The sequence below is a fragment of the Podarcis gaigeae genome (genome assembly GCF_964106915.1).
Source record: "Podarcis gaigeae genome assembly, chromosome: 5".
NCBI lineage: Eukaryota > Metazoa > Chordata > Lepidosauria > Squamata > Lacertidae > Podarcis > Podarcis gaigeae.
The window spans coordinates 63,608,494-63,680,582 of NC_139681.1; the positions used below are offsets into that span (position 1 = coordinate 63,608,494).

Here is a 72,089-nt window from a genome sequence, read left to right on the forward strand (position 1 = left end):
ATCTCCTCACCCCCCCACCCCCACCCCGAGACGCGGAAAAGGCATCATCAAAGATCCGGATCTACAAAAGAAGGGAAGGTAACCCAACTCCTGTTAACTCTGACGCGTCTTTCGAAAGAGAGCAGCTACAGAGCCAAAGGAGGCGATGGGAAACTATGGAAGAGGGTCGAGGGGCGGGGCGGGGGTGTGGAGGAAGAGAGAGAGGCTGATGTTGGACCAGTTTTAAACTCGGCAGGTGCACAGAGCCAATAGGCCCTTCAAGAACCCGGGCTCTTTGGGGATTCGAGGGAAATGGCTTCCATTTAATAAATATTTTCCCCAAGGGCATTTTGCGTTAGGCAGCAATTATTCAAAGAAAACAGGCGTGGAGGGGAGAGAGGAGGGAGGGAGGGAGGGAGAGCTCCTGTGGGTATTTTGTTCTCTTTAGAAGCCAATCTTTTAATAGTCCCCCCCCCCCCCCAAATGCAACAACAAAAACCCCAGGACAGAGAAAGGCTTAGATTTAAAGCAGAGGAGAAGAATGAGAGAGCGCATCACAAAAGGGCATCGTCACCAAAGCGCAGGGGACAAAAGTCTTCCTTGCCGCGCCCGCCCCGTCCAGCGTCCCCTCCTAGCCCAGTTCACTTAAGTCGGGCAGAACTCGTGCTCTTTGAGGCTCTGTAGATTTTCGCCTCCATAAAGTACGTATTGACTTTTGGTATAAAAATGAACTCCAAATAGCGCTGGAAGTTTAGGTTTATCCTGTTCCACTCCCGTCCACCCCATCGAAGTGCCAGACCCCCCTTAATGCATATGGATCCCGCTTCGTCCTTCCACTCCCCCCCGCCTCACAGCTCAGCCCCGTTTCTCCAGGTCGGCATTTGCCAGGCTCTCCCCGGCTCGGCCCAACTCCTTGAGGGGCAAGAGGGGAAGCTGGAGAGAGACGCGTGGCGACCTTCGCGCGGCTCTGCTCACTTTTGCTTTTCAAACAATCGCACGCCCCCCCCCCCAGTCGCCTGTAATTTCTCTCTCCCTCAGCGGCCCCCCCCCTCACATCTCTCTCTCCAGCCAGACCTGGTGCTTTTCTGGTGGGTCGAACACAAGGGAGGAAACATTAACAAGGACGCCCTTGTCCTTGGCTCGTGTTCTTGCCCCATTGACAAATTTACTCCGTTTGTTTGGACCCCACTTCCCAAATTAGGGGGAAGATTGCCACCACTCTGCCATTTCCCCCCCTGCTCAAAAGAGCTCTTTTCACCCACTCCGCCCTAAAACGAGGGGATGGGCGGAGTTTTATTGGCTGCTGCTATTAGCGCGCCGTCTAACAAAAGCGGCCCCTTTAATCCTGTGTCTTTAGTGATTTCTGCCCTCTCCCCTCCCTCTCCCCCTCCTCTTTTTTCCTGTTTCTCCCGCTCTCTCTCTTCCGAAGGTATTCGTTCTCGCTCGCTCGCTCTTTCTCTGGCCGCTGATTGGGCGATCAGGTGAAGGGAGTGAACGCCCTACTCGCCGCTCCGTCAAGCTTGCGCGCCGTCCCGAACAGCCTCGCCTTTGAACTTCCCCGCTTTTGGCTCCGAGTCTGCTCCTTGTCCTCAGTCCCTTGCCAGCCGAGCCAGACACCCTCCGCGTCGCCACCGATCCCCGGTTCCAGGGCCGTCGAGGGGACCCCCCTGGCAATCCTCTGGAGAGAGGGAGAGAGAGCGCTCGCTCGTCGGCGGACTAGGCGCCCCTGGATTGCCTTTGGCCTCGCTCCTCGGGCTCCTTCGCCCTGCGGCTGCCTCCTCCTCTTCCTGCTGCTTGCTCGCTCGCTCCGCTTCTCTCCTCTCCTCCCCTCCCCGCTCCCCAGCCATCCATCGGGGTACCTCGGCGGGGACTGGATCGCCCGGAGAACTGGTATGATCAGCTGAGCGTGGTGGGGGGTCGCCTTGGCTGGAAGGCAGGAGGAGGAGGCGAAGCGGAGCCAGGTGCGCGGGGCTGGGGACAGCTGGCGGCGGTTGGGCTGCTCGACGAGGCGTCCGTCCGGCACACCACCATGTCCAAACCTTCCGACCACATCAAGCGCCCCATGAACGCCTTCATGGTGTGGTCCCGGGGCCAGCGTCGGAAGATGGCCCAGGAAAACCCTAAAATGCACAACTCGGAGATTAGCAAGCGCCTGGGCGCCGAGTGGAAGCTGCTGTCGGAAGCCGAGAAGCGCCCTTACATCGACGAAGCCAAGAGGCTGCGCGCCCAGCACATGAAGGAGCACCCCGACTACAAGTACCGGCCCCGTCGCAAGCCCAAGAACCTCCTCAAGAAGGACAGGTATGTCTTCCCTTTGCCTTACCTCGGAGACACTGACCCCCTCAAGGCGGCCGGGCTCCCCGTGGCAGCCACGGACTCTCTGCTCGGCTCCCCGGAGAAGGCGAGGGCTTTCCTGCCCCCCACCTCCGCGCCCTACTCCTTACTTGACCCCAGCCAGTTCAGCTCCAGCGCCATCCAGAAGATGACCGAGGTGCCCCACACCTTGGCCACCAGCACCCTGCCCTACGCCTCCACCTTGGGATACCAGAACGGGGCCTTTGGCACCTTGAGTTGCCCCAGCCAGCACACCCACACCCACCCGTCGCCCACCAACCCCGGCTACGTGGTGCCCTGTAACTGTACGGCTTGGTCGGCGTCCAGTTTGCAGCCTCCCGTGGCCTACATATTATTCCCAGGCATGACCAAGACTGGAATAGACCCCTACTCGTCAGCGCACGCCGCAGCCATGTAACCCCCCCGGCAAGCTCCCATCATTGACAGCCCCACACAGGGCAGGCGGCCTGGAAACCCCCACGTCGCCATAGCCTTGGCTTGTCGGTGGAATCGGAACCCCTCCGTGGTGCATGTGATATTTGACGAGACTTCAGAAACAAAGATATTTTAAGAGCCTAAGCGAAAGCCACCTGAGCGCGGGAGAGATGTCCCGGAGACCTGATTTCACCTGGGGAAAGACTTTTAAGACTCGACTTTTTCCGAGGGTGGGAGGGCGGGGATGGGGAGACTCCGAGACTTTGTAGTCGAATCCAAAAACAAACACACAAAAGGTATTTTTCTTTCTGCACTTGGGGCTCCGAGGGGCCCCGAAACTTGTAAGAATTGTAAATGTGTCAAACTTTTAATTGCCCTTTTTGGCCGAAAGGCCAAAACATCTTTGATGATGATGATTTTCTTTTTTATTTATTATCTCAATGTCTATGAGTTTATATGATCGGATGTGAATCGGACTTGAATTCCTAAAATCCCGGAAGTATTCTGACTTAACGATTTCCTTTTTTTGCACATTAAAAAACAAGAGTTAGCTGTGTTATATATATCTATATATCTATATTTTACCATCCAGCACTAATAGCTAAAATTGCTTTTCATGTCAAAAAGATTAAAAAAGAAGCTCTTCAGAGATATTAAAAAAGGGTGAAAAACGTTTATATTTCAAACATGGTATGATAGTGTTTGCTTAATTTAAAACAGATAGTCCTTCAATTTGTGTGAATCAGTGCAAGTAGACCTAAGTTTACTTTTAGACAGAATGTCAGATATGAAGTCAGGCAGTAGAATTGTTTTTTTTTAATGGAAAATAAAATTTAAAAAAATGAATAACACGGTGGTAATTTAAATATGTTTTAACAATGTATTGGGGGAAGAATTGTATCCAGAAGGATTTTACCTCGTTAATTCTGTTCATTTGCTGAACAAAGACATTTTGAATAAAGACAATCTGTCGTCGAACACGTCAGTTATGTGCTTGTGAATCCAGTCTCGATCCACACAAAACAAAACCTTCTAGACAGCAAGGAAGCTGGCCAAGTCTACCTGCGTCTTGGCGGTGTGGTAGGGCCTGCAAATACTGCAGAAAGTAGGGTCAGGATACAAACAATTTCTAATATCGTCCTGAAAGCTCGAAGATTTTTAAAGATCTGGGCACAATCTTCCGGGAAATTTATCCTGCTTACGCTCTATTAAAATGAACTGGGTTTTTGTGGGTAGCGAAAGCAGTTGCTCAATCTTTCCTGCCGTGGACGAACTTCCAGGGAGATCGTGCCCATAGCTTGTCAAACTCCTTTCTTTCCATCCATCCATCAGTCCATCCATCCATCCATCCATCCATCCATCCATCCATCCATCCATCCATCCATCCATCCCATCCATTTATTTATTTCGATTTCTGAGTTCCTTTGCTTCTAAGGCGCAGGGGCGTGTATGGTGCTACATTCTCTCTCTCTCTCTCTCTCTCTCTCTCTCTCTCTCTCTCTCTCTCTCTCTCAAAACCAACTCTTCCTATTTTACAGATTGGGAAACTGAGGTTGAGTCAGAGACAATGACTGGCTCTCGGCCACTCAGCGAGATCCCCAGCTAGCGATCTGTCCTCTGGGCCTCTCTGAGGCCGCAACCCTAGTGTAAGCTCCATGGAACACAGAGTGGGGGCGACTTTTGAGCAAACTCGTAAATGCTTGTGCTAAGGGGAGTCTTTAATAACACTCTGTTTGCATATTTACTGCGAATGATCTCTCGTGCATTCAGTGGGCTTACTCCTAATTAAGTGCGCGTCGAACCACAGCCTGCCTTGCAGCAGTGTTTTAAGAGACTGAACCGGTTTAAAACAGGGTAATCGGTTACAGGTTTATCGTTTACTCAGCAGTTAAGTCCCGTTGTGTTCGGTGGGGACCATTCTCAGGCATAGGGTTTGCAGTCTGGTTGAGTGGCAAAGGAATAAGTCTCACCTTGTTTAGGATTAGGAAGGAAAGAGATTTAAAGGGAGGCGCAGGAAGGAAAAGGAACAGTGAAACTCAGTTAGACGGACTGGTCCATATTTTGCTTCAGGGCTGAAAAGAACTGATCAAGTTCTCAAAATGTTTCCGGTACAGTTGGAGGTACCCAAATATTGACCCCAAACTTAAGCAGCTATGTCTTGGCGGAGCTCTAGATTTCCAAAAGCGAGGCGGCACAAAGAAAGCTCGGAAGGGCTGGGATAGCCCGAAGGAATTCACCTTAGCCCCGTCTCCCTGTCCAGTAAAATGTAGGAAGAGAAGAGCGCTTCTGAGAATGTGCAGAATCCCTTCCGGCTGAACTAACGGCAATTTGTGGAGCTTCTCGACCTCTAGAAATTACGTTTCCTCGTCCCTCTGCACGTATTGCAATCACCGCCCACTTCGCCCTAGTTTCCCAGGTCCCAGGATCATTTAATGTAGACTCCAGACCTGATGATTTTATGACCTCCGCTCTTTCGATGGCAAAATGTAGGACTTCACTTCTTTCCAAATGTGGCGAGACAGCTCTCTTGCCCTCGGGTCCCTCTGCTGAGTGGGGGTCCGGGAGTGCCTCAAAAGCGCCCCCACTCCCAATTTCCACCACCTTCCTTGCCCACGTTTCCACATTTCACTCCCCCTCCCCAATATCCCAAATCAGAGGGCGCAGGCCTGGAAAGAGGAAGAAACATCTCGGAAGGGAGGCTGGAGCAGGGCAGATTAGCATCTTGTCCCAAACAATTAACAGTGTTTGGCGCCCCTATTCATCAGGTCTCTCCTTTTGTCCAGGAAAGGATTTTTCATTAAAGGGGGAAGGAGGGGAGGATAGAAAGAAAAGATGGGGGGGGGCGTGAGGTGGGGAGGGCGAGAGAGAGAGAAGAAGTAGCAGTTGTCCATCTGGCTAAGCTGAATAGCCAACGTGATCCATGTTGTAGATGTTTTTCTCATTAAGTGCTCTTTGGAGACCGCTGTTAGAATTAAATGGCATAACACAATTAACATACACGGGACCTGAATGGCAGGGTAAGCAGAGGAAGAATAGATAGATAAATAAATGAGAGATCAGGCGAAGGTAAACAAAAGAGCCGAGGAGAAAAGCTTTGAAAGGCGAGGTTAGAATGGCTGAACCACGCTTGTTTAGCATGACAAAAAGAGAGAGAGAGAGAGAGAGAGCCCACTTACAAATGGGCACAATTAAGACCTGGCTTGACTCGGAGGCGACAATCAGAGGCACAGTTGCGAGGGGACACTCCGAGGCAAGCCGCAATGAATGGACCCCACAGCGGAGGCGGAGGAGCTGCGCGCCCGGGCTGATTTAACCCCAGTTGACAGTTGCTGTCAGGCCCTGTGATAACACTCATAGCTCAGCGTCCTTTAACATCTAGCTAGATTAGTCTTAACGCTGCCCTCACAGGTACAGGCGGGAGGGCTGCCGTCAGCTGTCTCCTCCTCTGGAGATTTGGGGAAGAGAGTCCGGAGGGCTGGGACAGGAGCGCCAGAAGCCCCACGGAGAAAGGCCTGGGCGCGCGCGCGGGGCGTGGGGGGTGCGCTGGAGACTTGGTCTCCTGGGTTCCCTTCCTGGGCGCTAACGCAACGGGCTGGCTGGAGTCCTCCGTTTGGTTACAGCGGTGATTTGAAAGTGCGAGATGGAGAGGACATTAGGAGGTGATGGCCCCAGGGGCAACTTGGCTGTTTGGCAAAATGGAGTTGCGTGTGTGTGGATTTGTGCTTCTCTAGAAAAAATAAATAAATAAATAAATAGGTAGGTAGGTAGGTTATATTGCACCATCACCACCAACGCGGCCTCTCAAATAAATAGGTTGGTTAGCTTTGTAAAATGCTGTCGTTACTGTGGTCATCGTGTAGTCGATAAGTGAAGCTGAGATTTACCTAGTTGTTGCCACGTCGCCTCAAGGGAATGCAAAGCAGGAGAGGGGAGGGGCCGATTTTTCTTTTCGCAGGATCTTTCTCCTGGAACTTTTGGGTCACACAGGACTCTTCGTCAAGGGGAATGGAAAAGGGTGCCAATTGAGCAAGGTTACATATTCCACTGCTCAAACTCGCCATTTACACATATTCATTTTGCGAAATTCTGTTTTGATTTCAACGATAGATGTGAGGATGTCATGTCCACACGGAGCTAGAGCTTCTAAATACTTCAGCACCCCAGGTCATCCCTCTTCTGTTTTATTATGTATTTTTAACGTTAACCCAGCACCAGGAGCTCCACGGAATATACAGCTCCTGCCCATATTTACTACAATCTAACGATTTTGCCGAGTTGATGCTGGATAGTTTCCACTCTGCTCTACGAAGAGTCCTGTGTGATTCGAAAGTTTGCGCATTGTTATCCTTATTTGTGTTCTAGACGCCACAAAAATGGACTCGCGGAAGTTTGTGTGATGACTTTCCTCTCAACAGAAATCCAGACGAATGCCAACAGGGCAAAACTTTAGGACTGTCTTGAAACTTTGTCGCTTGTCCCCCCCCTCGCCTCGCCCCTTGCAACATTTCCTCATTCCTCCTCCAAATTACCACCTCTATCCGGCTCCTTCGTTTGCAGGTGCGTGTAGCTATTTTTATGCGTGCAGAGATAAAAATATTAAATAATCGCCATGACACCGAAATGAACCGATTACCGACTTTGATGTCAAAAGAATTGCAAAAGAAGGCGAGAGAGCGCGCGAGAACTATTCCCTAAAGGGAGAGAACGAACTCCTTGTCAAACCTGTTTCGCCACAACTGTCTCCTTCTTTCAATAAAATCATTAAACAAAAGGCTGCGGGGGTTAGGAGACACCACGCCTTCCGTGCGCTTCCCAAAGAGCAGGGGAAGGCAAGAGGATCCCATTTAGCCCTCAGTTCCCCCCCTCTCTCTCTGAGTTTGGGTTGTCTGGGGTGCTCAGCGTGCCCAACCCCTACTGGTCAGCTGGAGAGATGATGGATATGGACCCACGCACAGCTGGAGAGGGGGGAGATTGAGGAATCAGGCGGAGAGATTTTATTTCATTTTTAATGATCGGCCTAGGATTCTGCTGGGCGAACGTGCGCACACCTCGCTGGTGCTGGAGTTTTGAACCACTACTCAACTCTGGGGTTTGGGAACAATGCGGTCGCTCAACAAGTGGACACGATTGGTACACCCTCCCCTGTCTTCCAAAAGAAATCTCAGTGTGATTGTTTGGAAGGCAGTCCCGCTGAAACCAACGGGCCCTTCCTTCCCACTAAGAGTTGAGGAGTGAAAGGCCATCCCGATTAACAGCAGGGGGAGTGGCACCCGATCCTCAAACCTGTTTGCTTGAGAGCAATCTGGCTGAGCGGAAAGAGGCTGCCAATGGACGCGAACCTGGAAGCAAATCTGCTTGAACGCAGCGGGATTTACTCCCTAGTAAGCACGTTTAGGGTTACACCGCCAGGGTCCAATGCGCAGCCCATTCTAACCGGCAGCAAAATCCTCTCTAGGTCTCAACGATTATAGATTGCGGTGTTATAAGATCGCGCTATATATTCAAGCAACCTTGATGAAGTGGACTGAGGATCTGGTCTTCTTCGTCCACAAATCATTGATTTCAAATAAAGTCCCCTTTGAAGGCGGGCGGGGCTGGAAGTTCTTAATCCATTTCCCTCCTTTCAGGAAGGAAAGAAGCTATTCCTAGCTAGCTGTAAACTTCACTGACTCCCACTATTTATACTTTTTCCTAATCCTCTCCAAAGGCCACCTCTCAAACTCCAGCCAGGGGGAAAGTGGGGGGTGCGCGCGCGCAAAAGAAGCGCCCCCTCATTTAGTTGCAGATGGAAACGCTGGATTCTTGGCCAACTTTGCTGCGGAGGGGATTAAACGAGCGAGGCCACGGACGTGCTGGAAACTTTCCTTTGAAAGGACACATTAAGAAGTCTCGGAGAGCTATTACTGATTTCTGCTGATTGGTGATAATAAGGGCGGAAATTCGCCGCCGAGGACTATCAAAGCCATTCAAAGGGGCTCTGGGAGATCAAACAGATCCCAGGTTGTGATTTGACAGTGCGGTTTTTTAAATATATTTTTTAATCCCTGCCCCCCTCCCTCCGTCTCCTTCTGGCTAAATTTCCTTCATTGTACTGGGTTTTTGCTTGTTGTTGTTTTTCTTAAAAAAGGGAACCGGGAAATCAGTAACAACATCTTCATTCTCTAGCCCATGAAAGTATTTTTTAATCAACGTCAATGTCTAGAACACAAAAAAGGTGGGGGGAGGAGGAAGAAGAAGATGGAGACTCTTCTGGAAACGAGACTCCGAGAAATAACCCCAAAACGAATGCACCCGCGCCGCCGCCCCTCCTTGCCGAAAAGAGTTCTCGATTTGGAGCTGTCAGCTCGGCAGACGCAGCGAGCCGTCGCTTATCGAGCTGCATCTTGTACGGAACATCTGGCGGAGCAGCTTCAAAGCGGCGGAGGAAAGTTGCGCAGGTAAGAACACGTTCTCCGCCGCATCGCCAGACCGCGATCGACGCAGATCCCGGGCAGCTGCTGTCTCCGAGCTAGGTGGGAGCTCGCATGCTGCCTGCAGGAGTCTCGTGGGGAGGGCTGGGGTGGAGGAGGATGTGTGTGGGGGGGAAAGCGACGCCTGGCGACGTGGACGAGCTGCGCCAAAGCAACGCAACCTCCCAGGCGCACCAGGGGCCCTTCAGCCCAAGGAGGAACTCTGGCCCACAACTCCTCCAAGGCATTTCCTTGGCGAGGCGAGGCGCCAAGCTGGCTTCGTTAGGCTCCCTTTGGGATTTGCTTTAAAAAGAAATGCAGGAAAAGTTGGTGTGTGTGTGTGAAATTCTGGGTTTGTGAAATTGACTAGACCAGCGGAAGTGGGCTAGTTAATCGCAAAGGTCAGGAGATTGAAATGGGTTTAAGTCCCTGGCCGTCGGTTTCAAGAAGGCCAGACTCGTGAGGGGAGATTGTCGGGACGGAGGAGATGGTTGAGGAGGAGAAAAATAACAGCAAGGGAGACAGATGGGTTGAGAAGCGGGTGGAGGATGGAAAAGCAAAGTTTTAGTGGCACGGCTTCCAGTCTTCGAAGGGGATGGGGGCGAAAATGAGGGAAAGGGACGCAGAGGCGACCCCGTAGCCGGGATGGAGGAGATTCTCAGACTGGGGCCCTGGGGTGGGTGGGTGGAGGCCTTTCTCCGCAGATCCCGTGGGAATCGGTTAAGCCTTGCCGGCCAGTCGTTTGCTTTTCAATTCGGGAGCTATGCGGTCCACACGCAAGCTGCAGAGGCGTTTGATCTCTCTGGAGTTTACGGTTTCTCCTGCTAGGTCTTCATCTGCCTTTTAAAACGTTTGTGTTTTAATAGCATCTTCCTCTCTTTCTTCTTTCACACGCCTCGGCTTCGGTTCGGTCTGTTTTATAAGCACATCAAAGGCAAGAGCCAATCCTGCTTTCTTCTTTTTATTTTTCTTATTTTTTTTTTATTAGGACAAATCACCCAATATACTTCATTAGGGCCGAGCACGCCTCCTTTGAACCAGCTAAGCAAGAAATAACGTGCAAGTTCCGAGGAGGGGAAGATCACATTCCAAAAAGTTTGAGGGACTAAAAGGGGCCGGGAATGAAAGACTGCTGCTGTTGCCAAATTTTAAACCCGCGCACGGAAAGAGAAGCTCCTAACGGGCGTGGAAGGAGGGAGGGAGAGAGAGAGAGAGAGAGAGAGAGAGAGAGAGAGAGAGAGAAAGGGATCAGGCGGAGCCAAGGAGAGGGAAAGAGGAGCGAACGTGCACGCCGGATTCCAGCGTCGTCGTCTGCACCCAACTGGCACTCCGGCGCAAAAGCGTCGAGCGCTCATGTCCGGATGGGGCTTGCGTGGCTCCCTTGTCTGGGCTTTGTGGTCCGCCCCCTCCCCCCCGCCCAGCCCATTGTCACACTGCAATGCAATGGGATTTGCACACTTGAGGTGTAATAGCATTACTGCATTAATTAAAATTTTCATTTCACGTCCAGATTGTTTACTTATCTGCTGGAAACATATGTTGAGCGAAGTTAAGATTCTGGACTCTGCACTGTTGCCCAAGGTGCAATTCAATACCGAGGGTTGGGAGTGGGGTTGTGGGGCTGGTGGGGAGGGGGAGAGCGGAGGAGAAAGAGAAGAGACGCCTTCCGATTTATTATTATTATTATATCCTCCAGCCTTATCTTGGTGGCTATAAATTATAAGGATACTCCATTGAGCTGAATATTAAGATTATATTCTCTCTCACCCCCAATTCCCGCGCCCCTGAACATCGCTTCCTAAAGCTGGCCAGATCTCTGGCTCTTTGAAATAACCAAGCTTGCCTCTCTCATTCTCTCTCTCTCTCTATCCCCCTTCCAGCAATCCTACCTTGCTTAGCAGTCAGGGGGTACCCCATGGCAGACAGACTCCCATCACCTCTCATTGGCCATGGAGAGAAGGTGGAAGAGGAAGTCCCGGGTGCCTGGAGCGGCTCCTGATGCTGAGAAGCTCTGGATCATTTGTGTGCCTTCAAACGGAGATGCGCTTCTTTAAAAAACGTGCAAAAAGGCGGATATATTTCGACGGGAGAAGCGTTGGCTTCACCGCCCAAAATGCTTCCCCCCACTTCATTGCTTTTATTTTTATTAATTTTTAAAAGAAGTTTAAAAAAGCGTTCTAACAAACCGCCAGACATTTCATTCAGATCCTCCCCCCCCCCCCGCGTCGCTGTATCTCATCCGGATGGACCGGAGATGCAAAACCTCTCCCTCTCTCTCTCTCTCTCTCTCTCTCTCTCTCTCTGGTCTATTTTATTTAAGCAGCAGAGCTGCTCTGGAAGAGGAATCCAATCTCTCCTTATCTCGCCCAGGCCTCCTTTCAGGCTGAGATCAGAGCAGGGAGGATGGAGGGGGTGGGGAGGGGAGGGGGGAAAGAAAAAAAGAAGAGAGAGGGGGGTAATTGTTCTTTATTCCCCCCTCCCCTTTTAATTTAATACGGCAGCCACCGCTTTCAGGTCATTTATATGCCTAATTTAGTGATAAAAGTCAATAAGCAAGGATCACAGCGTTGTCCCCTCCTTGTAAGTATTTCAGAGGAAGCGAGGCTCGGGCGGAGCGCGGGTGGGGAAACAGTGAGAGGAAAAGCAGTTTCCAAATCCTGGGCTTCAAAGCGTCCTTCTGGCTGCTCAAAAAAAGAGGTGTTTTTTTTAGTGTAATGAGGCTGATATTTGTTTGGCGGTAGCTGTCAAGCCAGTGTGGCTCTTTTCTTGTAGGCACCGCTTGCCTCTCCCTCCCCACGACGCTCCGGCAGGACCCACCGCGAGAGTCGGAGAGCGAAGCGCACGATAGGATGATAGAATCGCTCCTTCCCCAGGATTCCCGCATAGGAACACCGCGGTGTGTTTCACCCCGGTTTGGACCAAGCCCCTGTCACGAAATAAACAGATTGCTCCCCCATTTGGGGTGCGTTTTGCAGGGTGGGGAATTGTTGTATGTGGTATAGGCGGAAGAGGCATTTCCCTTCTCCCCCCCCCTCTAATTTTTAAAAGAGGAACGGTAAGGTGTCACCCTCCCTTCCTGGTCTATCTGTAATTGAATCTAGGTCAGTATTCTAAAGCAAGAAAAGTATGCTTCTGACTTTCCTACATCAGCCTAGAATTTAGGGGAGGGAAAGGGAGGGGGGTTCCTTGCAATTTCATTTAAAATGTAATGGTGGATGAACTGATAAGCAAATGGTGGGGGAGGGGGGCACTGCTTAAAAGAAAAAAAAAATGGCACGGTTTTAATATGCTTCCAGGTGGGGGGAAATGATTTACATGGGAGTTTATTTCCTCTTTGCTGATATGAAAGAATTACAGATACAAAACCCACTGATCTATAGAATAAAAAAAAGAAAAGAAATGTTATTTTCCTGTAAAGGTATCAGTTCATTTATATTCATTTAACCATCCATCCATCAATTTAGTTTCTCACTCCTTGCACATACTCCTTAGCTCTGTTAAAGCTTCCCAACCAATATACTTTTCCAGAATATACAATGAAGTTCCCACTTAAAAATAAAAATAAAAATCATGGGCTGAAGTAGGTAAAGATGAGACCATTTCCACCCTAGGGGAAACTAACACACACAAACACACATTCCCCCCTCTAGAGAGAATGAGCAAGGCTGAAGTTGAATCAGTTGCATTCATTCATATACTGTTTATGAAACTGATTCACCTTTACCAATACTCATTCTCAGTATAGAAATATGTATGGTATAAGCACCCCTCCATTCATTTTGCTGATAATAGACATGATTAATATGCATCATGCATTTATATTGTAAATGTAACATTAGTATTCAAATATATAGTACAGTACAGTATTATACACACAAACAATGGGATAGTGTTGTTTATATTTGCACACCCATTTGATACGCATATACATTGGGTGATATGCATATCCTGACTTATTAAAATGAGTGAACTTGAGTGTCCATTCATGCCAGTGAGTCAACTCTCTGAGTGTGACTAACTCTGAATAATCACCCAGTATATTTATATTGTATTTATTTTCATCATTAAACACATTAAACATCTATACTGCAGTAAACACAATGTAAATGTGTGTATTTAATCATTAATGAAAGAAACGAAAGTATTATTTTTTCCATTTAGAAAGAAAAGATCAGATTAGAATCTCATAAGAACAGTCCCATCTGGTTTTAAAATTGGTAAGAGATTTTAGCTGGGTTGGGGTGGGAGGAATTGAGAAAGAGAGAGACACTTTGCTCTTTGTAAACAGTATTGAAGAATGCAAGGCCAACCCCTTTCTTCCCATCAGTGGAACATCCTAACATTAAAGTCAAGCAAGACCATTATAGAAAAGCTCATTCTTATCTTTAGCGTCTGCACATTTGGTCAAGATATAGAGTGCTTTAAAGGGCTTTTCTCCAGTGTTTGACTCTGGCAGGCTTACTCAGGTGAGAGGTTTCAGGAAAGGAAGTGGGATTATTCACCAGCAGGGGTGGGGATGGGGGGAGTTACAGATTCAGGCTGCTTGTAATTAATGGGTTGTTCTTGTATGTGTATAAATATATTATAAAAGCTGGGGGGGAATGGGGAGTAGGAAAACTAGATGTTTTAAATTGGACAAAAACAAACAGGGTAAAACCCAGAAAAAAGCTAGCGATAATTAAGCGTACAATCCTGTGTACCCTTAAGTATGACTAAGTCCCATTCAACTCAGCTGGATTTACTTCCGAGTCAACCTGTATAGACTTGGGCTCTGTGTCTCAATGGAATTAAGGAAATTTACAGTGCAATCCTATATATGTCAGAAGTAAGCCCTATCAAAATCAGAGACTCTTACTCCCAGGTAAGCACTTATAGAAATACTCCCATCATTATTAATGCATATATGACTTCCTGCCAGGATAGGCTTCTAGGTGGTTTACAAAATACTTTTTAAAAACCCATTTACACAAAGTTCCATTTTACTTGTAAATAAGTCCCACTGTTTGGATGTACACTCAGAAATAAGTTCCACTGTATCCACTGTGACTTACTCCCAGGTAAGTAGGCCCAGGATGGAATCTTTAGGTTTAATTAATTTTAAGTGATTGTGCCTAGCTTGTGTCTCCATATTTTTTTTTACTTCCAGCAAGAGTGCCTATTTCACAACTTATGTTTCCTTTTCAGTCTTTCAGAAATATACATCTAAATAACATACTTGTAAAATGCTCCAAATATTCTTAAAACCATGACATGAGCAATGTGACAGAGATTGTTCTTGTTGAAATTTATACCCAGAAAGAGATCAGGGTCTGAATGGGAGCTGCATGTTGTGGTTTGAACCCATCCATGCACCTCCCCTGCGCACGATCATTTCATACAATAGTAAGGTTAGCAAAAGAAGAAACCCCAAAATGCTGGAAGTTAATGCATTTGGAATGCAAGCAGTAGTAGAAATCAGAAAGATTGGCACCAGCAAACGATAGTTCTTTTTCTTAAATGGTATTATCAAAATGTGGGTTTTGTGCTTGACTTTGACAGAGGGTTTCTAAAGCAAGCACATGAGCCACACAAAAGCCTTGCCCTTCCTAACCAGCCTCATTTCAATCAGTGGGAGTTTGCCCATCCATTGCCATGAGCTCCCAGAGGGGCTCCAGAGACCCATTTGGGTTGGGAACTGAAACGCTGCTGCAGAGTGTTTAATTTTATTAATCTTTTAAAGCCCACCGCTTTTGAACAAATGCCCATTTAAAGCAGTTTTGCATAATTACACGTTTCAGTCGCATTTGAGTTGATTCTTAATTTTTATTATTATTATTATCTTGGGTTGCGTGGAAGTGCTCAATTTGCTGAAACTGAGTCCGGCCTCTCTCTGTCTTGAGTTCTTTCCTCCCCCCTCTGAGACGCTTTTGGAATTCTCTGCCTTGCCACAAGAAGCTTTGGTCACGCAGAACTGTGCCAGCTCCCAGGACTGGTGAGTAAATCATTCTAGCATCTTTCAAATGCTTTCCCTCTGGCTGTTTTTCTGCTGCATTTGTCCCAGAATATCTAGAAGTTGCTCCAGTGCAGGGTATATGCTTCTTTATTTGATGTGTTTCCTTTCATTATGATCACACAGGGCTGGCCCTGCAGTGTGGCAGGGTGAAGCAGGCTGTTTTGGGGGTGAAATTGACGGGGCACAGCTGAAGTAGGAATCGATGACTGAACAGGGCAGCAAGATTTTTCAAAGTGTTTGTCTGAGCATGAGGTGTATGTGCGTGTGCGCGCCAGCCAGTGGCGTAGCATGGGTTGTCAGCACCCGGGGCAAGGCAAGTAATTTGCGCCCCCTAACCCATGGATTTTAGCACTCGAGTCTCGAGCGCGTGCCCCCAGATGTTGCGCCCGGTGCGGCCAGCCCTCCCTGCACCCCCCACGCTACGCCACTGGCGCCAGCCATTTAGTGACTTGGTGCAGGCAGCAAAATGCTTTGGACTGGTCATGTAATCACTTCACTTATTCCATTTGCAGAACCACACAAAACACTGCAAAGCCAGCTTCATCGGATTGCCTGTCCTGAATTTTGCTTGGGAATCCAGCTGAAGGTATTGTAACAGAGCTGCTTAACACATCACAGATACAATCCTGCCCAACTTAAGCACTTTTATAATACACTGAGACCGTGTTCATACTATACACTTAAAGCACCCCCAAAGAATCCCAGAAACTGTAGTTTACCCCTTAAAGGTAAAGGGACCCCTGACCATTAGGTCCAGTCGTGGCTGACTCTGGGGTTGTGGTGCTCATCTCGCTTTATTGGCTGAGGGAGCCGGCATACAGCTTCCAGGTCATGTGGCCAGTATGACTAAGCCACTTCTGGCAAACCAGAGCAGCACACGGAAACGCCGTTTACCTTCCCACCGGAGCGGTATGTATTTATCTACTTGCACTTTGATGTGCTTTCGAATTGCTAGGTTGGCAGGAGCAGGGACCAAGCAACAGGAGCTCACCCTGTCGCGGGGATTTGAACTGCCGACCTTCTGATCGGCAAGTCCTAGGCTCTGTGGTGCCACCCGCATCCCCCTTGCAGAGCTACAATTCCCAGCACTCTTAACAAACTAAAGTTCCCAGGGTTCTTTGGGGGAAGCCATGTGCTTTATATGTATTGAGTGTACATAGTGTTTGATGAGAGAGTTAAGCACCTGCTTAAATCTCTCTCCTTGAAATCAGAGGGACCTAAATTTGGCTGGATTGAGCCCCGCACTTCAGATGTGCATGTGAAATGTTTGTTTCCTCCCGAGAAAGTTAAATGGGAACATGCAGAAATATGTATGTAGGCACACCAGTGAGACCACAGCTCAAAGCTTTATGCACATCCAGTGGCAACCACTGGGTAATGTGAGAAGGGCCCTGTCAGCTTATTGAGACCCGTACACAGTGGCGTCGCGTGGGGGGTGCAGGGGGGCCCGGCCGCACCGGGCGCAACATCTGGGGGTTAGGGTTAGGGGGCGCAAATCCACGGGTTAGGGGGTGCAAATTACTTGCCTTGCCCCGGGTGCTGACAACCCACGCTACGCCACTGCCCGTACATGGATACTGTATACTTGAAGGATCCAAGTGAGGGCAGCACAAAACAAATGAATACTTAAATCAGAGTGTTTGTATCACACATGCACATATGCTTCACACATGAGATTCTTCCCATAAGTTGCAGCCTTAGACATCCAAGTAAATTCAACATTACAAATGCAGACTCTGTGGGTTGAAGATCCCAGTCACAATGTTTGTGGGTTCTTTCAATTCAGTATAAACTGGGTGTTCTTGAAGCCATCTACATATTGTTTGTCAGGTTACTGGTCCCTTACAGTTGCTTTATGCAAGTGACCTAGTTTATGGCAAATGATTCTTGTTGGGTTTGACCACATTCCTTACTGGCTAATTCAAGTTGCCTTCTGTGGTGAGCTGCTATGGGTCATAAGTGTCTGCTGGATGTAGGAATCATGCATCTCACTGGTTATACACATATGCTCATGCTTTCTTATTAACCTGTGTTGTTGTTCTCTTGCTTTCTGTCTCAGCTCTGCATCTCATCCCTTGTCAATTCCTGCTTGTCTTAGCTGCGTGGGAACTAACCTCTGGGACCCTCCTTTCTGGAGAACCTTCTTACTTCTCCTTGTCTTGTCCTGATGCCTCTAAAGCTTCAACCCAGGGAACCCATCTTGAACTCTGGAATTTTACCAGGAAAGGTAAGCACTAGAAATCATTAATTTAGTAAGTTGTTATGGACTGTTCCCATTATGGCCAATTTGACACCTTGTCTCGTCTTGTATATCACTCCAGAATCTGAAAATGATCCTGATTTTTAGTCTTCTTCATTGAAAAGTCTTGATATGCCTTGCTGGCTTAGAGCAAGGAAATGCTACTTGCAAGATAAGAAAACCTTAAAGTCTCATCCCTTCGTTCTCACTATTGTGAGGGGAAACATTGTGCAGTAGAAGATCACTGCCTAAGCAGGGGCGCAGAAGTGATGGTTTGCAGGCCAAATTTGGCCCCTGGTGTATTTCCTACTAGCTCTCATTTGAAACCACTGCTCAGCTGTTTCCTGAACAGCTGGAGGAGGGAAATTGTGTGGAATGGAGAAAAACTTCCCCTCCTCATGCTCTCTCTCTCTTTCTCCCTCCCGCCCCTGACTCTTCCATCCTCTTTAGATTAAAGAGTGCTTTGGGTGACTTCCTGTTACTTTTCACTCTCCAGATCATCCTGCCTTGCCCTTTTAGCACCCGTGAGTAAAACTAGGCCAACCTGCTGCTCTTTTGGGGCCTAACTTTATCATTTGGTGACTGGGGTTTCTTGGGGTCCTCCCGAAAGGTTATATGATGTGGACCTGTGCACACCCTTCTTGCTATTAAAGGTCACTTTAGGACAGTCCATCATTACCTCTTCTATTCAGTGTTATACTGAACATCCTGGCAAGGCATTTGGCTTGGCCAGAATTTTGATCTGTTCAAGGACAAACAATGAAACTATTGAAACCAAAGCATTATTTATTCAGGAATGTATAATATAGCGTCACACATGCCCAAATAAACGTGTCCCTGCAGTCTGACTGGTACCCCGATACCTCCTATGATTAATGAGGAATTAGTTCACAGGGGCATAGAAGATATTAGAGAGCAAAGAACTATTCCTAATCTGGCAGAGGTTGTCTGCGACATGCCCATCAAATGGTCAGTGAACAAAAATGAATGACAATGACAATCGCTTTTCTCTCCTGAGCCAACCCAGCAAGGGAAGATTGACCTTTGGAGAGCAAATGACATATCACAACCCTTTGTATTTGTTCAGAATTTATACTGTACCCTTTGCTGTGATCACTCCCACCACTTCTGAAATTCTCATGAACGGTGGACATTTGGGAAAGGCATGAAGTCTGAGGCTGCCCCACCAGTAGAGGTTTCATCCAGAAAATCAAAACAGTATTGGCATCCTTATTGATTCAAGTACTTCTTAAGGGAAATCTTAGATGTATGCATTTCACAAACAAGGGATAGAATAGGTTGAAATGGTTTCAAAAAATACATAGGAGGCAAAGGAAGGCAGCACTTTGTGATCATAAGAAGGTTTACTGTCAAGATGCTTGTTTGTTTTTTAATATCAGGAATGCATTTTTTATTTTGCAAAATGTAAGAGCTAGTGACTGTTTGTCATGGAGCCAGGGAGGGGGGAGTAACTTGCTTCCTAAACGCTACCGCATCCCAGTTGTCAGTTGCCAGGTTGATTTTTTTTGTTTTGTTTCTTTTCTTTTTAATCTGGTTTCATTGATAATGCTGTTTTGCTGTATTTTGTTATGGTTTTGACTGTAAGCCACGTTGAAAGGACCTTGCATAAAAATATTTTAAATAAAGGAGGTACTAGTGGCAATGGAGAACCTGGATTTTTGCACCCTGGTTATAGCAGCAGTGGGACGCGGGTCGCGCTGTGGGTTAAACCACAGAGCCTAGGACTTGCCAATCAGAAGGTTGGCGGTTCGAATCCCCATGATGGGGTGAGCTCCCATTGCTTGGTCCCTGCCAACCTAGCAGTTTGAAAGCACATCAAAGTGCAAGTAGATAAATAGGTACCACTCTGGCAGGAAGGTAAACGGCGTTTCCATGTGCTGCTCTGGTTTGCCAGAAGCGGCTTAGTCATGCTGCCCACATGACCCGGAAGCTGTACGCCGGCTCCCTTGGTCAATAAAGGGAGATGAGCGCCGCAACCCCAGAGTCGGCCACGACTAGACCTAATGGTCAGGGGTCCCTTTACCTTTATAGCAGCAGTAGCAGTTGTTATTAGCCCATGAAGTAAACTTGTACATGTAGGTGGATGAGAAAAGGAAGGAAAACAGAGGACAGAGCTCCCGGCCCCTGAGTTCCTCATCCAATGAGCGAGGGGACCCTGCAGAGGCCGGTCCTGCTTCTGAGAGCTCTCAGGATCTGGCGCCAGGATACAGTTCCTTTACCTGATCCATGGAGTATAGTGTCAAGGCCTCCTCAGTGTTCCCTCATCTTCCATGAGAAGTTCAGGACTGGAGGGTGTGGTGCGAGCTTCTACTCTCTTCTCTCCAGTCCCAATGCCATTGCAGGGGTTTGTCTTGGGACAGCGGAGTGCAAACAACATTCAGCCCCTGAATCCAAGGGGCTCCACGACAATGTTGGTGAGCTTTTGAGCCTTCAGAATCCATCCTATGGTTCTTGACAGGCCTCTTGCTTCCCTTCAGCCATATCTTCTTTGACTTCTGGTGACTGAGGATGGTGCCTGATTGCTGTTGACAGGGATTTTGAAATGATAGCTCATGAGTACAAGCCTGGTTCCACAGCAACAGGTGTGGGGGGTCAATCTGTTCTCTGCTTTTATTCATCAGGGGAGTCTACTATGAATAGAGAGCTTCACCATGCCAATGTTTTCTCATTCCTCATTTTTGCATCCTCGGAGAGTGGTGGTGGTGGGAACACGAGATGTGCTAAGTCAACGTTTTATCGAACAGGGGGACCCTTTCTACAGATTTCAACTCCCCTCACCCTGCAGCATTTGCAGCTGCCTCACTTTGCCTAATGTTAGGGCTAGCTCTGTGTACTTGTGCTATTGGGTACATGCAATCTTCCCTTGAGTGCAGTTCTCTGCATGTAGGATGGCCACTGATGGGGAACATTCATTGGTGATGAAGGGCACCCACAAATGGGTAAGGGAGGGGAGTATGTGAGAGGGAACTGGATTATTCTTCTGAGTGAGCAATCATTTGGACAAAAGCTTCATTAACAGTGAAATCATTATATGTATCTAGTCAGAAGTAAACCCCTCTGCATCCAGTCAGACTTCTTTCTTTAAGACACTTATATGGGTTACAGCAGAATTATGGAATTAATTGTTAAAATATTATTGAAGTTTTGATGGCAGGTTTTTTCTGCAGCTTTAACTTTTTATTATTTTTTATAAGAATGAGATTTCAAGTAATGTTAGCGTATAAGACCAACTTCAGAAGAATACATGATTTATGTTACTGTCTTTGCACCTGCCTATCCCCGAAGCTATTCAAGTTTTTCTTATTCAGATTTGGTTTCCAAAATAATCCAAACTGGTAATAACCTCACCACAATTAAATCCAACCGCCTCTGGCCAAGCTAATCTGATTGTCAGTAGTAACATCTAAATTAGCCAAAAATAATTACAGAAACAAGATTCAAAATCAGGGAAAGAAATGGAAGCATTAATTGGGCACATGTGAGGAGGCAAATGTTTTTGAGCAAACGTCCTGTAGAATGGGAACATTTTAGTGGTGCATTTTCTGGGCTGGCTTCTTGAACAAACCTGTTTCCAATGGTATAGATTTTGCTTTGTTTGATAAATGGCCATTTGCTCAGCTGAATTTGCATGGTCACATTGGCAAAGTGAGCAGTAGGGGCCTTTGTGTGGAATGTCAGATAGTTTTTGTTCTCTAGATGTGCTCAGCGACAGCCAACGTATACTTGATCTCATTTTTGTGGGTTGCCTAGACAGGGAAACATGACAAATGGTAGGCTATATTTTTCTTCTTTTTGTCAGGGCACTGAAATGGCAAGGCAGCTCTCCCTGTAGACTCGTGAGTAGTTGCTAGAGGAGGTATAATAATGATCTCCTTCTTAACTAAGGCTTTGATTATTCCAGAACTGGAATCACCAACCGTTTTGGGCTCTTGGAGCCATTTGCAAACCAGAGAAACTGTTGTTGGCAGGCATCCTCAACAACCAATCATTTCCCCAAACCTATTTGATTGGCTACAAGGCGAAGGAAGGGGGAGGGGACCCTGTGAGCACCAGGGAAGGTCTTTTGGGGGGAACATCTGTACCCACGGGCACCATGTTGGTGACGCCTGCTCTAGAACATGGAGTAGAGAGGGACTTTTCTTACCTGTAGCCCAATCAATATAACTGGAGATGATGTCTGCCCTTCTACTTGCATTGATTGATGGAGATAGGGAACAATGGAGTGGTGTTTTTTGGCAGAGCCTGTTGGTGTATTCTTCCTTTGAGGATGTCAGAGCATGCATTTGCAGGGAAGGAGCCAAAGCTTAGTGGTATAATATGTGGCTTGCCCCAGGAAGCCCCAGGTTCACTCCCTAGTATTTTGAGACTGGATCTCAGGTAGCAGGACTGAGTTACTGAGACCCAGTTACTGAGTTACTGAGATCCAGAAAGCTACTGCACTCGGATTAGACTGCACTGCGCTCAATGAACCAATGGTTTGACTCAGTCTAAGGCGGCTTAATTTTATTTATACCCCTCCTTTCTTTCAACATGGGACCTGTCTGACCTGAGACAGTGTACAGGGGGTTCCTGGGTTGCTGCCCATACAGGCACTGAGCGGTTCAGTGGTAGCCTCATGTACCTTCAGACCATACACTAGGACAATATGTTTTCTGCTTTCCTCTTCTGTAGTTTCTGTTCATTTAATGCATCTCTCAATGTTTAAGTCAGATTGTAAAAGAGAGACGGGCAAGAAGAAGGCCAGGGAGGGTAAAAGTAAGCAAATCATTTTGAAGTTCAATGATTGTTAAAATTGTCACCAGGACTTGGTGGTTATCAAAACTGGCCCAAACTGGAGCAGCAGTCCTCCAAGTTATTCTGGCAACTAAGGCAGAGAATCCCACAAGGGGAATTTTGAATGAAACTTATGGCATAGCTCAGAGTCTGTGTACCTTTTCCAGTGAGTAGGTATGCTGTCAAGTATAAAAAGAAGACTATTACCTTGGACTTCATGTGTATTAGAGAGACTCTTTGTTTGTTGATAGCAATCAATTCAATGTCAGGGATGTCTGGCTCTGAGGTTCGCTAGTAAAGAGGAAGGAAAAAGGAGTGGTATTTGTCGTACTATTTCAAATCACTGAGATGTTAATGGTTTTATTGCCCTCTTGGGAATAAATCTACACAGATAATAACTAACATTGCTAACAAATTTCTGCCCTTTCAACGACACCCAGAACCATCTCTGTGGGGCAACTGCCTTGCTAAGCCCAAGTTTATGTAACTGAAGTGCTTGTGCACTTTCCCCCTGTTTCCCCAACCTCTTCTTCTGTTCCCTCACTTGTGTTGAATTTTAGATTGTAAATAAAATTGAACTGGCAATTTTTTTTAAAGAGTGTAAACTCCTCAGGGCAGCGATGTGTCTTTTTGTAAGACACATCTGTAAAGTGTGCACCCGTTAATGGCTCTCTGTTGCTGCTATTGTTGTGATGGTGGATCCAGACTTCCCATGTGTGGAACTCTGCTGTGGGAGGGAGAAGCAATATTTGCTGCTTCTGCCTTCTTCCTGCAGCCCCTGGACCTCCCTCAAAATCTCCTCTGGAGAGCTGGAGGATTCTCCAAAAACCGTGTGGGAGGAGTTGTGGCGGTGGTTGCGCAGGAGGGAAGCAAATCAAATGAAAATGGCCACCTTCTCCTCCCACCAGTGGCAGCCCTCACTGGATCCCAGTCCCTTCCATGAATGGAAGAAATGACATTTGCAGAAGGACAGTTCTGGATGCAGCCCATCGCCCCCACTATAAGCAGCAGCAATACTAGCATAGGAAGAAATGATCACCATCTTAACCACCCCTTCACATGATTTCCCCTCTCTTAAAAAGCGAAACAAAAAACAACAGTCACACACCAGCTTTAATATATAGAAGTCCCCACATTTATGATTCAATATCCTTGCAGCAGTTTTGTGAAGCAATCCCTGAACTTGATGGTTCCCAGATTGGCACAGTGGCTCCCCACACAGGAGCCTTCATTGGCTTGGTCTTTCCACAACTGTTCTGCCCCCCAACCTGAGGTGCACAAGAAGAATCAGAAAGCAAACAAATGCCATCTTTACAGAGAGTGAGATTCCCCCCCCCCCACAAGTTGACTGGTCTCCCTCAATTCCTCACTCCATTAACTAGCAACACTTTAAGGCAATTATATTACATCAAAGGATGATTTTATTATGGAAAGTAATTACAAGGAACAAGAAGGAGGAAAAGAAAGTGAGAGGCTTGAGTTGGCCAGCCTCCTCAGCAGTTTATAGCACCTACTCTGTACTTCCATTCCAGGCGAAATGGTCATCTGTTCCCTACAAATCTTTGGACTGATTCCATCTGGGAATTCACCATCGATTTAGGACATTTCCACTGCCAAGAACAGAAAAGCCTGCTGGATCAGGCCAGTGGCCCATCTAGTCCAGCATCTCAACAAACAGGTTGAGAGCCAGTGTGGTGTAGTGGTTAAGAGCGATAGACTCGTAATCTGGGGAACCGGGTTCACGTCTCTGCTCCTCCACATGCAGCTGCTGGGTGACCTTGGGCCAGTCACACTTCTCTGAAATCTCTCAGCCTCACTCACCTCACAGAGTGTTTGTTGTGGGGGAGGAAGGGAAAGGAGAATGTTAGCTGCTTTGAGACTCCTTTGGGTAGTGATAAAGTGGGATATAAAATCCAAACTCTTCTTCTTCATCATCATCCTGTTCTCACAGTGGCCCACCAGATGCCTGTGGAAACCCTGCAAGCAGGATTTGAGCATAAGGGGACTCTCCTCCTGTGGTTTCCAGCAACTGGTAGTCAGAAACAATGCTGTCTGTCTGCAGCTGTGAAGGCACAGCATAGCTGTCATGGTCTATAATCATCTACCATCTCTCTTCTCCATAAACTTCTCTTTCATTATTATTTATTAAATTTGTATAAGCCTCTTTAAAAAAGCAGTTTTGCTGTGGGATTCTGTCACATACTGGCAAATTCAAGATACACAATTAGACTTGATCTGGTGGTCTTATCCAAGAAACCTCCTTCCCCCCCACATATTAAACTTTTGCAAAAGGGAAAGGGATGAGCAAATGGTGCTGTGAAATGTGGGATGAGACTGGCTCGACACAACATTGTCTAACCTCCTCACAATCTAATCAGGAGGAATACTCACTAAACTGCCAATGTCATCTAATAATGTCCTTTCAGGATGAACGCTCAACAAACAGGTTGCCAGGAAGCACACTTTAGTTTGTCCAATTTACCTTTTCTGAGGGGAACAAAAGGCAATATTACCCTCCTTTTCTCACTCTGAATACCAAATGGGAACTGAGATTTCTTGGGGCGGGACAGATTAGGAGAGATACAGTTTAATTGCAGAGCTGGGGATAATTTCCTGGTTTGTTAATACTTTTGCAAGGAGTTTGGGAGCCGGGACATTTTGGGAACCTCTCAAGATGATATTACTGCGGGGCCTGGATGTTCTCCCCTTAGAAGAGTTTGGATTTGATATCCTGCTTTATCACTACCCGAATGAGTCTCAAAGTGGCTAACATTCTCCTTTCCCTTCCTCCCCCACAACAAACACTCTGTGAGGTGAGTGGGGCTGAGCGACTTCAAAGAAGTGTGACTAGCCCAAGGTCATCCAGCAGTTGCATGTGGAGGAGCGGAGATGCAAACCCGGTTCACCAGATTATGAGTCTACCCTTCTTAACCACTACACCACACTGGGATGAATTAAAGTCCAAGCCCACCAGATAAATAGAATGTCCAAATGGGATTTCACCCAATGTTGGTCACAGCTCTGTCTCAGAGATGGGGAACCTTTGGCTCTCCAGATGTGGGTGGACTACATCTCCCAGCATCCCTGACCATTGGTCACGTTCTGGGAGTTGAGAGCTCATGTCCTGCTTGCTGGCTTCTCATAGGTTGACCCACTTTGGACCACATGCTGAGCTAGATAGGCCTCTGGTCTGATGCAGAAGTGCTCTTCTTAAAGCTGGAGGAGTAGACTGGAGTGTGCTGCCCCCTAGATGTGGTATTTCACAGAGATGGAAAGACAACTGCCTGAGAGGGGTGGTTATTGGGTTGTTGTTTTTATTTTGATTATGTATTTTGTGGTTTTATTTATTGATTTTATTCTGTGAACTGCCCTGAGACCTCTGGGTATAGGGCGGTATATAAATTCAAAAACAAACAAACAAACCAACTTTGGGAGTCAAAACTGCATGAATGTAAAATGGAATACGACAAGTCCTTGGGGAAGTTTGAAAAGCAGGCTCATCAGTCTGAGAGACCCTAACCTAGACAAATGGCTGCGACAACTGAGTCCCATTTCTCTCTCTTTTTAACTTCCTCAGTGATCAGATGCAGATTCTGAGAGAGCACTGAGGACAACCATGGCCTCAAGCTGAGGACATTTCTAATTTTGCTGACCTTCATTTTTTGCTACATGATCTATCTTCAGGGTGGCTTTTTGTCCCTTGTGTGAACATATGTGGACTTCTTCAGTGATAACAATTCAGCCTGTTTCTTCTGTTGTAAAGGATCAGGGTGGGAGATGGTAATAATGCTCTTTTTCTTGCCAAGCGGGTGGAATGTATCCTCTCTCCCTCTTCCACAGTTTGGAAATAATTGCAAGCGTATTCTTTCATTGAATTGGATGTAGCAGATATTCTCCCCCAGTCATTTTATTTGAGGGCAAACAAAGAATTGTACAGGCTGCCTTGCTCCTATCACTGCTGGGGAATGCTCTAGTCACACAACCTCAGTGCACAAGTGGAGCATGCTGCAGCACAGAAAATACTGGGCCAGCCCATGCTCATGAGAAGGTCTAAGTGGTCAGTGCATCTGGCTGTGAGGTGGGTTAGGCTGAGAGGCAGCGACTGGCCCAAGGTCACCCAGTGAGCTTCATGGCCAAGTGGGAATTTGAACCCTGGTCTCCCAGGTCCTATTCTGACACTTACCACTACACAACCCTGTTGTCAATAGGCTTCACAGCTGCAGATCATAATGGGCACAATATTTGGTCCATACTCCAAATGCCTGGTGGCAAATGATTGGCATAGCTAGTCGATGGTTCTATAGTTTTATCTCCTTTTCTTCAGTTGCTTCATGTTACTGGCAGCTGTCTTAGTCTCACATTTCTTCTTTCCACATCATTCCATCACATACCCGAAAGATGCATGATGATAGAAGGAATCATCTCCCTTTCCAGAATAAGAACTTGATAGGATGCAGTTTGGGAAGAGTGTTTGTGTGTGTGAGAGAGGGAGGGGAGGCTCACAAGAGCCTCAGACAGCAGGGCCAATGGTCATAGATGATGGGAATTGGAATGTAACAACTTCTGAAGAGCTACAATGTGTTTTGATTTCCAATACTGCTGAATGCCACCTGATTGCTTTGTAGATCATTTATAATCAGGGCTTTTCCTCCAGCCAGAACTGACTGGAACTCAGTTCTGACCCCTCTCAGGTGAGCCCCATCGCCATTATAAGAGAACAAGGGAGACGTTCATGGTGATTTCCGGCACCTCTTTTTCTAGAAAAATGGCACTGTTTATAATACTTCATCCAAGGCTTATAGTACACTTATTTTTCAAGTGTGTTTAATTAAAACTAGGAAGGCTTTCAAACTAACTGCGCTTAGCATTGGGACATCAGAGCATGTTAACTGTAGATTAATAAACTGACCCCAGATAACATAACCCTGCTTCATCCACTCTCTTAACCCCAGAGCTTAAGCAGTCTTTTCATCTCTGTGTCATCAAAATTTATACAAAGCAGGAATCAAATGCAAATCCTCAGGAAGCTGGAACTTTCTCTGGAAACTGCTGGAAAAGGTTTTCAGTCTTAAGTGGAGGGAAGTTAAAGAGATGTTCATAGACAAGAATACTAGCAGCGCTGTGCTGAAATCTGTCCTCTGTTTTCTCAGTTTTTAAAATTCCACTGCAAAAAAACAACTTCCATTTCCCTGCCTCTTTCACAGGGCACTTTAGAATTCCTTTAGGATTTTGGTGAGTGTTGGGTTGGGCCTATTTTATTCTTGTGAAGTGGCTGTGGGGTGTGTGTCTGTTTTTCTCCCCACACCCACACCCCATGGATTGATCATATTTGGGCTTTACTGAACATACAACATTTCATGGCATCTATACAGTTCAGTTGAAAAGATCGGTTGATTGGCAGGTAGGGGTGAATGGAGACTTAATTCAGTAGGATTCCTCCCTCTATTAAGGTGTTGGCACCATCTTGTTGGCCAGAGTTATGTTCACAGGGCAGGTTCACATGGGAGTTTTTCTATTCATGGAACATTTTTCTGAGCCCTCTGCAGCCTCCCTGGCTGCCAGGGCTTCCTAATCTGAATAAGCCCCATGGGAGAAGCTACTTAATGATGTCTTCCCCCAAGCTTTGTTTGAAGCCTGGGAGGCCTTCCCCAAGCACCAGAGATCAGTGCAGTCACTGATTTTATTTTTAATGGAAGTCCAGACCACTTGAGCACACAAACCACTGATCATTGGGTCTTATGAAGCCCCTTGCTAAGAGCTGTTCATTGAGTATATGTTGTTACACCCGCTATGTATTCCCAATGGACCAAATTATATGTGTAAGCAGCCTTCAAACAATATATATATAAAAGTGCAGCAGGGTTAAACTTTTTTTTGTGAGGGATGTGGTGGAATACAATGACAACAAAGCAGTAATATCAATCAAATAGGGGATCTTGAAAATCAGCCCATGATTTAGTCCCCTTTTGTCCTGTACTTTTGGGGGAAACAGTTTTATGCACCCCAGTTTGTAGGATACTTCAACCGTACACATGCAATCAGTAATATTATCTGCCTTTTTGCTTCCATACACCTCATGAGCTAAAGACATCCTGTAGTAACATCTCATTAACAGATGCCTTATTAATATTGATGGTTTCTGCAGTTTAACTTTCTGTGGCAAGGTGGACCCTGACAGCTTTTCCTTTTCCTCTAAAAATAAAACCAAGTGTGCTGAATCTAGCTATGACTGCCTTAGTTGTTGGGTAATGCTCTCATTTAATGGCTTTATTTAGATCCATTTTCTGTATGCAAATCCTTAGGATTTGGCTTTGCAGCAGCCAGTTTAAAGCAGTGTTCATCCAGCCAGCTGCATTTGTTCAAGAACTCCGCATGTCCTGCTTTTCCATCACATCTCTTACAGGCCTGTGTGTGATGCAGACATTTTGATGGCCCTCTGTTGTTGTTTTTTGCATTAGCATGCTGGATTCTTACTTCATTAGCGATACAAGCAGCATGTACATAGCCCACCACACACTGTGCATGTCATCCAGCAATGAATGTCTGATATTCTCTGAAATCATAGTTGATGGCTGGAGTACAAGCCCTGAATTTGGGAAGCTGACATTTTAATGTTGCGGTCTTAAAACTTATCAACAAAGCCTTCAGGTTTTCCTTAAGATCTGTATTTCAAAAACAAAACTGGAATATTCTAAAATTTCAAAGTTGAATCCTGATTTTCTCCCCTAAATTTGAACTTGTGCAACATTTCAGCTTGTTGACCATACCGCCAGGTCCCAGTGTCATCATGGACAAACAAATCAATGCCCATCATTGCCCTGTTCATCTGAAGGGAGTCTTGTGTCCAGTTTCTTTAAATGAATCTGCAGGTGAGTGGGCTTGGAAAAGTAGGGACCAAGTATAGAAGTGTCTATTTTTGAAAGCGATATTCTTCAAATTTACTGACAAATGTCTAACCATTTAAGAAAATACAGCTATCGAGGAACGAATAGGGTGATGGAGGATTTTCAGCTGCTTTTCAGTTTCTTCTAAGTAAGAACTGTTTGACAGTGGAACAGTCTCCCTTGGGAGGTTGTGGACTTTCCTTCCTTGGAGGTTTTTAAGCAGAGGTTGAGTGGCCATCTGTCATGGATGCTTCAGCTGAGATCCCTGTATTGCAGTGGCTCAGAGCAGAAGATCCCTGGGGTTTCTCCAACTCTACAATTCTATGATTCTTCAAGTTTAGAAATGCACATTCCTTTTTTCCTGTACATTTTCCAGTATTTTCTGCTTTTGTTTTTCCTTTCTTTCTGTTTTTGTCTTCAGCTTAAAATAAATGTACCTAGAAAGAGTTCATTCTGCAGAAGAACTGGCTGCTCTCCAAGAGAGGTGGAGCAGCTCTACTCAGTAACCTGCTCAACTCAAGCAGCTTTGTTAGCAGTCTGCCTATTCTGTAGTTGACTCTTGGTGTGGGATTATCGGATGAAAGGAAAGGTGAGCAGAATCAGTCCCCTCGTTCATCCAGTTCAATACCATCAATACCGGAAGTTGCCAGCCTGTGGCCCTCCAGGCATTGTTGGAGTACAACCCCCTTTAGCCCCAGGTAGTATGACCAATGGTCAGCAACATGTGGAGGGTCAGAGGCTAGCACCCTGGCTCTCTGGAGAGTTTCAGACAGAAGCTTCATTCCCAGTATTACCTGCAATGGCTGGGGAGTGAAATGGGAGAGAGGGAAATGCTCTGCTGCTGAGCTATAGCTATAGACGTTCTCTGGGCGTCTGCATGCCTGCTTCTATTTACCTGGGTGAGCAGGGCCAGTGGGTGAGCAGGGCCAGGAGCAGGGCCAGGAGTCAGGAGCAGGCTGGCAATAAATCACACAGAGTCAGTGAAGTTAACCTCTTTAAAGAAGGAAACATGGTCAGCTCAGGAGGCTAAGCCTAGAGAGCACAGCAATTTGTCCTGGTAGATCATACCCCAATCAGTGAAGTTAACCTCTTTAAATAAGGAAACATGGTCAGCTCAGGAGGCTAAGCCTAGAGAGCACAGCAATTTGTCCTGGTAGATCATACCCCAATCAGGAAGTTGTGGAGACTGAAGATCTCTGCCTTCCCAACAGTTGCTTAAGTCTCCTCCTCTCCCAGGTTCTTCCCAAGTAATCAGAGACTCCGCCGCTGTGCCTGTCCCTGCTCCTATCTCTTCATACCTCTTCTGGTTCTGGGAGACCAGGGGAGAGGGGAGCTGGTCACAGCAGGAGGAGGAGAACCCTCTGGCTTCTTCATCAGCCTGACTCATCTCTGCCTCTTGGTCCCCCTTTGCAGCCTCCGCTTCTGCCTCTGATTCTGGACTGCTGTCTAGCACATACTCTTCCTGCTCACTATACCCTGTTGCATCTTCAGCTTCCGACACCTCCTCCTTCCAGTCTGCCCCCTCTTCTCCCCCAACCAGTCATCCCACCACCAATCCCCTAACTCGAAGCCTTCTTCCCTGGGGATTCCCTTGGGGGGGGGTGTTCCCCAGCTGGCACCTCCCACTGCTCCTTGGCATCCGGCCGGTCAATGACAGTTGAGCATGTCTCCCTGTAACCATTATGACAGCAGAAGGGTGATTCTGCATGTATCAAATACATCATTATACACCAAGGTCTCTATTCCCCACTCCGCTTGTCACCTGATGTAGTCCCTGTGGATATGCTAGAGCTCCCATTTGAACTCCAGAGTCCCATTGAGACTCTGGCAACAGTGTTTATGTGCTATTCTAATTCTGGTTTGAAAAAGCCTAAGTGCTTTTTAATGCATAGCATTACAGCGAGTGTGCCTTATTCTTTCCCTTGTTGAATGGGTGTCTGGAGGAATGTAATTCCAGTTTCTTGCTTCTGCACATCATTATTTACAAGGCACAGGAACATGACCACACCAAGCATGGAGAGAGCCACTATCAAGCTGTAATTTGGCAACTGGCACGTGTGTGAGTGCAAGGAGCAGATCCATCCTCTTCAGGTTGGATGTATGCACGAGATGGGCTAATACTTTTCTTTATTTCTGTAGAGCAGCAGTGGGGAGCCTGTTTCAGCCCAAGGAACACATTGCTTTCTGAAAAACGTATTTCAGGCATCCGTCCAAATTCGTATGTATATCCGAATTGTGCAGTGCAATGTTCTCCATGCAAACAACATGTACAAAGTTGCGTATTTTTTAGGAAAATAAGCATAGAAATTGATGTATTATTGATGTATGATATGGTTGTATGAAATTAACATAGAAGTATGCATAGCATTGGGAGAAATTGCTTGTAAAAACCTTCACACCAGTCAAAACACAGTAATAAACTGTGTTTATTAGGAGAAATTCACATTAAAATGCTGAATAATTTTCATGACAATAAAAATAACAATCCATAAATTGCTGCAGAAATGTGGAGAACTGAATTTAAGGCTGGAAGAAATGAGAAACTGAGAGAAACAAAACTGCCAGGTGTTCCTATCCCTAGTCCGACTGCTGTTCCAAAAGGTGTAGATGCTGCAAGTCCCACCCACCCTGTCAAGCTGTTTCTCCCACATCCTCACTTGCTTCCACCCATCATGAGCTCCTCCTATCTGCTGCATCTCAGCCACTTCCATGGAAGGCCCTCTTATTAGCCATGGTAGCTAAATGGAAATTCAGAGGTGGGCTACCTATAAATAAGCCTTGATTGTGAGGACAAACTAGAATGGAAGACCATTCTTAGCAGTGGGCAATGTCTGGCTGCTGTTGCAAAGGCAAGGCTGGTGACCCAGCACAACCTTAGGTCCTGATGCAGCTTTCATCAACATGGCGCCCTCCAGATGAAGGGGCAGGGCACCCAATGTGCTGCCCTCCTATTGTTGCTGATCCAACTCCCATCAGTCCCAGCCAGTACAGCCCAATGGTCAGGGAGGATGGGAGTCATAGAACCATAGAATGAGCTCCAGGGGCCATCTAGTCCAACCCCCTGCAATGCAGGAATCTCAGCTAAAGCATCCATGACAGGTGGCCATCCAACCTCTGCTTAGAAACCTCCAAGGAAGGAGAGATGACCACCCCTTGTCGGAGTCTGTTCAACTGTTGAACAGCTCTTCGAAAGATTTTCCTGATGTTCAGTCAGAATCTCCTTTCTTGTAACTTGAAGCCATTGGTCCTACCCTCCAGAGCAGGAGAAAACAAGCTTGTTCCCTCTTCCATGTGACAGCCCCTTAGATATTTAAAGATGGCTATCACATCTCCTCTTAGTCTCCTCTTTTCCAGGCTAAACATACTCAGCTCCTTGCAGTAGCCAGAGGTGGATTTAGGGGTAATACAACCAGTTTGGTTGTACTGGGCGTGGAGCTTTGGGGATGCCACAACTATGATGTAGAATGGAAGACAAGAGGCAGGGTGGGCATCAGATTCTGGCACCCCACAGGGACGCCACTGAAATTTGAGACCTACTCCAGTAGTAGGTATCACTTGCAGGCTGCACTTGCTGCCATTCTCTCTTCTACACAATTATTGAAAATGTAGGGACTTCTGCATCTGGCTATCCCAATTGGAGACACGTTCCCTGATGTGGATGAATGAATGGTGGACAGGATTGCATGCTACCAACTGGGGATTGCTCCGCATGGCAAGGGGCTCATGTGAAATGTGTGGCTGCACCAGTGTGTACTGCACCAGGGCAACAGGCTAGTTCCTTTGCCTCTTATGCCTCAGTAACACCATGTTTCTTGTTACAGGAACACCCTCCCTCTCTGCTTGACTTGGTGTGTGGGGATGCTCTATTGCTCCTAACCCCTACTCCGCTGGAGGAGACACAACAGTATTATGGTGCCATCTCGTGGCCATAGCAAGTAGGGGCATTTAACAGCAATGCCACTTGAGAGAGTCACATTAAAACTGTCTTCCATAACATTGGACGTGTCCGCCTGAAACATGTGGCAGCTGCATCACAAAGGACACATTTATGACTGATGAAGAGAAACCAAATCTGACAAAAGAGCAACAAGATCTGCTGGGGAACAATTGGTGAAATGTTCATGACAATGAACAAGTTTAATGTTTTTGCAAAGGTGATGTCAATAGCCCGGCGACCTTGTCATCTGCCTGATTAATTGATGTCCTGTTGCTTTAATATTTGTATGCACAGATTTTGAAATGAAAAGATGGATGCATATTCCAATAGAGAGGTGGGATGTTTGCACTTTAGAAGCCTCTACCTCATTACTGCCTTCTGTTGTTTTTTTTTTTTTTTCATGCCATGGGGTTGCTGAAGGGGGATTACACTACATTAAATCACATGGCGCTTTACATTTTCAATCATCTATTTGCCCAGAAGCAAATAAAACAAATACAGTATGGTGCAGGACATCAGTTTCAGAACTATGGGCTGGTTCATGAAATATAGCTCTCCAGCGCCTCACCATGCTTGGGACAGCTTTTCTCTGCCCTTATCTCTGAGAATTCCTACTATTGTGGGGATAGTCAGTCTCGTGCGGATTTGGGATTATAGAGGCAAGGGAAATTTTAGCTTTGAGATTTTTTTTTTTAAAAGTTTTGGATTGAAAAAATGGCTGCAGCTTTATTCAAATCTCAATGAAAAGGCATGTGGTTATGCAGAGTTCAGTCAAGCAGCAAATATCACATTATGTACCCACTCCTTATAAACAGGCCATCCTGCCTTCCAGACAGGAGCTGCCCATGTTTGCATATCTGTGTCTGCTGTGAGAGTCATAATAGAACGTGCTGTGGCTGGTGGGAAATGGCCTTGGATGTTTTATGACTTCCCATTATTATACCAATAGACATCACCACCACTACAACAAGAATACAATGGTGTTTTTTTAAATAAAAAAACCACATTTATTTGATTCCCCGCCCCACTTATGGTTCAAAAGTACCACTCAAGGCACCTTTCAAAATTTAATTTTGCAAATACAATTGAATTAAAGCATTACTTAACAGTCAACCAAGGAGACAGGATCAGTGGTTAAAAGCCAGCATGAAACTGGAATTCAATTAGGTTTTACTCAGACCCACAGAAATACATAGTCTTAAACATGTTCATTAGTTTCAGTGGGTCTGTTCTAAATAAAACTAGTTGAATACCTCCCATTACCATAAAAGCCTAATAGAATAAAGTGGACATCCAATGAAAAAACAATGAGGCAGGGAGTCAACCATACTTTATGGGGCTAAGCATTCCATAATCTGGGGGCAGCCACTAAGAAGGCTCCCCCCCTCAACCATAGGAGCCAACTCCTAGGGGCCAAGGTTCCTTTGCCCCCCAATAAGATATTTCAGGGAGCCAAGGATCTGCAAAGTGGAAAGTCATTGCTATTCAATTATGCGGGGTGTGGCTTAGCTGGGCCCCCCCAATTTTTTTATACAAGTTAGCACCCCTGCCCTCAACCCATTCTAAATGTGCTTCTGAACTAAGTGGGACTTCTTATCTCAGGGAGTGGACAAATTATGTAAAGGAGGCAGTATTCTGGATCTAAGTCATGCAAGGCTTTAATGCTCTGAATTGTGTGGCTATTGCAGGAGTAGTGTAACATGGCCCCATGCACCAACATCTATTCTAGACTGGCTGGAACGTCTGGAGAGTTTTCAAAAGTGTGTGTGCTGCAATAATCCAACACGGATGTAATGAAGGTATGTGTTACAATGGCCAGATCTAACCTCCTCCGGAATGGGCACAATTGACAAAGGCATTCCTGGACACAGTGGCCACTGCAGACATGCCAAGCCAAGTCCAGAAGCGATCCCACAGTGTGAACCTCCTTCTGTAAGGGGAGTAATATCCCTTCTAAAATAATGTTGTTCTACAGTCCCCCCTTCCTTATCAGGAGCATCTCTTTCTTATCTGGATGAAGCCTTCGTTTGTTAGCCCACTACTACCTCCAAGCATTGATCCAGAACATCAGCACCTTCCTTGGTATTAGAAAAACCAAGAGAGAGAGTTGTGTGCCATTTGCATGTTAGTGAAAATGCACTTTAAATCCTTGGATGATCAATTTCAGTGGTTCCATGCAGATGTTTAATAACATGGGGGACAAGTTGTTGTTGGGATACTGCCAGGGAGACAAAGGCCATCACTGCCTCCACGCCGGCTCCGGACTCCAGACGATCATCGATCTCCCGTAGACGTGCAGTATCAGCAATTAGCGACACGAAGCCTCAGAAATAGATTGCCACATTCTTAGGCTGGTGCACACTCTATCAGCAGAATTCACACAGCAAATGTTGCACAGCAGGAGAGCATATTTACAAGTTTATTCAGCGTTGGTCAGAACAAAGAACAAACATGACCGCCTGCTAGCGTGTTCAGGCACCGAGAGAGAGAAAACGAAAGCAATAGCAAACATAAACATCCTGTGAACAGGAAATACGCAGACTCTGACTCACACAGCCTGCTCCCTCTTAAGGTGGAATGGAAATAACCCAACAGTTATTGCTACGGACCAGCAGAAAGCTAGCGGCCAAAGTGCTTGAGCACAAGTTCCCCAACACAACCTTGTGGAACTAATCTTCAAGGAAGGACCAGAAGTGTAGCAAAACTCTTCCTCCCAATTCCACCCCTGCCAAATAGTCTAGTTGGACAATAGCAGCTGCAATGTTTAACTGGTTAAATTTTAAACTTTTGATCAACTAAAAGGGGCACCCAGTTAATTGGCTAGCAGGTTTTTTAAATAATAATAATAATCATCAAAATTTTAGAAATGGCAGATGGCAAACTTCATCATAAAGAGGTATAGGAATTTAATATAAGTAAATAAATAAATTGCTGCAAGAGGCTTCAACTCTGAAATTATTTAACAAATATGCTCACTCAAATGAGGACTACTGGTCATGGTCACCAGCAAAAGCCAGTTGTCTCCCATTTAGATGTGTACTCTTTTCATATACAGTGGTACCTCGGGTTACATACGCTTCAGGTTACATACGCTTCAGGTTACAGACTCCGCTAACCCAGAAATAGTGCTTCAAATTAAGAACTTTGCTTCAGGATGAGAACAGAACTTGTGCTCCGGCAGCGCGGCAGCAGCAGGAGGCCCCATTAGCTAAAGTGGTGCTTCAGGTTAAGAACAGTTTCAGGTTAAGTACGGAACTCCGGAACGAATTAAGTACTTAACCCGAGGCACCACTGTATTTTCTTTATTTCACCTTGATAAATAAAGATATACTTCCATAAACATCCATGCATGTGTATTTATGTCACTCCAAGGTGGCTTGATGAAGGAGCCTGTTACCTATGAAAGATCATGCGGTGATTAAACCAGCAGATCTCTAAGATACCAAATACAGACTCACATGACATAATGCAGGGGTGGGGAACCTCAGGTCTAGTGGTTAAATGTGGCCCTCCAAGTCTCTCTGTGGCCCCCAGAACTCTTGGTAGGCCATGCCCCTTTCCAGGACAACTCTGCTACACACCATTATTGAGTGCTTTTGCCTGGCCTCTCAGATGTGTTCTTGAACTGTGATGATGTCTCTAGCATGCCTAGATGGAGAGAGGGCCGTGCGCAAACATATAAGTTTATACTGTAAGAATCACATCTATTACTCCATTCAGTTTTGCCACCTTTTTTTTAGCACAGACATGTGGCTCCTGGGATGTTCCCTGCGAGAGAAAGTGGACCTTGGGTTGGGATAAAAAAGGTTCCCTACCTCAGTTTTGATGTGATCGCTCAGCTACAGGAAAGCTGAGTGATCAAAAATCCCACAGTTCTATAGCTGGCTGCAGTGAAATGAGGTGTGGCACGCCTAACCCAGAGCACTGGTCTGTTTTTAAAAAATGGCAATGTGAAACCGAAGTATCGGGTCGTGCATATTGATAGGTACGACAGGTCAAGGGAGCAGTGCTTGCCCTGCTCCTTCCCCACCCTGCATGCGCTCCAACGAAAAGGTGTCGCTGAAGGGGTTTCATAAACTGAGCTGCGTGCACTGGGATGATACAGGATGGTGGCATGGGGGACTTGACGCTTCTGAAGAGCTGCTCAATTATTCACCCCTTATTCTGCATATACGAAAGGTTAATCCACCCGATGCTTCCCTACGCAGGGAAAGCAGCTCTTGGGAGGCCGTTTCACATTAAGTTCCCTCCTCACTCCCTCCTAGTGGTTTATCGAGCATTATCTGTCTTCTGTTTCTTCTGTTTGCAGTGGGTTGGGGGGGAAGTCATAGCTCATGCACTGTTGCTCAGGAGGGACACTCTCTGGGAGGAGACCACTACAGAGAAGAGAGAAAATGGAGATCAACTTGTAAGGTTTTAGTGCCCCTAGCAACTGCTTCCCCTTTGTTGCCAAGGAGGTCCATTGTCCTAAGGACGTTTGTGCTTGCACTACCCATTGCCCTAAGTGTACCTGCATCCTATTTGCTTCATTCAGTGAGGATAAACAGCCCCTTGTAATTGAAAGATGAGGGGCTTTTAGTTCATCTCAAGATACCCATGTTAATTTGGGCTGGTTCCAGCCTCAATGCTTTTGCCTTCTTCCTGAGGGGCATGAAAGGCTGGCAAATGTAATCATGACATCACAAGAGCTTTTTCACTTTCAGCCCAGCCCAGATTGTGCTAAAATGGATGACATGCTGCATCCTGGCACTTGCTTTACAGGTTTCAGTTTACCTCCAGTGCAAGGTGTGCAGAAACAGAATAGAAGATTAACTCATTCACTGGGTGTACAGGAATACAGGGAGAAGATTAGCTCAATCACAGCTTTGTAACATTGCTAAAATCCAGGGAACACAAACATTCCCTCTATTTCTGATGGTCCCTCTGCTCCATGAATACTGAATGACTCCTGGAATGGGTTGGGATGAGTTGGGGAGAATGGAATGGTGTATCCTGGAAAAGGGCATGGTTGTCTAGCTGGCAGGAACACTGAACACCATCATTCCATGCTACAACATTTTCTTGCAGATCCCAATCATATAGTGAAATCATAATTTTTAAATGAGTCCCTGTTCCCCACACAAATAGATGTCTAGAACTGTATGCATTTTACTTGTGTCCTCTTTGTAAACATGGGAGCTGGTGGTGAAATCTGGCAGGAACATACCAGTGTTAATAAGGAATTGTGGAAGTCCAGAAGGGAAAAAACAAAACAAAACCCTGCCACATCTATCACTGAGCTGACTACTGCGCTGACCTTAACTCTCAAACACGTCTTCTTTGAGCCCTGTTGTTCATTGTGAGCCCCAGAAGTCCTGCATTAAGAGCAAATCGTCAGACTTGAAAAGCTGTATTTATTTGTTTAATTTGGAAACTTTAACCCTGTTACATGGCTGAACAAAACCCTTCTCTGGAGAGCCTGAAGTCATTAAAAACTGTTGCCATTATTTCCTTCGATTATTATTAAACGGCACAAAACACTAAAAAGGGAACACAGAGTGACATTGATCAACAGAGATGAATAGCTTAAAAAAACAAGCAAAGTTACAACTGAGGTCAAAATTACAGCTGAAGGGCTCGGTTATTGCCAATATACAACAACAACCATGATGGTGATGTTTCACCATTTTTTTTCTGACACTCAAGACAGAATGGGCCTTACAAACTGTTTTTGGGAGGTAATTCCACAATGAGGGCACCAGACTCACTGAATTGGCCCTGATCTGTAAGGTTGCCCATTGTGGCTTGATGATGTCAGTGTTTGTGGGGTGCCTGGAGGCATTTACTTGGGGATACTAGTCTAGATAGTCAGATTTTGGTCTGACTGAATCTTGCTATATCTTCAGTCAGTGGATGGGGTGAGGAGGAGAGGGTGAGAAAAGGCTCCTAAGCAGGCTGACCCTATAGCCCCCCCACCAACCATTTAGGTCTCCCATTGGTGATGACACTACTACAGCCACCAGCTTCCCTCTCCCCACATGTACAAACAGACTTACCCTGGTGTGGTGGTGCTAGGGCTACAATGGGCTGAGGAGCCCTGTCACTGGTGAGTGTGAAGGAGTGGGGTGACGGCCAGCCCTTCCCTGTCCCTTGACAGGGACTAGAGTGTCACCTGGGTAACTGAGGCACTGAGCAGCTCCTGGTCCATCAGAGTCCTACTGCTAGGAAAGCTGGCTTGCTCTTGAGACTTGCTCATGAGACTGAGCAGTGGCAGAAGTCAGGGGGCATATGTCATAACAGAGACTGGTTGGCAAGTCATAGCCTGAGTCTTGTAGGGCCTTGCCAGGGTGTGTGGGCCAGTATCAAACACCCCAGTATGTTGGGAGCTAATGCCAGGTCTGGAGAAAACATGCCCTGAAATAGACAAATAAAGATTACTGTGGGTTGAGCTTTCTTCGGCAATACGCTGCTTCATCAAATGCATGCAACAGACTCACATAACCTCCAACATTTCTCCAATGAAAACTAGGAGTCCTGTTCTTTATTATTATTATTATTATTATTATTATTATTATTATTATTATCATCATCATCATCATCATCATCATTATCATTATTATTATTATTCAACCCATTTGACCGGGTTTCCCCAGCCACTCTGGGTGGCTTCCAACATATATAAAAACATTAAACATTAAAAAACTTCCCTATACAGGGGGCTGCCTCCAGATGTCTTCTAAAGGTTGTATAGTTACTTACCTCCTTGGCTCAGGGGTTGCATAACCCTTCAATAGTTCTTTGATGAAAATAAGGATGTCCTAAGGAAAAGTGAGCCATTCTGGGATCAAATCAGAAACCGAAACTGCTCCCGTAAATCTGGGACTGTCCCTGGAAAACAGGGCACTTGGAGGGTCTGAACTCAGTGGGTATGTACATATGTTTGAGGTACAATGTAGGATGGAGTAACAAAGCGTTGCTCCATCTAATGAAACAAAGAATGCATTAGTTATAGGAAGAAACAATGCATGCTGATAACTATATTTAAAAACAGAACATAAGATTTACTAAAGCATTGAAACATGGGTATCTAGGCCTTTCAGCTGCTCAAAACAGGAATATAACTACATTTTAGACCATTATTTGCAACAAGGGGAACATACGTTACCTGTTTAACAAACAATAGCAATTTGGATTCCTTGCCTAACATGCTCTGTAAGGTTCCTCAGCAGTTACCATAATAAAGATACTGCTGCCTTTCACTAGCAGTACATGCTCTCAATAAAATAAGTGCCACAGCCTAGGGCTTTGCCTACAACAAGAAATACAGAGCCAAAGTTGAAGAGCTTTTAAGTCCCACGGAAACCCATGAAACTGAAAAGTGCTTAACGTTGGGTGGATTGTGCCCTGACTTTGCTACAGCTCAGAGGCCAGTTTAAATCTAGTGCTGTGCTATTATGATACATGATTCTGCCAGTTGTGTAAGGGGGGTGGCGGAGGAAAGACGGGGAAATGACTTTGAACTGCTTTTCATCCCACTAGATATGGACGCCAGCAAAACTCTTGTTGCTTTGAAATGGAGCTTCAAATAAGGGATAAGGGAACCCTGAGAAGATTTTATTCAAAGGAATAGACTTCAGATGTGAATCACGTAGAAAAGCCACAGAAAAATTATGTTCAATAATTTTTATACCCAAAGCAGCAAGGGACTATAACCTTTAAGATATTGTGTTTGCAAACTGGTTCACTAGTCATTAGAGAACTGGTAAGCATTGGTGACTCCTCTGGTATGTTTCCCAGAGTTGTCAACCTTTTCCTAAGCCTCTGTGGAGATTGCTCTCCTCCCGCAGAGGCTTGGGAGGCAAGCTGCATGCCTGCCAGCCATATGGTTGGTGCAGCTGGCAGGCATGCAGGAGGGAAAGGGGAGGTGGCCGGCAAAGCCGTGCAGCTCCCCCACTCACTGGGGTGCCCCTGAGAGACTGGTGCCCTGGCACAATGTGCCAGTAAACCCTATGGGAAAGATGGCTCTGCTCCTGAATAAAAGTGAATAGGATTGTGATGTTAATGCAAAATCATGTCTGTCATCCATAAATTAGCTACCCTGAAGCTGTTACAGAGATGCTCTATGTGACTTCTCCAAAGTAAATTATTATTATTATTATTATTATTATTATTATTATTATTATTGACTGGGTGCCATTAAGAATCATATGATTAGGGAATTAGGAATGAGTGAGAAAAGTGTCACACAGAAGCATCTTATCGCCTAGGAATTTGTGATAGGGAAAGCCAACATTTTGTCTTGCTCAAAGGTGTTGTGTAACTTGTGTGTGTATCACAAAAGTGTAGAATCACCATGGGATTTTTGATCATGTGAAGGACTGCTCACGGGAGAGGTAAATAGGGCAGTTCTCCTTGGACAAGTCAAAGAAGGCCTGCACCTTGGCTATCCTTTGGGTTATCCTTTGGGGAAATTGAGGTTTAGAAATAGCTCAAGATTTGTGATGGGATCCAGTGAGTCAGCACAGTGCATACAGGAACCAATGCCCCTCTTAAAAGCTGCTAGTCACACTGGATTGGTGACCCCTAAAATCTGGGTGACCCTAATGCTTTTCTATTATTCATCCCACCAGGCAGATCTCACAGATAGGGTTAGGAAGGTCAGCCCAATTTTAATATGTTGAACTGGAAGACACCATAGGCTAGAAATTGAGCTTGTCACACCAGAGTGATTCTCACTGATGGTATTTGATTTGTCATTAATATTAATTTTTTTTCTTTGATGGACACTTAAAGAGATTGCCATATACTATCAGTCTGTGACTGGCTAGCATTTAGCTTTTGAGGGAAAAACACACAAACATGTTTCCTGTAGGGTTATTATAATAAATGCAATAGCATCCCGTATTCCTCACTGAGGTGATGGGTGAAGAAGTTCCACAGGTATGCTGTATTGGAGTGAACCTGGGGAGACCTACTCCTTCCTTTCTCCTACAGATAGATTCATCTTACAGAGGCACAGAGTGAAACCATGTGACACAGCATAGACCCCCTCAGTTATGCTTCTGATAATCTACCTGTCCTTTGTAAACCATCCACAACAGAGGGTTGAAGGTATTTTTACTGACAGACAAACCCCCTTGCATTTTGACATGCCAAACTGTTGCATTCAGCTTCCAAATTACCACCAACATTTCAACATACTCCTTTGCATAAGCATTTCAAAGTGGAAAATGGATGTTATTCCAGAATGAGCTGGAAAATGGGAAGCAAACATTCTTGGCAGAATGTGTGGTCAGACAGAACTGCAGGATGAGATGACTGTAGACCGGTGTGAAATCTTCCTGTCACATCTCTGTATGACCCAGTGAATGACACACCTTTGCTTCACAAGACAGAAATCCAAGCATCATGAAAGAGGTCCATGGCATGATAATAGTCTGCAATTTTATCAGGACAAGTTATTTGTTGTTTACTGTTGTAATAATTGTTTTCTCAAATTTATCTCCTGTACCGTGAAATTAAATAAAAATGTTATGAAAGAGGGTGGGTGCTTCCCCCCTTCTTTTTCTTCACTCAGGCTATCCATTAGATCTTACCAGTTATTGCTTAAGATAGGGGTAGCAAATCTGGTGCCCTTCAGATGCTGTTGGAATTCAGTTCCCACCAGCCCCAGCCAGCATGTCCAATGGTCAGAGTTGATGGGAGATGTAGCCCAACAGCATATAGAGGGCACCACATTGGATATGCCTGATCTAAAGGCCAAAACAAATACAATATAGAATCTGCTCCCCGACTGGCCCTTGGCCACATATGCCAGCCATCACTTTTAAGAGCAACCCTATGCTTGCCCACTCTTCTACAGGCTCTGCCTCGCCTATAAGCCACAAACGATCTTTTGGATTGGGATCTTTAAAAAAAACCAAAACACATTTTTTTTCAGTACTCTAGCACCAAGCAGTTTCTGACCAAAACCTCCATTGCTTCCCAATGCACTGCAAGTCAAGTCGTTCTGTAGACATTGTGGCTAAATCAATCAATAGGTAAGTAAAATGACTGCTGCCACAAAAAAACATGGTGGTCACCAATGAGGTCCACTATGGCTTTGTGATGGTAGCCATTTTTAGTCAGTGTTCTGGAATAACTCATTGATTCATGGCAATTACAAGATCTTCAGGTGACCATGAAGGTGGATAAGAGGCACTTAAGAGACTGTCTCTTTAGGTCTGATGCAGAAAGGGATCTAACCATGATTGCTTCTACCAATAACTCACCATGGTTCCCACTTATCAAAACGGAGTATGCCCGAGCCAGATACCTGACAAAGCTCCCACTTGTTGTACTAAGAATCGCTTTTACAGAACTACGATTCCAATCGATGCCCTTGGTGGTGTTGGATGGATGGTACAGCAAAGTACATTACGAAGAGAGACACTGTGTGGACAACCCTGTGTCAAGGACCTGTGCCATTATTTATTGCAGTGCCTGTTATATATAGACCCAAGAGACTGATTTATAAAACCCCTGTTTATGAATGGAACACATTTGAATAGGGTGGAAATGGTGAAATGGCTGCTGAGTGACACCAATGACTTTGCTACTTATAAAGTAGCACTCTATGCGCTGGCAGCTAAGAAGATAAGGAGGAAGGAACTAGACAAAATAGTGGTCAACTGCAAAGGGGATTCGGATATTTAATTTGGCACATCTTACCTGAGAATCTTCTGCTATTCTATTTTATTTAATGCAACAAATAATTTTAGTAGCTGTGACCATGGTTTTGAGGGACGCGGGTGGCACTGTGGGTTAAAACACAGAGCCTAGGATTGCCAATCAGAAGGTAGGTGGTTCGAATCCCTGCGACGGGGTGAGCTCCTGTTGTTCAGTCCCTGCTCCTGCCCACCTAGCAGTTTGAAAGCACGTCAAAGTGCAAGTAGATAAATAGGTACCGCTCCGGCGGGAAAGTAAACAGTGTTTTCATGTGCTGCTCTGGTTCGCCAGAAGCGGCTTAGTCATGCTGGCCACATGACCCGGAAGCTGTACGCCCCCCCTCAGCCAATAAAGTGAGATGAGCGCTGCAACCCCAGAGTTGGCCATGACTGGACCTAAATGTCAAGGGTCCCTTTAGCTTTAGCTTTACCGTGGTTTTATTGTATGTCTGTGCCAGATAATTTTTATGGTTATTGTTGGTTTCTTTTTTTTCTCCTTCTGAATGATGCCATAGCCTATGGCTAGTGCAATAAAAAGTTTAATTGGAATTGGAATTGATTCATGTGGGAAACAAAGATGGCAGCGGAAGTCACTTGGTGTCAGGTAGCATGCTCAACAGTCTTGACAAAGTAAGTCCCTCCTGGTCGAACCCCCATGAACCAACGGTACAGGAGGGACACACAGAATGGCCCTTTGCCAAGGCCTTCTCTTTCTCCCTTTCCATTCCCTAATCCTGGAGCTGTCCCTGGTTCTTAAATGTCGAAGAACAGCACAAACTGCAAATCAAAGTCCTTAGGAGTCAAAGTTAGTTTAGTAATAAGCAACTGCACCTTCCCCTCTCTGATTCTCTTCAACCCACACACACATTTAAATGCAAGATATTAGTAAGTATTAGGTCCCTTTAGGTTTATCAGAGAGCACAGTGTCCTTGTTAAAATAACACTGTGCAGTAGAACAGAAAATAAGATGTCACGGCAAGCTAAACTCTTCCACTTTTGCAACATACTAAACAGCCTTCTGGTGAGAGCTGAAGGCAACAGACTCATCTACCTCTCTGAGGTGATTTCATTATTTAGTTTGTATTTATACCTGGCCACAGGACCCAGCTGACCACTTAGGGGAACATAACAAATCACTTGTAGATAGGCTATTACTCTCTTAGGGAAAAGGTGTGCTGTTGGGTGGACCCTAGTCTCCTCGCACGAGGACAGGCTGGGCTTTGCTCTGAATGTCCATAGTGTGCTTGCTTTAACATCTTATTTTCTGTCTCATTGCACAGTGTTATTTTAATCTGCTCTCTGATAAACTTTGAAGATCACTCCACTGAGCTTCAGTGTACGAAAGCCCTGGGCACTCTGACTTTATTTATTGGTTCATTTTATTTTCTTTATTTTCCTGCCATGTTTAGTATGACTGAGTGGCCAATTCAATAAAAAATGGAAAACTCGTGCGGTCTGTATAATAAAGTGGAGCAGGTTACCGAAGGCTTGGTATTATGTTTTTCAATATTCTTTTCAAAAATACAGATCTGAAATACAGATATGCCGGATAAGATGGGCTGCCGATATTTCATTTCAATTCATATTATTGCTAAGAATAGGAAGAGTCACTGGCATATAACTGTGAGATCTCCACAGGGAATACATTCTTGGGAACAACTCAGCCAGCTACTGGAAAAAGAAAGAGAGGTTCGACCACCCGCCAGCTATAAACATACAATAACACCACTGCACTACAGTTACTGTGCTATATTGAGAGCAACAGGGACACTTGATTAGTGTACACTGTATAGAAGCAAATACTGCAGAAAACACTCTGCAGTACAACAGAGGATTCAGATGACCCTCCCCATACATGTGAGGGAGTCTGCAGGGTCACATGGGCTGGTCATGACCCTTCCTGCCTCTGCATTTGGCACCCAAAAAAGCAGCCAGTTCCTGGCAAGGTCCCCTGGCTGGCTTAGCCCTCCGAGGCCCAGGGCAAGTGTGCCTGCCTGCCACCCCCTCCTCCATACAGGCCTCACACTCTCCAAGTGTCCCAGTTTTCCAGAGACAGTCCCAGAATTACAAAAGCCATCCCAGCTCCTGATTCAATCCCAGAATGAAGGAGCATGCAAGCAATTTGGGGGTGCTCCTAGCTCCATCTATGTCACTAGAGGTCCAAGTGACCACTGTGGCCAGGAGTTGTTTTTTTTTACCATCTCTGGCTGGTTTGCAAGCTGTGACTGTTACTGGACAGCAACAGCCTGACCACTGTGGCCCATAACCTCAATATTTTAGTACTGTAATGTGCTTTATATGGGGCTGCCCTTGTGTCTGGTGTGGAAGCTTCAACTATTGCAACACACAGCAGCCAGACAGCTCAGCTCACAGGTGCAGATTATTGGCAGCATGTTACGCCACTGCTGAGCGAGATGCACTGGTTGCCAATTTTCTAACAGCCAGGTTCACAGTGCTTGAGTTGTTAGGAGCTGGGAGTTGTTAGAAGACCCAAAGACCCCTATACCCCTAATGCTCAGTTTAACAATCCACCCCTTTTCTCTGTGATCTCTGCAGATTGTAACTGTGAGGAGAATATTGGTCTCCTAACAACTCTCAGTACCCTTAACAAATGGCAGTCCCTTGGCCTTCACCAGGGCCAGCCCTAAGATGAGGCAGAGTGAGGTACCACCACCCTATTGTAAAAAAGAAATAAGTTTGAGCAAGCCACACCAATGGCTGCAGACCTCAAAGCTCAGAAAGGTTCATATGAAAGATACTCCCACTAATATTTCTTTCTTTTGATAATGTTTATTTATTTCTTTAGTATTTGCACTCTGCTTTTTAGCCAAAAATGGCTCCTGGAATGGCTTAAACAGCAGTAAGCAGTCAGTCTGTGCCCTCAGACCTGCAAAAAGGCTTGTGTGTCCAAATTTTGTAGCCATAACACCATGAGTATTTTGAATATCCATTAAGTTAGCTCTCTGCAAAAAGCACTGTATCACCGCCTTCTTCTTCTTCTTCTTCTTCTTCTTCTTCTTCTTCTTCTTCTTCTTCTTCTTCTTCCTCCTCCTCCTCCTCCTCCTCCTCACTTGATAGGTAGCAAAGCCATCATCTTGGAGACCTATGCAAAAAAAGCAAAACACCCAAACCCTTTATGCAAAAAGGTTTTTCCACAGACATTCTGCCCTTTTTTGATGCCAAATTTTTGATCCTATTACAGACTTATCAAAGAAGCCTGGATTAATTGAGATAAAACAACTTTCAATGCTGGTTTCTTCCTTTCTTTGCTCCTTTGTTTGCCTAAATAGCTGTTTGGTGAGTGCGGAGAAATAATAGGAGGTAATTATTGCTTCATGTAATGTTCCATGTTTGGTTTTGTAATCCTTCCGTTAGGTTTATTTTCATTTTATGCACAGAAACTCCCTCTGGAATATTATAATCTCCTTCTAGCTTTATAGAGCTCTTCTCCTTCAGAAGAGCTTAAATAATACCTGGCTGTGATGCAAGGTCAACAGGCTCCCTTGAACACTTGGCAATAAATGGGCTGGCGTAAGGACTGCGGTGTTAGAAGAGAGCTGCAGGCTAAGAGATGGTGCTTTGCCCAGGAAAATACTATGAACTCCATAGGTGAGCAGGAATCTGAACCCAGGACTCACTGGTCCAAGTCCAACTTAGAGACCATGAAGTTAAGTGGTACAGTGGTACCTCGGGTTAAGTACTTAATTTGTTCTGGAGGTCTGTTCTTAACCTGAAACTGTTCTTAACCTGAAGCACCACTTTAGCTAATGGGGCCTCCTGCTGCCGCCGTGCCTCTGGAGCACGATTTTTGTTCTCATCCTGAAGCAAATTTCTTAACTTGAAGCACTATTTCTGGGTTAGCTTAGTCTGTAACCTGAAGCGTATGTAACCCGAGGTACCACTGTATATAAGTTGATGGGAGTAACAACAACAATAACAACTTTCTCTCTGCCTACTACCTCACATCACCACCACCATACCTTCTTTTAAGAAGCACGTACATCAACTCTTTTTTATTTTTCCCAGTGTATATTTTTTATTAAATATTTCTTAGTTTACAAAAATACGTGCATTGTCTCTTTTTTCAAGTTGCGTTTTCTACAGTTCAATGTCATTTGTTGTGAGACGTTAGTGTTACACACAATGCTAGTTTAGGAAGAAACAGGGCAACGAGGTGGAGGGGGGAATGGTGAGTGGGGTTGGGTGGCAATGGCTCTATTCTACTTAGTGTATGTGTGGGGTTTTGTGTCAGCGTCACTTGTGTGGGTTCTCTTTACTATTTGTTTGTTCTTTTTCTTTGGTGGTGAGAGTGGTTGGGGTGGCCTAGGGTGTGGCTGGTTGTCTTTGATTGACTGTAGTGAAATTTGTTTTTATGTGTGAGTGGGGTGTGTGGGTGGGTGTTTTTGGATCACGGTAGCCAGATTGATTTATACGCTGTTGGCGAGTTCTTGTTGTCTTGTTGGGTTGTGTATGTGATAAAGGGTAAATATACCAGGGTGAAGGCGTCTTCTTCTATTTGTCCCCGTGTCAGTTTCAGTTTCTTGGTTAGTTTTTCTAATAAGACTGTTTCCCATACTATTTGATACCATTGGTTACACCATCTCTTTTTACATTACAATATATATAAAGTATCCTATGCAGAGATAGTGTGGAGAACACAATGGACAAAGTGTCCCCAGCCTTCTTTAGTTAGGGGTTAAATATTTTACTTAATTTACTCCATTTTAATCCTGATCTTCCTCAGAGTGGTTCAGACAGTGCACATGACCCCCTCATACTCTTTCCTTACAACAACCCGGTGAGGAAGGCAATGCTGAGAGACAGTAACTGGCGCAAAGTGATCCAGTGAGCTTTGTGGCCAAGTGGCACATGAAGGTAGCCGTCCTGCAGTTTACAGACTAAAATAAAAGCAGCACATACACAATAATTATCAAAATACAAATTACCGTATGTGTTAGTAAAGTGTAGATCCTCCTGTTGAATCGTTCCTGGATTTTGAGATCTCCACCAGAAGCAATTCTCCAGGTTCCCCCATGTAAGGAGGTGAGATGGTTGGTTACTTAGAAGAGAGCCTTTTTTATGGTCACACATCACCAGTTATGGAACGTTCTCCCTGGCACCAATGCAAAACAGCCCAGGTGAAGACTTTTTTCTCCTCTTCTGGGCTTCTTAAATTCCATGGTTTTAAGTTAGGGATAGCTAACATGTTGATGCCCTCCATATGTTATTGGACTTCAAATCCCATCAGCCCCAGCCAATATGGGTGGTCAGAGATGATGGCAGTTGTAGTTCAACATCTGGAGGGCATCATGTTGGCTTCTCCAGCATTTAGTTCTCAGAATGATTTTGTCTTGCTTTGAAAATGCTGCTTAATGGTTTTAAGCTGTTTTATTGGAGAATTTTATGCTGGCATTGTTCGTATACATCAATTGTTTTAGTACTGTTGATCGTATTTGTATTTTCTTGATTTGTATTGTAAACCATGCAGAGGGCATGGCTGATTAGGCAGTATGAAACTGCCTGACTAAATAAGCAAAATAATCCACCCTTTGCTTTTAAAAAGAAATGGGGCATAGATCTTAGCCAACATATTTCAGAGAAGGCATGGTCATGTGTGATTAATAAAGTGCCAATTAGACTGATCGGTACCACTTTAGAATAGAATTCAACCCCCCCCTCCCTCGAGAATCAGTGGCATCTTACCCTACATAGATTAAATGATATCTGTTCTAATTCTGTTAATAAATGCTGAAGATGCAACTCATTCAATACAGATTTTATGTGTATCTTCTGGGCATGTTCATATACATATACTGGATTTTGGACATGCCTGACATGTGCTGTTATCCTCGCCCCCCCTTGAGATCTTAACATGAGGGGCACAACTTAGCCATGTAGAAAATTATTTGCTCCATCTCTGCTCCCCCCATATATATATATTTGTTGTGCTACAACTGTTTAAAAGAGGTCATGAAACAGTGTATCATTCTAAAAATGAAGACTCAGTTGCTTCTTCAGTTTGGAAGCTCTGCTGGAAAGAGTGTGGAGTAGATCACCGCTTTTGCCTTCCAGCTTTGGCATTTCATCCCATAGAATCGAAGAATTGTAGAGCTGGAAGGGATCTTGAGGGTTATCTAGTCCTACTCCCTGGAATGCAGGAGTTACAGCTAAAGATGGCCACCCCAACTCTGTTTAAAAACCTCCATTGAAGGAGAGTCCACCACCTTCTGAGATAGTTCATTCACTGTTGAGCAGCCCGTCAACAGTAGTTCCGTATTAATTCTGGAGTGTTTAAAAGCCCAAAGGGTACCATATTGCATTACAACTCTTCACTTAAACAGCAATTCTTTTTGTCACTTTTGTTCAGTGCTTGGAGTGAACTTGTTTGGTTTAACTAAATTCACTGAAGTAGTTCAGAAATATCTGAGGTATGCTTCCTATAATTGCCAGGTGCCTTGAAGATGAATCAAGTTTGATTTTGGGTAGAAGTTTTAATGATTTCTAGTTCATTTTCCCCCATTTTTTGTTGTTCTTTAGACCCTTGGGCCTTTAAGCTTAAAGATCATAATTGTTGGAGTAAAGGAATCAAACACCTCACATTCAGCTGTGTGGATTTTTATGTTTTCTTCAGTGTGTTTTATACTTTAACACTGAAAATTGTAACATTCTGAATGCTGACAGGTTTTTTTGTTTTCTGCTGAGGCTCATTTAGATTAACCTGAACTGGGAATGGAAGGTGAACCAAACTAGCTCATTTTGTAAAGGGACAAAACATGAACTGGAATTAGATCCCTTTTTTGGGACATGTTGAAATTGAAACCACTTCCTTTTAAAAATGAACTTCCGAAGCTCTGTTTCTGCCTTTTTCCCCAGTGTGCAAGCAATTCAACTTAGTTTGGTCTACTTCAAAAAATGCTGCCACCACTATATTCATTTCATAATATATAGATACTTGTTCTCCCATCTTCTGAACATTTATTTCCTGGTACAAACAAGCCCTCATGTGCTCACAGCGGATTAAGGATCAAGCTTTTTTTTTTTTTTTTAAACGGATACTTATTGGAGAAAGCTTTCCCAGAAATCAGAGGACAGGTGACAATATTCAAGAAATATACATAATAAAGCTTCAGAGAAAGGGGGAGTAGTAAAGCAATGCATAATGCATGGGGAGAAATTAATCAAGTCCTCTTTCCTATACCCATTGCAATTATATTGAACATGGGTAATCATCAACTAACAGGTTTGAGTCTTAAAAACACACACACCCAGAAATAGGATAAACAGTGGTTATGGTGATATTTGAAAGGAGGTGTATTGAAAGCTGGAATCACATTTAGAGCAGCACCTAACAGATTTTTATCTTGTTGTGCTTTCATTGTGGAATGGGCCTTTCCCCCTTTAGATTGGTGGGGAGTTGTGGGGAAGATAGCAAGAAGGACGGTGTGCGTTAGAGCAAAGAGATTGGGCAAAATTATTTTCCTTCATGCTTGACTAGGCCTCAGTGCATAGAAGGGGATCCAGCTTAGAGCTGGTGGCAGATTGCAGATAATAGAAGCTTCATTTCTAACTGACCTTCTGAAGGGAGGCGGGGGAAGAGATAATGGAGGAAGCAACCTGAGGAGAAGCTGACAGTGAATGGCCAAGCCAAGGTTCCAGGGAAACAAGATGGGGGAAAACAAAGGCCATAATCACCACTTTGCCTTCAAATGGTTTCTATAGTTCTTACAAAAAGAGCACCATTGAATGGCAAGCAGAGGCCTGCTTTGGTGAGTGTGTGTTGCGTATGTTCACAATGCAAAAAAAAAGAAAAAAAAAGGCACATGTAAACAGCACCCAGGGATGGAGAAACATTGATCAATGCTACAAGTGGGAACAAATGTGCAAGTACCTGGTTACTGAAAATTAATGGAGATTGATCAACTAAGGAGCTGTGCAGATTCTACATGGCAGACCTTAAATTGACATTTTTATTGTTTCTCTCTTTGTCTTTCCTCCTTGCTTTCTATCAGCTCGCCTCATCTGGCTCCAAATTTGCACTTATTTAATTAACTATGTATATGCAAGTCAGCACTGGTGGGGTCTCTCTGCCCCTCAGATATCAAGCCAACCATTCGTCTTATGTGACTAGGTCAATAGGACTTTATTCTAAAGTGCTTCTAAAGGGCAAGTTTAATCATCTGCCCTTGATAGCGTGCATAGCAATTGCCCCATAAAACTTGTAGGGAGAACTGAACTGAAAAATAGTCAGAGCAGAAACGCTCCATAAAGTGGTGCTTAGGAAACATGTATGTGCCCCAGAGATAGGAATCCATGCATTCCTAAACTCAGTTGGGTGTGGAACCTTTGGCCCTCCATATGTTGTTGGACCACACTGGTGGGAGCTAATAGGAGTTGGAGTCCATCTGGAGTGTCACAGGTTCCTTGTTCCTTCAGTGTAACACGAGATAACAAAAATCACAGATGTCTACATAGGCATTCTTATTGTGATGCAGCAGTCAGGGATGGTGTCCCTGGAGCATCCATGTTAGGTCCAATGACACACCATGCAGTGATGTGTAACATTCTTTCAATGGAGCCTTCTCCTTTGCAAAACACCTATAAGAGAGGATTAAATTGTGAACTGAACAGGGCTACTGATTTGCCTTCTCTACCTCCACAATCACACTCTTTCCTTCCTTGGCTCCATCGATACTGCATTTATGAATGGAGAGCACATAACCTAGAGGTAATAGGACAGAAAAGCAATGCAGAGTGCACTTGCTTTATATTCTTTCTTTCCTTTTGTCATTAAAATATATTTTCACAACCAGCCTTTATTTTACTATGAATAGTTTTTCACACACACACAAAATGCAAGCAAACCTGCATATCAAAACGAGTGTTATTGTTGATTTCTGTTGACTATTGTGTAGATTACGATGCTTAAGTACTCTAGTTCCCACTACTTAAAGCATTTGTAATAGCAGAGCATAATGTTTATGTTTTGATCTTTTATAGATGGTTAAAAGTTTGACACAAGGATGACTTTGATATCATCAGTGATAATCTGCTTATTCCATGCATAGAATTTGCCATTACACCATTGATAGGATTGACAGTGGTGCAGGTAAGTCATGGACAGTATCTGTTAGTTGAGTCTAGACCACAGTGTATTATTTCTGGATCCCAGGGACATGATTTGCATTTTAGCAAAACTAGTATAACGAATAATACATTGAAAATTATGGGAAGAAATCTAACCAGGAGCCTAGCTTAAAAATTGCTAGCTTCTTCCTATTTCTGCTTACTCTACAGCTGTGCCTCTGCTAAATGAGTAGGGAACCCTTCTAGGTAACATACATTTCATTTTTTAAAATGCATGTTAGGAGAATTTATTATCCATCCAATTTCCATCAGAGGAAATTCTATTAAACCCGTGGAAGAAGTGCATTATGGCTATACTTTCAGAAGCAGACCCTTGAATAAACGTTTTTTAGTTATTTCATATAACTTCCATTATGGATCACATTATGCAGTAGCTAAACATTTTCTTGAACAATTAGATGCAGAAGAAAGAACATAGCTTGCCCGAGATCATTGAAATCTATCTGCTTAGGTGATTCATTTTCTTCCAACTAGGCTGCCCATAATAAGCTTTTCTTCTGCGGCTTTGTCTTGCTTTCCATTTCAGTCGGCCACAATGCCCAAAGAATTGAAAGAATGTCTTTCCCTATGTCCTTGTGCTACGACCAAACCTGGCAAACAGAAATTAAAAGGGGTGGGGGTGGGTGGAGAAAGGAAGAAAAGATTAAAAATAAAACAAGCCACATTCCCTGTGGCAGCACTCCAATTCGGGTGCAAGAGCAATGAGGGCCATCATAAACAAGTGGATGAGGCATAATCTCCACAATATTGGACTTAAATTCAAACAAAGAACAAGGTTCTAACATGCCGTCTCAGCCTGAAAGAGTTATTGGCTATATTCTCTTCTTGGTCATATAAAACAATGTATGGGTAGAGATATATACAGAGCACAATTGTGAATTTTGTGTCATTTTTTGCCCTTACTACCATAGGGCTTATGTTAGGCTTACGCTGGAAATTGGTATCATTTTCTGTGATGTTTCAACAAGATTTCACCATATGCAACAGAATCCTCATTAGCTGCTTCACCTATTTGATATCCAAAGGCCAAAGTTCTCACAAGCAGTAGAGAACCATATGCACCACTTGTAGATGAGGCCCCCACAATGCAAAGGCAGCACGCTGCCCTCTCCCAAAAGATCCCTGAACATAGAAAACTAACCTGTCAGAGGCAGAAGCTTAGCCTAGAGCCCTTCTCCCTCACATCTAATATTCTACATGCAGGGATGTTTTAACAGTAAGTTAAAAAGTGGAGCATTCAAACACAACACTAGTCCTACTCAGAGCAGATCCCTTGGGCCATAACCAACACTGCAGCTCCGCTGGCACAATAGACATCCATGTCTGCAACAGAACTTTCTTTCCTGTCCTCCCCAGCCCCTTGCACACCCTCAAAATCAGGTGTGGGAGGTTGTGGGATCCTCCAGAGAAGATTTGGAGGGGCATATTTAGAGGAGAGGAAATGGAAGTCCCCTTGTGTCAGCAGAACCCCACTGGTGCAGCATGGGATACAACCCATTGAAATTAATGGGCGTGACTAGCTTAGGTGCAATTAATTTCAGTGGGTCTACTCTGAGCCTAACTTAGTTGAATATGGCTCCCTTCCAGAGCCAGAATAAGTAGGTTTCCCAGGGTGCTTTTCATGAATAAAACCAACTTATCAATGGGAGGCTGGTATAACACACATTGTCTCCACCTCTATTGTTGTGTGGTCTGCTAGCTCAATCTCTTTGAAGATGTTCTCCTGAACATACAGGTGACAAGGATGGAGCTGGTGAGACTTGCAGTGTCCTATACTTTCCACTCCAAGTCTTCCATCTCTTAGGGAGGTGGAGGCACACAAACAAAATTCAAGTCCTTTGCTGTTGGGGAGAGTGAAGCCCTTAGTCACCTGAGTTTAATGTGACACTTGTGTAGTTCTATGTCAGTAAACTCTTGTCAATAGAAAATCCTATTTAATAGGATTGACCCTTGTCAATAGAAAATCCTATTTATCCAAATTTATTGTGATCCAAATACTGCATGTCTCCAATAACATAAATCTAAATAAACAAAATATAGAAAGGTTAGGCAGATATTAGACCAGGCATAGGCAAACTCAGTCCTCCAGATGTTTTGGGACTACAATTCCCATCATCCCTGACTGCTGCTCCTGTTAGCTAGGGATCATGGGAGTTGTAGTCCTAAAGCATCTAGAGGGCCAAGTTTGCCTATGCCTGTAGTCAACTGATTTGAAATTAGGAAGGGATGTGTCTGCACATACTCATCTAATTTGCCATACAAGATTTTAAAGGTTTTGCCTTGTTTGAGAAGATACATAGATTATTTCCTCTACTACTTCTTTTTACATCTATAATTAATACAACTTCACACAAGATTTAATTCTTGGAAGATGGTTAACACATAGAAGAGAAAATTCAAAAATTAATATTTACATTGCAACTATAATATATATATATATATATATATTAAAAATCACAGAACACAAAAACAGTCAGATTAGTCAGTTATCCATTAGAAGCTTAAGAGAATAAAATTATCTTAGCCTGGCTCCCCAAAGGTAGGAAGGTACCAGCTGAATATCTCTGGGGAAAGTATTCTATAACTATTATCATTCTCTGTGCAGGAGCAGGGTCTCTGATCATGCAAATCTTAAATGTCAGTTAGGGTCACATGAGCAAAGAAATTGATATATAAAAATCCAATCAGGCTGAAATTCCCACTTACCTAGGAGTAAGCCATGTTGCCAGATGAGGCTCACTGGGTGGGGCAGAGCCACTCCCTTGCCTCCCTAGCAGGTGGGATTCTTTTGCTTACTAGGAGGGGTAAGGCTGTGGGGAAGTCAGCACAGTGCAAACACACTGGCAGGAAGGCTTCTACATTTGCACTGCACTGACCTCCCTGGTGCCTCACCCTCTAGCTTCCAGTATGCAACAGTAACCTGCCTGTTGAGAAGCTAGAGTGGCATATTCTGCCCACCCAACAAGATTGTTGCATTCATTGGGACTTTTCAGTGCTATATATGGGGTCCAAATTCTCAGTTCCTTTTGTTACCTTCCATGCTGTCGGGCAGAGCTTTGCTCTTAACATTGACTAAATTCTTCACAAAGAATTCACTAATTGGAAGACTGTTTTGTCATCTGTTTTGTAACTCAGTAAATTGCTAACAACTCCAAAAAGGGTGAAAAAAGGAGCTTTGTTTCTTTTCAAATACCAGAAGCAAAGGATGGACGTTGAGGCTGCCCTGCGTTCCTTGTGGATAGGTGCTCTGAGGAAGAGAATTGAATGGCAATTCTACATGAATGTGAAGCAAGGGAAAATGTTTTTCTAAGAAAAAGAAATGGCAAAACTTGGGCAGGGGGGAAACAAAGAATATAAGACCTTGAACTGAGGCTATTTTGAAAAGATAAAAGGATGGGGGGGAAGTGCCTGCCTGAATAATGAAATAACTGGCAACCTTGAACATAGATGTTGTGTATAATAAGAATGAAACAAAGCCAGCTCTGAATATGAGACATTCTTGGAGCAAAGAATAATAAGTGGCAAATTTTGAAAATGGAAGGTGTATAATATAATGGATAAAGCAAGAGCCCGAAGCAACTTGTTATTAGAGAAGAATGATCAGAGTGGCTTGGCATATAGCCTCATTTAGCCAAAAGGAGAAAGTTGGATTGTGTCATATGCAAATACGAACACAAGTTGCATATGGGCAGTGATAAATAAATGTATCACTTAGACACCATTGTACCTGGGTTTGTTGCTCATAAAGTATATGACAGGGACAGGGAATGTTTTCCAGCTGAGGGTTGGAGCTGCACCCAAAGGTGTCCAACCTTCTGCCGGCCACATTGACAGGGAGGCAGGGCTGCTCACCTGCCGCTCACCTAATGTCATATGACACTAGGCATGAGAAACCTCAAGCCATGGTTGCAAAGGAAGAATGAGGAGTGCACACTTAAGTATTTGAGTCCATTCCTGATTTTGCCTTTGGAACTGCGTCCTGAATTCACCGCTTTGTGAATTTGGCACATTTTCTGTTGCCCTGCCTTTGACATGGATCAGATCCACTTGCGAGCTCCTGATCATTCCCAAGTGGATCCAATTCCAGTCAAAGGCCGGATAACAGAAAAAGTACCAAAACTGCCAAATTCAAGATGTGGCTGCAAAGGAAGAATCTAAGCCTTGGAGTCCACCCCTAATTCTTCCCTTGCAGTCACAGCTTAAACTTCCTGTGCATGGTGTTTAAGATGTACTGGGTTGTCATAGCTTGTCCAAAATGGCCGTGTGGGCCAAATCAAGAGGTCTGGCAGGCCTAGTTAAACCTGCAGGCCAGAGGTTCCCCATGGACATGGTGTGAGGACATAATTGTCACAACTCTCTCTCTCTTATTTTTATATTCAGACAAAGGGCAAGCTCCAGGTTTTCTGGAGCCCTCAGCAAAGTGAGCATTGAGCACTGTCTCAGTGGGCTGCACTACTCAAAAATTTACCTGCAGGAGGCTTTAAGATGCCATTTTAAATCTTCCACAGATTGGGACTTTGTGAGAAATTATTAATTCATTAATAAAAATTTCTATACCACCCTTCCTTCAAAGATCGCAGGGTGGTTTACAATATAAAAACACAAAAATGCATACATTAATGACACACATACACATACACACACCAGTTTAGAAGGCCCTAGATATGCAACGAAGGCTCCAGGCTAGCCTCTCTGGGAAGAGCATTCCACAAATGGGCAGCCACTGCAGAAAAGGCCTGTTCTGGTGTTGCTGCGCTTCCGACCTCTCACAGAGGAGGCATATGAAGAAGGACCTCAGATGATGATCACAAGGTCCGGGTCAGTTCATATGGGGAGAGGTGGTCCTTGAGGTATTGTGTTCCTAAGCTGTTTAAGGCTTTATAGGTCAAAACCAGCACTTTGGATTAGGTCTGGAAACTAATTGGCAGCCAGTGCAGATGGGCCAGGATTGGGGCTATCTGCTTAAACTGGCTTGCCCTGGTGAGCAACCTGGCTGCCAAATTCTGTACCAGCTGATGTTTCCGAACCATCTTCAAAGGCTGTCCCACATCCTCAAGTGATGAACATGCATGTGTGAATCTGCTTTGCCTTGACTCTTCCACATTGCTTTGTTGTTGTTGTTTTGTTGTTGCAGTTAAAAAAGTGAGGTGCTGGTTCTGATATCTTGATACTGATGTGGGTGGCAGCACAAAATGGATCTCATGAGCAACCAAACAAAGGTGATTGTACTCTGTACCAGTAAGTACCATCACAAAACACAAATTTTACACAAACCCCATGGAAGCAGAGCACTATTACCAAATACAGAACTGGGTCACTTTCATATTATATATATTGTATTCATCTTCAGTTTCCTCAAATCCACTGCTTCAGAAATAGCCTGATTTTGAACCAGGGCAGATTTCCAACTTGACCCCTCTTGCCATTTTATAATTTATTCAAGTTTACCTCACTTGCGTGTGCTGGGCTTACATGTCAAACTTTCTGCTGGATTGGTCCTTGAGGGCAAATCATTCCATTATATATATATCCTGAGGCCAACATGGTTCATCTCTGCTGCTTTCTGCTTTGTGTCGAGCTTCATGTTGTCCTCATTTTTCACACGACAAAAGATTAAAGATAATACTCATACTAATAATATAAAAACGCTCTTCTGGGAATGGCTTGCCAGGCAGTATTGTACAGTATAAAGACTCTGTCAAATAGCTGAGGTAATTTGCACTCATTAGAAGGAGAATGCAGTAGATTAAAGGTAGCAAGGGTGAATAGGCGCCCATTTTTGTAAAACTTGCCTAACCTTTTATTCACCTACTAAAGCCATTATTTTATGATAATAAGAAAGGGATAGGGAGGGAGGAAGACAGAGACAAGAGAGAGAGAGAGAGAGAGAAATGTGCGAACTTCAGGAAAGACAGAACAAGCAGAGAGCTATTTTCTCTCAAGAGGAATAGAGTGTGTAGATTAAAGGTGGAAAGACAGCCCTCATTTAAATCTATCCTCCTCTCAAAGCATATTTATTCACAGATTAATTAGAGTTGCAAATGAAAATTATCTGGTTGGTGGGAACATTATTGAGGGCCTTTAAAATGTAGGAGTGAAGATGAAAAGGAAGCACATTTACCCCTTGTTTGTCATTCAAAGAGCAGATCAAAAGCACCGGTGTCAAATTAACAATCTGGGTGGTAACACTCTTCTCATAGTTCTTTGGTTATTTATTTGAGGTTTGTCTTGTTATGAACAGGCTGAAGACCTGAAGTCTATGTAGGCTGGATTAAGTGTCCACAGCTCTCTCTAGTTCTGACAGAATAGCTAGTAATAAAAGCCCTCTCTAGGGATTTCTCTCCAGTCATGTGGAGAGAGACAGTGGGGCCACAGACACTCACCCTGCCCCACTGCCCCACACAACACAGCTCCTTCTCCAAGGCTGTCAACCTGTTGGGAAAAGAACTGTAGGGGGGACATGCATATAGGTTGCCCAGGGGAGTTGGAATAGAGTTTAGGTTTATGGAGATGGCCTTCTTGTTTTCAGTAGGCCTCTTCCATTCAGATGATGACATATGGGCAGTGCTGGGCGTGGGACTGGTGCAGGGCATGATGGTGTGTACAGGTTGTATGTGTGGCCCTGCTGTCTTTTTGATGTGGTTGAGGTTGTATGGAGAGAAATTCCTGAGGGTTGGAAAATGTGTAGGGATTCTTGCATTGCAGGACTGGGTGACCCAACTCTACAATTCTATGATTCCATGGATAAAAAGGCATTTTAGTAGTTTGAACTTTTAGGTAATAAGAAATATGAGGGGATAGATTTTTCACATTGCTGTATTGTGGGGAACTCTCAACAGATGTATAAATTCATCACAATAACTTTTATTGTGTTTTATCTGTGGTCTTTCTTCCTGGTGAAAAATGGGTTTTCAGGCTACATGAGGTAGAATAGCGACAAAGGTAGATCCTTTGTCAGCAATGCTGAACTTCTTTTAGAAGGAAAATCTAAGCTTTCCAAGGTCACAGATTTAACACTGAAATACTAGCAGTTTTCCCCTTTGCTATTTGATAAAGAGACTGTAGAGCTTGGAGGGTACTCACAAAGTAGAATTTATTACAAAATGAAGATCAAGCAAATGTTCAATTTTTTTTAATATAGAATGCTTGAACTTTAAAATATGATAATTCTCTTTTTTGTAATTTCTTTATATTATATTTTCAGTAATAAACAAACATAAAGTAAGATACAAAATAATTTTAGCAATGCAAAGTTAAACAGAGAGCAACCAGGAGCCAAGGAAATATCAGGTTTATTAGCACCCATCTAGTGTTTCTGGGCTTTGCTTGATCTTCTGTGAGTTTCCCAGGTGGTATTGGGAATGGCTCCCTATTCTTCTCCATCATCTTCCTCTTTTTCTAGCAGGACCATAATATCAGGTAGATATTCCATGTCCAGCATGGCTAGACCCTTTGGCACCTCCCCCAAATTTGTTGCAGAAAGGGTGGTTGAAACCCGAATGACAATCAGCCCAAATGCAAAGGTCCATCAGTAACAAATATCTGCATCTTGAAGCTTGCAAGTGATGGGCATTAATTCTTGACATCTTCTGAGCATTTCATGCTAGTACAAGTGGCACACCTAGCATGGCCAGTTTCAAACCCTATCCAGCTTTTCAAGGAGAGTATTCCCACCACTTTCTATTTAGTGTTACCATAGATGAGAGGAACAGGCAGCTAACAGCACTCTAATACTGCCTGGCTGGAACAACTTTTGGAAGATAAAGGTAAAGGTAAAGGTACCCCTGCCCGTACGGGCCAGTCTTGACAGACTCTAGGGTTGTGCGCTCATCTCACTCTAGAGGCCAGGAGCCAGCGCTGTCCGAAGACACTTCCGGGTCACGTGGCCAGCGTGACGAAGCTGCTCTGGCGAACCGGCACCAGAGCAGCACACGGAACGCCGTTTACCTTCCCGCTATAAAGTGGTACCTATTTATCTACTTGCACTTAAGGGTGCTTTCGAACTGCTAGGTGGGCAGGAGCTGGGACCGAACGACAGGAGCTCACCCTGCCGTGGGGATTTGAACCGCTGACCATGCGATCGGCAAGTCCTAGGCGCTGAGGTTTTACCCACAGCACCACCCGCATCCCTTTGGAAGATAACAGCATAACAAATAGCCTTAAGCAAGTTAGAAAACCAAGCAGTAGTATTGCACCTTGCCATAGTGACTAGCTTTTCTGGTAACAGTTCTTTGATTAGGGTGCTCAGGTAAAAAGGAAAACACTTTTAACAGTTATGTACAAGAGGAACTTTCAGCAGGTGTAGTTGGTCATGCAAGCTACATCTACTGAAATCCCCTTTTCTACACAACTATTTAGGTGCAGAAACCATGTCCTTCTTTCTTCATCTGGCCAGTAGCCACCCTACAATCTTGATTGGTCCAACCTCCAGGCTGAAAACCTGTGGAATGATTATGGCACCTGGCTGAAAACACAGTAGTAAGGAATCCATTGCTGCTCTTCTTCTGAAACGTGATAACTTGGCAAGGCTATTTCATTTACAAATTTGTTTAAAACCCTTTTTTTAAAAGTTGGGAGAATAAACTTAAACTGGGTTGTTTAGCCAGGGCAATGGATCTGAAAGGAGAGAGAGAGAGAGAGAGAGAGAGAGAGAGAGAGAGAGAGACCTTCCTGCCATCTCACTGCCTCCCAAACTGGTGAGAACTCTGAACATTAAAAGTGATGCAAAGCTGTGTTTAATGGACACTCCCAGTGCTCTCCCCCCTTGCACCACAATTGATTGCAGTGAGATTACGATGCCATTAAAATTCACTTGGCCCATAAACTAATGCTGTGGAAAATGCTGACGTTTATAGCAGCTCCTATAAGAGACATATTTCAGCATGAAAGTGAGCTCTAATGCATGAACTTTATTTAAGTAAAACAACATCTAAGGAAGGGGGGGAGCAGAGGAGGAGAAGTGGGAGCAATTGCTGAGAATTTTATTTCTTTCAACTAATGGGTATATGGATGCTAAATTTAAAAGACATTTTTTAATAAATCTATTGGTCTTTGACAAAATCAATCCAAACCCCATAAACCAAGAAGTCACCCACTTGATATTAATGAGGCTGAATTTGCATTTATTTGTCCCTTACAGTAGACAAACCATTAATTTCATGTTTATGCTTTCTTTGAAGCCTGAATGCTTATAGATAGATGGCCACATCAACTCTCCTGCTGCTACATTAATATTTTGCTATAAATGATAAATTTGACCATTTTCTGCAACACCCCTTCTTTCTTAAGAAAGCTGAGAAAATGGAAGCAATAAGTCTTAAGCCCTTGGATTTTTTTTTAATGCTCTGCAGCCATTGATTATTAAAACCATCATAGTTTTAACTGCCAGAGACATTTGATAACATCTAGGAGTTTGTTAATGAAAATTGCAAAATTATCATGAAATGAACAAAATTGCATGATCCCCCCACCCCCGGTGGGTAGGACACTTCAACCCATCAAAGTGGAAATTAGCAAGTAGCTAGACTAGGGTTGGTGTACTGGGATGTTCTCATGCCATTCTCCATTATGGTGTTTGCATCACAGACTCAATTGCTTTAACGTTATGATCTCTAACCTCAATAACCTCACCACCTCTAACTAGGGTTGCCATATAGTATTTCAAAAAAATGAAATTCCTGACACCCGCAAAGTTGTTTAGCTTTTTTTTAGGAAGACCCCAAAATTGTTGAGCTCCCAAATAGTGATTTTAAGCTTTTGGAGCTGTTTCCACTGCTTTTTCCATCACGTTGCCTGACATTTTGCCGATTCCCCCCACCCTGACACCGGTTTTGCACCCGAAAACCAGAACATGTCAGAAATTTTCTGATGTATGGCAAACCTACCTCTAACTTCAGCTGCACCCCAGCATTCTGGCTCTTAACAATGCCTTCCAAAAGCCCCAAGGTCATATGCAAGAGGCTAGCTCCTTGATACACCTACTTACAGCCTCCAGAATATAAGCTACTTTTTCCTTGACCGCCTTTCAAAATACCATACGGGACAAAAACCCAGAATCTTTCTTCTTATGCACCTTTGTCTTATAACAGCAATCATTTCAAACAACAATAAAGTACTGTACTTGTGTGTTCGGTCTTCATTTCTAACCCAGCGGGGAAGAAAACTGAATTGGCAGTACAGAGATAATGCAAAAGTGAAGTACTTTACTGCTGACATTACTGAAGGAATGAACAATTACTGTTTCACAGGATAGATACGAATGAAAAAACAATTGGGGTTTTGAGAGTAGGAAGGAAGGGCCGTAGCCCAATGGTAGAGGACATGCTTTGGATGTTCAGCCCATGGCCAGTCTGGGTACGACTGGGACAGAACCAATGCCAGTCAATGTAGACAATACATTGGAAGAAGGTGGCTTCTTATGGTCCTGTGAGATCCTAGAAGTCACTGGAGCTTAATCTGAAGACGTGTTCATAGAGAGAACATAGTGAACATACAGTGGTGGCACCAGAAAAAGAAATTTAGGGGAAGGAGCACAGAAAGAACAAATTGATTTGGGGGGAAAGAACTAGAAGGGGGACAGTGGAGATTATGGGGAAGAGCCCCCATCCGCCTCTCACATTTTGTGCTGCTCATTTCACTATGTCATAGTTGAGGCACCTCCTAGGCTGCACACAGTGCAGAGGAACTGGTTGTGCTGCCCTAAATCTGCCTCTGGCTGACTGGCCAAAGATGGACAACATGCCAGCTTTGATTTCTCAGTTTTCCAGTGTTAAATTCGGTTTTCCACATCAGTTTGTGATTTTTTTTAAAAAGAAAAGTCATTGTGAAAATTAAGCAGCATTTTAGCATGCATCTCTCCTAAGATGCACTCTTTAAAAGCAATCTAATGCTCCCAGGAAGACAGGAGTGCCTGGCGTGCTCTGGTCCATGGGGTCACAAAGAGTCGGACACGACTAAACGATTAAACAACAACAACAACGTTCCCAGGTTTAGAACCAAGTTTCCTAAGGAGGTGTATTTTTGTACTTTCCCCCAGGAGTGGGGGACTGGAGGTAGTGCGGGGGCGGGGGGGAGAGGGGCATCACACTCAGTTGCATGCAGACAGGCAGTTGCCAATTGTTTAGAAGCCTCCAGTGTGGGCTGCTGATGTCATAGACTTGTAGACTTTGTAGACTTAAAATGAATGACAGGGATCAAAAGCCTTGATTACCGGCACCTCAAATTCCTCACCAGGAAACTGAGCAACTGAGAACTCTGGAATCCCATCCCAGGACTTCAGTAAAATACCTTGCCATTTTTGTGGGGCGAAAGAGCAGCGTGTTTTATTGTTAGCAAAGGCATGTGAACATTCCACAGGACACTGCCCTGAACAACAGCTGTGGAAGTGTCTCACTTTGTGGAAGTACCTCACCTTACACTGCTTACCTTTGTGAGCGGCCTACAGCTGACTTTGACCCCCTGCCTCCACAACCTCTCCTGACAACAGCCCACGGAGCAGTCCATTTCCCTTCACCCTTCGCACATGTCTTCTGTGCCTCCTGTGCCACCAGCGACGGTGTGTCAGAACAGCTAAAAGAGGAGCCAACACGGTAGCAATCAAGGCTGCAGGTTTGTTTGAATCTATTCATTCATATAAAGCTTCTGCCTTTAAAAAAGAGAGAGAGTAGGAACAAAAGTAACTAAAAAGAGAGAAATGTTAACTTGCATGGCTCGGTATGTATACAGCAGACAATGCACAGCTTGTTCTTCAACAATGGTTCTGAAAAGCAGGTGTCATAGCAGCTGTGCAAGGTTAAATCATAGGGACCATTATGTGCAAAATGGGTATTTATCCTGAGTCTGCTTCAGCTCTTAAGGATGTGCTTTCTTTTGTGCCGGTGTTTGCTGGTAGGCCTCCAACTGTACAATAGAGAAATCGCTCATTCACACTTTTCTCCCAACCTCCGTTCCACCATCCAAATCTATCGTTATGGATATAATACAAACCTCTGACATACAAGGTTCTTGTTGCCCTATACTTCTGAAACAAAAGCTATTGTGCGGCATGTTGAAAACCTTCCTGCTGCAGAATAAAGCAGCCCGGCAGCATGAATCCAGAGGAGGTATTTGTGAGCCTCTCTCTAAAGTTAAAAACCTAGGAGAATAATAATAATAATGGCGGGGGAAAACCCTCACCACAACAAAATGCTTCTAATTAAAAATGTCCCTTTGTGTTTTTGTCTTTTGTCCGTGCGTGTGCGCGTGTGTGTGTATCAGAACATTTCTTCCAAATGCATGTTTAAAAAGGCAAGTGACCTGTCCTTGCTTTCTGTCTTAGAAAGGAATGTGTGGAGGGGAGAGAAAGAAGAGACATACAAAGAGAGGGGTGGAGGCAGGCAGGTGAGAGAAAGCCTAGGAAGGTTTGGAGAAAGCAAAATCTCCCTTGTAATAAAAAGCAAGCAAGGGACAATAGTACTTTTTTCTTTTTGGGAGGGCGGAATGGGACAAATTACTAGAAGCTCTGGACTGAAATAAATGGCTGATAGAGAGCATAACCCTTAGTGAGAAGGATTCATGTTTCCGGAACTGTTTTTACTACCAATATTTCAGGTGATTGGTGCAATAGCTTTGGGAAGACTTGTTTTTTTTAAAAAATGCATCCCATCCTCTAAAGAAATGAGGGGCAGGGAATGATCTTGCACTTTGTACACAATGATGAGGGGCAACTAAATTATTCAGGACTGCATAAAACTGACAAAAAACCCGCAATCCATCTTTTCTGCAATAATTGGAAGATGCAGCATCTGCAGGGCCGTGTTTCCTGACCGAAAACATCCCCATGAATCAACTGGTAAATGAACATCCAAAATTAATTGGAGAGACATTGTGCTGTAGTAGTTGGAACAAGGGTGGGAAACTATTGGCCCCACTGATGTTGCTCAATTGCTTTCCTCCTCATTTTCAGCCACTGGCCATGCTGGCTGGGACTGATGGGAGTTGTAGTCCAACCGCACCCGGAGGGTCACAGAGCTGGGGAGAACCAGGTTGAAATCCCCACTTGGTGTTTGAAGCTCATTGGATGACCCTTGGACCTGTTACAATCGCTCCACCTAAACTGCAGTAGCACAATATTGTTGTGAGAATAACAAGGTAATTCTGAGGGGGAACAGCAGCTGTTGATAGGAGGACAGGGCACACTTTGTTTCTTGCGCTGCTTTTACCTACCTTGGGAAGCAGAAAAGCTTGCCCTTGTTACTACTCTCTCCACCATTATTGTCCATGCCTTTAAAAAGTTGCCAAATAGTAGGTTGTTGATCTTGATCAACTCCACTACAGCAACACAGAGCCCTGAAACAATGCAGTGAGTGGCTGACAAGGCTTTGAGGGTAGCCATATAGGACAGAGCAGGAAGATATTTCTTTTTCATCTCCCCTTGTACGCAAGAGGAGCAAGCACATTATGGGACCTGCCCTGCACTCAAAAACAACAATTGTAATAATATTTTATCACAGCTTATCCTACCAGCTGTAAAAGGACTTCGATCTAATTAAGCTTGTGGTGGGAAGGGGTTCTTAAATGCCAGATTTCATCTAAAGTACAGGTTTCCTCATCAGCCAAAAACGTCTGAAGAATACCTGAGGAAGCCAAAAGGGGTTCAAAGACCCCACGTTTTAAAAAATGGGATTGGATTTGTGTAGTTCTGGGGTGGGGGACCTCACAGCAGTGATGGCTGATAACATTTTGGGTCTGCAATTTGGATCTACAATTTAAACCTTGCCCTTTTCATCACAATAGGACAGGAATGTCCAGTCCCTTTCAGGGGCCTAATCCGGCCTGTCAGTCTTTTTAATCTGGCTCCTGTGGCAGTTCATTTCACGGCCCTTCACTTCATTAAATCTGGCCCTCTCTGAAAAAAGTTTGGACACTACTGCAATAGGACTTGTACAGCACTTCTTTAGGAAAGTCTGCCATTACAGATGTGCAGAGTGCCATTGACTGCTCACTCCAACCCAATTATTCTCTGCATATCTATGAACAGGGGGAGAACTTCATTCATTCATTCATTCATTCATTCATTCATTCATTCAATTTGTATGCCACTTTTCCACACACAAAAATCATGCTCAAAGTCGCTTACACTAGGAAAAAGGAAGGCATTTCAAACAAACACGACAAAAACAATTCCATAATAACACAACAGAGCAATAGCATAATAACAATTTCATAATGACATAGCAAAACTATAATATCATAACAATTTCATTATAACACAGCAAAACAATAGCAAACATATTAACATACAAAAAACCACATTTTGGTACTCTAAATATAACAAGATTACTGTACATAAACAACATGGAGCATCCCACTTTGTTCCTAGAAATACCTGTCCCATGATATTGTTCACAGTCCCTCTCCTGTAGCGGATGAGATTAACTCCATACCTGCTACTTAGAAATTAAGTCATATCACATGACTCAAGTTTTTTAATTCATGCATTGATTAGACTTACACATCCATTGCCAAAGAAACTAAACAAATACACAACTTTTTAAATGTGAGAAACGCTTGCTTCCTGTTGTATGCAGCTCTCTCAAAAAATCAGTTTAACTTTTCATTATTCAAAACACCTTTTCTCTAAATTGAAAGAACAAAGTATTCCAACCAACAGACAAAAATGATTGCTTAATTTGAGCCAGGGCACATCAGAGCGCAGCAGAACACATTTGCAATGCATGGCTCAGTCCTGAAAAATCTGAACGAATGATTTCTGCTCATGTGCAGAGTGCATCACACCAGTGAGTAATCATAATCAGCCTGTTATGTCTGAGATTAGGAAGAGTATCTTCCAAGTTTGGGGAAGGATGCAGTGTCACTCAGTGTGACATTCAGACAGGCACAGAGCCCAGACTTATCGTTTTAGAAATTCAATGACAAACTCACAAGAAAGCAAGTAAGAAACAATAGCAGCAACATCTCCCTCTTTTCAGCGTTCAAGATATTCTGATTGGAAGCTAGAGGAGGGGTTGGCTGGAAGCAGATCCACACATCTTTTCTGGAAACACTCTGGAGAATACTCTGCTGCACTGGGGCCCTTTGGGAGCAAGAGTGGGGTATAAAAATTAAATAAATAACATAAAGTACTGCAGAATTGCACATGGCTCAAATCAACCTGCCCTGCCCAGCAGGTATTGCAGATTTAATGAGTGACTGCAGGGGCATAATTAATACAAAGTTTATTGCAACACATACACAAGCCATTGTTCACTATATACCCCAATCCACAAAAATAAATGCAAAATGGTTGTTGTTTTTTTAAAAAAGATATTTATTGCAGAAAGAGGATCACACTCTGTGTATTACTGTGCTCTCTCTCTCTCTCTCTCTCTCTCTCTCAGGAAACATATACTAAGCAAACCAAAAATGGCGAAGCTACTCAAAAACTTCCTAGAATAACCTAAAAGCTGTGAGGAGATGTGGGCTTCAAGGAGACAGCTCTGAGCATGCTCAAAACAGATTATGAGCCTGACTGGCTATCTATCAGAAGTCTGTGGGGCTGCCACAGGTTGAAGGAATGGGAACTTGCTCAACTGGAGCTAAGTAGCTGGCAGTCCTAGTAACATTCTCAGGGTTTTTTTTTCTGTCCAGAGAAACGTAAGTGGGAACACTTAGCCATAGCAATATTTTTGGGTTGGGATTGGCTAGTGGTGCATACAGTAAGCTTACCAGATTTTTTTCAAAGAATCCGGGGACACCACTTCTTCTTCTTCTTCTTCTTCTTCTTCTTCTTCTTCTTCTTCTTCTTCTTCTTCTTCTTCAGAAAAAAGTTATTAAAATATTTTTTTCAAAAATTAAGAAGTAATATCTTCTCTTCTGTGGTCTCCTCTGTTGCGCGGCCTTCCTCTGGGCCTCAGCCTGCTGTCTTGGAGGGCTAGCCACTGTGGAGCAGGCTCGGGTCGCCCCGGGCTCAGCCACTTGTCCTTGCCCTCCTAGTGCTCTCCTACCTCAGGGCTCTCCTCTTTCTTTCTCCTTCCTCTTTCTCTCTCTTCCTTCTCCTTCTTCTGTCCTCCTTCTCCCTGCATCAGCTCCAGGGTTTTTCCTGGCCCCAGAGTGCCGCTGGGCAGTCGGCTGGGTGGCGGGCACTCTCGCTCCTGGCTCAGTTTGGGTCGCAGGGTGTGTGTGTCAACAGTTCCTCCTGTTGACGCGCCAGGCGTCCCCAGTTCCCCTTCAGTAGTGGAGGTGGCAGTGGCAGTATCAGCAGCCCAAAGCCAGCCTGGTATAATAATAATAATAATAATAATAATAATAATAATAATAATAATAATTTATTATTTATACCCCGCCCATCTGGCTGGGCCTCCCCAGCCACTCTGGGCGGCTTCCATAAAAACCAAAAATACAGTAAAATCACACGTTAAAAACTTCCCTGAACATGGCTGCCTTAAGATGTCTTCTGAATGTCAGGTAGTTGTTTATTGCTTTGACATCTGCTGGAAGGGCGTTCCACAGGGTGGGCGCCACTACCGAGAAGGCCCTCTGCCTGGTTCCCTGTAGCTTTGCTTCTCGCAATGAGGGAACCGCCAGAAGGCCCTCGGCGCTGGACCTCAGCGTCCGGGCAGAATGATGGGGGTGGAGACGCTCCTTCAGGTATACTGGACCGAGGCCGTTTAGGGCTTTAAAGGTCAGCACCAACACTTTGAATTGTGCTCGGAAACATACTGGGAGCCAATGTAGGTCTTTCAAGACCGGTGTTATATGGTCTCGGCGGCTGCTCCCAGTCACCAGTCTAGCTGCCGCATTCTGGATTAGTTGTAGTTTCCGAGTCACCTTCAAAGGTAGCCCCACATAGAGTGCATTGCAGTAGTCCAAGTGGGAGATAACCAGAGCATGCACCACTCTGGCGAGACAGTCCGCAGGCAGATAGGGTCTCAGCCTACGTACCAGATGGAGCTGGTAAACAGCTGCCCTGGACACAGATTTGACCTGTGCCTCCATGGACAGCTGTGAGTCCAAAATGACTCCCAGGCTGCGCACCTGGTCCTTCAGGGGCACAGTTACCCCATTCAGGACCAGGGAATCCTCCACACCTGCCCACCTCCTGTCCCCCAGAAACAGTACTTCTGTCTTGCCAGGATTCAACCTCAATCTGTTAGCCGCCATCCATCCTCCAACCGCCTCCAGACACTCACACAGGACCTTCACTGCCCTCACTGGTTCTGATTTAAAAGAGAGGTAGAGCTGGGTATCATCTGCATACTGATGAACACCCAGCCCAAACCTCCTGATGATCTCTCCCAGCGGCTGCATGTAGATGTTGAAAAGCATGGGGGAGAGGACAGAACCCTGAGGCACCCCATAAGTGAGAGCCCAGGGGTCTGAACACTCATCCCCCACCACCACTTTCTGAACACGGCCCAGGAGGAAGGAGCGGAACCACTGTAGGACAGTGCCCCCAGCTCCCAGCCCCTCAAGACGGTCCAGAAGGATGTTATGGTCGATGGTATCAAACGCCGCTGAGAGATCCAGCAGAACTAGGAAACAGCTCTCACCTTTGTCCCTAGCCCGCCGGAGATCATCAACCAGTGCGACCAAGGCAGTTTCAGTCCCATGATGAGGCCTGAATCCCGACTGGAAGGGATCCAAATGGTCCGCTTCTTCCAGGCTTCTTCCAGGCGTGCCTGGAGTTGTTCGGCAACCGCTCGCTCTATCACCTTGCCCAAGAATGGAAGATTTGAGACTGGGCGATAGTTGGCCATTGTGGCCGCATCTAAAGATGGTTTTTTAAGAAGCAGTTTAATAACCGCCTCTTTCAGTGGGTCTGGGAAGGCTCCCTCACGGAGGGAAGCATTCACCACCCCACGAAGCCCATCGCCCAGTCCTTCCCGGCTAGCTTTTATAAGCCAGGATGGGCAAGGATCCAGGAGACAGGTGGTTGGTTTCACTCGTCCAAGCAGCCTGTCCACATCCTCGGAGGTAACAGATTGGAATTGATCCCACTCAACTTGACTAGACAGAACTCTAGCACTCTCCCGCCCTGGCCCTGCTCCCACGGTGGAGTCTACTTCTTCCCGAATCTGAGCGATTTTATCTGCAAAAAACTTTGCAAAATCATTGCAGGAGAATATGTGGCCCGTACTGGGCCCCGATGTTACAGGTGGTTCCGCTAAATTGTGAACCACCTGAAAAAGTCTCCTGCTGCTGTTTTCTGCAGATGCAATAGAGGCGGTGAAGAAATTCTTCTTCGCCATCGCTATCGCCACTTGGTAGGCTCGACGTTGAGCTCTAACCTGTGTCCGATCAGATTCAGAATGAGTTATCCGCCACCGGCGCTCTAGCCGTCTCAACGATTGTTTCATTGCCCTCAGATCCGTGGAAAACCAGCAGCTTCAGGAGCTGCTCGCTGCTGTGGCACCCGCCATGTTGTCTCGCCAGAAGTCCCCATATGATGTGTCTTGCGCCGTTGAACCAACCACACAACATTCATTCCCTACTAATAAATCTACAACACTTAAAATATAAATCCGGGGACATTAAATGAAACCCGGGGACATTCCGGGGACAGATTTTTAAATCCGGGGACTGTCCCTGGGAAACGGGGACGTCTGGTAACCATAGCATACAGATGATTGGCCAGAACACAGGAGATTAATAGAAATGTTTCCAGGAGCTTCTCTAAGTTGAAATGGAAGTATAAAGTGTGTGAGAGACAATAATACTGTGGGCTTTGGTATTTTGGGGGGACATGTTTTTAAAAATTGCTTGACCTTTTCCTTGGCAGGTCTTTGCCCCAGTAGCCCTAGTGCAAGAGCCTCCAATGCTTCACTGGCCTGCATAAAAGTGTTTAAAAGAAGGGGAAAATAGTTAATAGTAATCCAAGTAAATCTAAATGAAAGAGTTCAGGCACAACTAAGTTCAGGAGAGCCCAGGGCAAAGCATGTGATGTCGTGTTTTGAATAAAATGAGTCATTTTTTTGCATGAAAGTGCTACTCTCAGCACAAATTGTGTGAATACAAAAGCAAAATAGGCCATCCTTGTAGTGACACAACAGACAAGGCTGTTGATGGTGGTGGTGAGGCTGATGTATAAATAAGGGCTCTTTGTTGAGTTGCTTAATATCTTTACACAGTAATATTGCTACTACAACACTTTTGTTTACATTACTGTGGAAGCAAATTTCAAAACAGACAAAAGAGCGAGTCAGAAAGGGGAGAGTGTTATCAGTCAAAAGATGCTCTGA

The 72,089-nt window shown here is 44.7% G+C and overlaps 1 protein-coding gene and 1 long non-coding RNA gene across 2 annotated transcripts; both read left to right on the forward strand.

Annotated features, from left to right (window-relative positions):
* The first annotated feature begins 1,261 nt into the window (after positions 1-1,261).
* SOX14 (SRY-box transcription factor 14) lies at positions 1,262-4,022 on the forward strand. The gene has a single exon (XM_083740100.1). It carries the CDS (start codon positions 2,009-2,011, stop codon positions 2,729-2,731), a length of 723 nt encoding a protein of 240 aa, XP_083596226.1. The 5' UTR covers positions 1,262-2,008; the 3' UTR covers positions 2,732-4,022.
* A 9,719-nt stretch (positions 4,023-13,741) lies between these two features.
* Positions 13,742-35,972, forward strand: LOC310846021. Its single transcript, XR_014565090.1, has 7 exons — positions 13,742-15,168; positions 15,702-15,775; positions 17,249-17,416; positions 29,528-29,695; positions 31,246-31,324; positions 32,928-35,246; positions 35,639-35,972. It is a non-coding gene; the product is annotated as an uncharacterized lncRNA (long non-coding RNA).
* The last annotated feature ends 36,117 nt before the right edge of the window (positions 35,973-72,089 follow it).

What these genes read in the sequence shown, in the direction of transcription:
- SOX14 (XM_083740100.1), top strand. Translation starts at nt 2,009, where the DNA reads ATGTCCAAACCTTCCGACCACATCAAGCGCCCCATGAACGCCTTCATG.